We start from the raw sequence: 60948 nt of genomic DNA on the forward strand, positions 1-60948 counted from the left end.
TTGTGAACGGTACACACAGTTTTCCTGTCAGCCTGTACATAGCAAAGCATTGTCAACTGTACACACAGCGTTCCTGTCAGCCTGTACACAGCAACACATTGTGAATGGTACACACAGTTTTCCTGTCAGCCTGTACACAGCAATGCATTGTGAACTGTACACACAGCGTTCCTGTCAGCCTGTACACAGCAACGCATTGTGAACGGTACACACAGTTTTCCTGTCAGCCTGTACATAGCAAAGCATTGTCAACTGTACACACAGCGTTCCTGTCAGCCTGTACACAGCAACACATTGTGAATGGTACACACAGTTTTCCTGTCAGCCTGTACACAGCAATGCATTGTGAACTGTACACACAGTGTTCCTGTCAGCCTGTACACAGCAAAGCATTGTGAACTGTACACACAGTGTTTCTGTTAGTCTGTACACAGTAACGCATTATGAACTGTACATGCAGTGTTCCTGTCAGCCTGTACACAGCAACACATTGTGAACTGTACATACAGTGTTTCTGTCAGCCTGTACCTACAGGGAACACGAAGGAAGCCCATAGTCATCATCGCTAGGGAACCCAGGAGTAGTCTGAGAAATGCTGAATTAAAAACAACACAGAATATGTTGAGATAATGGGAACTGCAGATGCTGGAGAATCCGAGATAACAAGGTGTAGAGCTGGATGAACACTTCCCTGCTCCTCTGATGCTGCTTGGCCTGCTGCGTTCATCCAGCTCTACACCTTGTTTTTACAGAATATGTTGGCTCAGCTCCTTCCCTGTCACAGCGGTGTTATGGAGTTCTCAGCGAGTCAGGGTCTCAGCTTCCAGAGGGATGTACAGGCTCAAGGCTGATCAGGTGGGGGGAGTCCAAAACTAGAGCGGCATAGGTTTAAAGTGAGAGGGGAAAGATGTAAAAGGGACCTAAGGGGCAACTTTTTCACACAGAGGGTGGTGCGTGTATGGAATGAGCTGCCAGAGGAAGTGGTGGAGGCTGGTACAGTTACTACTTTAAGCTTGAGAACATGGATGGTGTGGGCTAGTTGGGCCAAAGGGCCTGTTTCTGTGTTGTATGACTCTATGACTCTATCACAGAGCTTCTTATTTGTACCAGAATCCTTCTGTCACTCCATTCTTTCTGTCTGAGTATGTGTTGGTCAGTTTCCTTGTACCTGGGCTGCGCATCTGCAGTCAGAATCACACTTTCCGAACTTCCCAATCTTAATCTAACTATTCTGAAAATGACTTAAGTAACTGCAGAAAGCTGCAGCGCAGTGAGGCGTTTAGGAATTACAAAAAGCAAATAATAACAAAGGTGAATGGAACATCTGTCTTTCTTTCGAAGAGAATGGAATATAAAACTAGGGATGTCTTGCTTTATGAGGCACTGTTCAGGCCACACCCAGAATATTGTGAGTAGTTTAGCCCCCTTGTCTAAGGAAAGATATGCTGGTGTGGGAGGGATTCCAGGGAATTGACGTGGAGAGATTTTCTTATGTGGAAAGGTTGTGTAAGTTGAGTTTTTGTAATTATTGGCTTTCAGAAGAATGAGGGGCAAGGCTATTGAAACACCCGAGATTCTTAGTGAGCAGGGCAGATGTAGAAAGAGTGTTTCCCCTTGTGTGTGTGTGTTGGGGGAGGGGTGGTGTTGTGGGACTAGAGAGCATCATCTCAGAATTTTGAGACAGAGGAAAAGGAAGCTTTACCCATGAGCCTAGTCATCAATGAAATTCTTTACCACGGAGGGTGGTTGAGGCTGGGGGTTGTTCAGTATATTTAAGGCTGAGATAGATAGATTTTTAATCAGCGAGGGTAACGAGGATTATGGGGAAAAGGCAGGAAAGTGGAGTTGAGGAATATTGGATCGGCCATGATCTCATTGAATGGCAGAGCAGAGTCGATGGGCTGAATGGCCAACTCCTGGCTCCTGTGCCTTTCTCACACAATGACTTGGTGTCCAGTTTGAAGTAAATGGAAGGTGGAGGGAGATGGGGGGGTGGCAGTCTCTTCTCTGCGTCCCCACGACCCTTCCCCTCCAACCTTTACCTTGCCTTGGCCCCCAATCCCACTCTGCACTCCTGCCTTTGCCCTGGCTAATACCTGGAACACGGAGAAAGCCAAACAAAAGTCAAAAGCAATGAAGCAATAAAAAAAATCATGTTTTATTTGTAGAATTCTACGCAGTGTGGTATAACAGCCAACAGAAAACATGGGAGTCAGTGGACACTGACACAGGGCTAAGGATGAGGGACACATAAGCTGCTGGTGTGCTTCATCCTGTCGAAATGAATGGTACTTTGTACAGAACCTCTGACTCGTAGAATGTTCCAGAAGACAAGGTTAAGCACTGGTTGCAGGGTGGAGGGCTATGCCCAGTCTCTCTGAGCTCCTGCACTCCTCTGGCAGTGCCCGCTCGGCAGGGAGCCGGCCTGCACTTGCCCAGCGCCTCCTGGTGGCAGTGTGGACTCCACTCATCGCGCTGTTCAGCCACATCAGTCGTTTCAGCTGCTCCATTGCCCTCCCCTTGTCATGTAGGAGCTGGTGCTCTGTCACTGTCCGTTTACTGAAAGACAGATAACACTGCTCAGCGCCCGGGTTGCCAACTCCGGATGGACGGCTTCCTTGAGCTTTCATGAACCCGCACGCCCCCAACCCTCCCACCATTGACCAGCCCAGGCAGCTGTAAAGTCCCTGAGCAGGGACTGAAACTCAAAACCCTTCTTTGGAGTGTGCAATGTAAAATAAATTGTTGAAAGACAAGTTACAGTCAGACATCAGGGATTCAGTGTGATCAAGTGGTCTCTGGTTTTGTCAACGCCAAGATGGTTGCCAGCACGTGCAGAGGTTTCTGGCGCTGGGGGCTCTCCGTGATCATGCCGCTTGGTCAGCGGTATTCCAGGGACACCTTGTTGTGTCACTGTAGCTGTTGGTTTTCAGGGAGGGGACACTCAGGAATTTTTAACTACAACCTGTGTATCTGCTCGTGCATGGTCACTGTGCCACCTAGTGGTGGCATTGGCAATAACCACAGCCATGTTCAAAATTGATCGGGAGGGGAGTCAGTGATAATGGGAACTGCAGATGCTGGAGATTCCAAGATAATAAAATGTGAAGCTGGATGAACACAGCAGACCCAGCAGCATCTCAGGAGCACAAAAGCTGACGTTTCGGGCCTAGACCCTTCATCAGAGAGGGGGATGGGGGGAGGGAACTGGAATAAATAGGGAGAGAGGGGGAGGCGGACCGAAGATGGAGAGTAAAGAAGATAGGTGGAGAGAGTGTAGGTGGGGAGGTAGGGAGGGGATAGGTCAGTCCAGGGAGGGGAGTCAGTTCGGTTCTCACTGTTGCGATGGTACTCCAACTCGCAGCAGCGCTGACCTCAAACAGGGCCTTCCTTTTCTTTTTTAGACGCAATAAGTGGAAAGTGTTCAATGAAAATAGAAAAGAAAACTTTTTTTTAATACCTTCCGATGCTGTTTGATCTGACAATTCAATGTTGCAGAACCTCAAAGAGAGCAGTAATGGATAAATGAAGATTATGACCAAGTACAGAGCGAACGGCTAATTTTTTTTAAAAAGAAAAGCAGAACGCAGTGTAAATGGATGCAGAAAGAAACAAGACAAGACCAACTCGAGATGTCATATTGAGGTTGTTGAAGCCTCTTCTGGAGTACAGTGTGCAGTTCAGTTCTCCCTGTTATAGGAAGGATATTATTAAGATCTAGAGGACTCAGCTGAGATTTACTAGGAGGTTTCCAGGAACGGAAGGTTTGAGTTATAAGGGGAGGCTGGATAGGCTTGGACTTTATTCACTGGAATGGAGATAACTGAGGCGTGACCTTGCAGAGGTTTATAGAATCATGTCGGGCGTGGATAAGGCAAATAGCCAAGGTTATTTTCTCTAGGGTGGGGGAGCTCAAAAATAGGAGGCATATTTTTAAGATGAGAGGAGAAATATTTAAAAGGGACTTGAGAGGAAATGTTCACATACAATGTAGTTTATATGTGGAACGAACTGCCAGAGGAAGTGGTAAATGCAGGTACAGTCACAGTTTAAAAGACATTTAGATGGGTGCACAAATAGGAAAGGATTAGAGGGATATGGGCCAAATCATGACAAATGGGGTTAGATTTACTCAGGGTATCTGGTCAGCATGGCCAATTGGACTGAAGGGCCTGTTTCCGTGCTGTACGTCTCTATGGCTCTATTTAAAAAACATTAGGATAAGCCCATGAATAGGAAAGGTTTAGAGAGAAATGGGCCAAATGTAAGTCAAGTGGGACTAGTTCAGTTTGGGAAACTTGGTCAGCATGGATGAGTTGGGCCGAAGGGTCTGCTTCTGTGCTGTATGGCTCTTAGATGGTGTAAAATGAAAGGGAGGAGAAAAAAGCATCACTTAGAAAGAGATGGAGACTGAGATAATGATCTTGAGTTTGTTGAAGTCAGTGTTGAACTCAGAAGGCTAGAGAGTGCTAAGATGAAGGATTAGGGGGTAATATTTTAGGTTGTGTTGACCTTCATTGGAAAACTGCAACAGGCCAAAGACAGAAATGTGGCCGTAGAAACATGATGGAGCATGAGAATGGCAAGCAACTGGAAGCTCAGGGTTCATTCTTGTGGACTGCGTGAGGGTGTCATCTAAGTGGTCACCCCGTAGCATGCCTCCAATGTAGAGGAGACCACATCGTGAACAATGGGCACGTATCTGCTTCCGAAACACTTGCCCATCGTGACTTGGTTTTGGTGCTCAACAAGAGGGGGCATCCCAGACCCTGTGAGGGTGGGGATTGGTGAGACACTTTTGAGACCAGGATTGGTTGGGAGGAGAGGGAGTGGACAGCTGTTTGAAAGAGAAAAAAAAGCCCAGGTATTGATTTGTTATTTAAACTTCCCTGTCCTTCACAGAAATTCCATTTTGTTCTTCCCTCCCCATCCCACATTTCACTGGCTTAGAAACTCTGACATTTCTATCTGCGCCCAGCTCTGATGAATAACCATTGACCTGATACATTCACTCTGCTTCTCCTCACAGATGTACTTCCAGAAAGGTTCCTTGAGAAGTATAGAGAAGGACGGTGGTGGGGGCGTGGGGGCGTGGGGGGGTGCGCGGTGGTACACTGGGCTAGTAATCCAAGTAGGCCCCATCTAATGTCCTGGGGGCAAAGGTTCAAATCTCACCAGTTCAGGGCTCCACACCCACAACATGTCACTGGTTCTTGGTCCTTGGAAATGGCCGAGCAGGTCACCAAGTTTCTTAGACTTGGCCATTCAGTTTACCCTTGCCAACAAAACCCACATCCCATATAGCAAAAAGAAATTGGGGCCGACCACACATTGAACCCCACAGGTATAACAGACAGGGGCAGGGCTGTCATACTCACTTTTCCACTGGATTCTGGGATCTTGCTGAAAAGCAAAGCAGCACAATCATGATGAAGGTCAGAGCCTGGTTGGGAAACAGCATTGTGCACACCTGTCCTGTTTTCAAAGCAGACAGACAGAGGTGTGTTAGTGACCAGAAACGGGTTGCTTTGCTCGGTTGGCCAGGCAGCTGGTTTGCAGTAAAAACCGAAAGAACCGCGGATGCCGTAAATCGGGAACAAAATCAGAAATTGCTGGAAAAGGTCTGGCAGCATCTGTGAAGGAAAAATCAGAGTTAATGTTTCGGTTCTGGTCACCCTTCCTCAAGCTCGTTGGTTTGCGATGCAGAGTGACACCAGCAGCTCGGGTTCAATTCCCACACTGGCTGAGGTTACCGTAGAGGAGTCTCTTTCTCAACCTCTCCCTTCAACTCAGATTAAACCACCACCAGCTCTCTCTCTCTCTTTATAATGACAGGGTGACCCAATGGTTGGATTCTGGCAGCTTTATCTTACCCCGTTAGTGACCAGACAGGTTAGAGCAGCTTGTTGCATATTCTGCGATACAACTAACCTGGGTCTCAGGAGCACCCCCAATGCACTGTCTGGAACAAGGCGTGGCACTACAGGGAGACATACCCTGCGTATCCCTGAAAATCTTGGAGGATAGGGATGTATCCCAGAGCACAAAGGCAATTAATCGGGCTGGTTTATCCATGAATACCTGTTTCCATGCTGTCAGACTCCATGAATGACTTGGGAGTATGAATAGCCTCCCTTTCAATGGCTATAATGAGCACTGTGCAGTCATGGGTGAGCAGAATTAATTATCAGCATGGTTTCTGTTTGCTGAATGGTCGCTGAGCCAAGCGATGTGCTTTAGTCTTTACCTCCTAGGTTTTCTGAGGTGACTTGAGTTGAAATGCAAAGGAACAATTTCAGGTTTCAGCCTGGAATTTAATCTGCTCCAACTAACATCTACAACTGGACAGATACAAAAGCTCATTGTACTCTCAGAATTACAAAGAAAACCCATCAGAGAGCTTCTGTTGAGGGAAACAATTAGTAAGAAATATTAGCCCCAAGCACCTATGAGGATGGTCAAAAAACAGATGGCAGGGTTTCCTCGTAATACAAGTACGAATGGGAGGATAAACAGAGGCAATGCTGAACAAAGCGGAACAAGAAGGGCCCTTGGTGGGAGGCTTGCATACCTATAGAGGGTGTTTTGAAGTAGGTCAGTTAGGGAACAGATGATGGAAGCACTGGCAGGCCCTTTGCACACAGCCATTCAGACAGAGCTGGAGCTTCCACTAGGAGAAAGCTGTCACTGATGGCCTGAGCCCCCTCCGCACCACTCTGGTCCTCAGATGGTCCCTGTGCTGTGATTGGCCCCTGGATGCCGTGTGATGGTCGGCTCCCCAATGGAACTGGCCACCCTCCCTGGGGTGGAAAGGATGGGCTCGAAACATTGCGCTAACTTCATAGCAGGCTTCTCCATGGTCCTGCACACCAAGTGCGGAGATGGGGCCTTCTGTGTCCTGTATATGGGCGCTATTCAGCCCAGTTTGTTTACTCTAGCCATCAGCTGAACCATCTGCAAGCTCACCCTGCAGGAACTGGAGTCTATCTTAGTTATACCATCTGGCCTAGCTGCAGCACAATGTGTAGCCATACTGATCGCCCCTCTCTGTGTCTTAACTTGCATTCTCACTGCTCCTTTACTGCCTCAGCAGGCTGTAGCCCTCAGATAAGAGAGAGGGAAAAGGGATGAGCTGAACCCATGGAGGAAGCAGGAAGAACCTGTGTACCATAATGTGTGCCTCCTCAGTCAGAGAGAGAAAGGGACTGCTGGAGGGGGGTGGAGGCGGTGCGGGTGGGGGGGGATCTGGAATGACAGAGTGGGGAGTAGGCATCCTGGTACTGGTCAACACTGGCCTTTCCCACAGCTGCCAGCCCTGTTACCTCCATTGAGGTCAGGTCCTCTTGACTCTCGGTTTGTATCTCTGTGACCACCTTCTCCTGCAATAGGAGGGCAACATGGGAAATATAAGCAGGTGTAGACCATTCAGCCCTAGTCAGCTTGATCATGGTCTCAACCCTGTTCTCCTCTGCCTTCTCTGCACACTTGGATGTCTTTATTATTTAGAAATCTGTTGAACTCTATTTTGAATGTACTCAACATCGCAGCCTCCACGGAGCACTGGGCAGTGAAGTAACAAGGTTCCCCACCTTCTGAGGGACAAAATATTTCCTCACCTCGGTCCAAAAGGGCCTGCTTCTTATCCTGAGACTGTGGCTCCTTGATTTAGATTCCTCTCCCAGCCCAGACCGAGCCCTGCGGCGGATATGTTATCCTTTCAGTGAGGGGTGTGTAACTTCCTGTCAGCAAAATTTGTGTCATCTGTTTGGAATGATGGAGCTGTCGTGATTGAATGGTGATGCATGCAGACTTTGACACCTGGATTAATGTTGGCAACAGTGCTCACTGTGTGAGCAAGAGGTGAAGCTATGAGTAGAAACATCGAGTAAAAGAACAGGAGTAGGCCATTCAGCCCTTCAAACATGCTCCACCGTTCAATCTGATGATGGCTGATCATCCAACTCAGTCCCCTAGTCCTGCTTCTGCCCCATAACCTTCCTAAGAACTACATCAAATTCCATCTTGAAAACATTCAATGTTTTGGTGCCAACAAGAGAATTCCGCAGGTTTGCCCAACTCTGGGTGAAGGCATTTCTCCTCAACTCAGTCCCCCATATCCTTAGCCCGTGACCACCCATGTTTGGATCTCCCCAGTCATTGGGGACATCGGGAATGTTAGGTGTGACCCCTAACTGCTGGCCTTACAGTGAGATGAAGTACAGGTCAAGTTGAATTGAACATGGTTAAGGCTGGTGATTCACTTAATGTTATACAGTCATAGAGTCATACAGCACAAAAACAGACTCTTCGGTCCAACCAGTCCATGATGACCATGTTCCCAAACTAAACTAGTCACACATGCTTGCGCCTGGCCTAAATCTCTCCAACTCTTTCCTACTCACGGACTTATCCAAACATCTTTTAAATATTGTAACTGTACCCACATCCATCCACTACCAGTTCATGCTACACACCAACCATTCTGTGTAAAATAGTTGCCCCTCGTGCTCTTGTTAAATCTTTCCGCTCTCACCTTAACAATATACTCCCTAGTTTTAAACCCTGCCACTCTCAGGAAAAGATTCATAACATTCACCTTATAGGTGCCCCTCATGATTTTATAAGCCTCAATTTAGAGTGGCACGGTGGCTCAGTGATTAGCACCGCTGCCTCACAGGGACCCAGGCTCAGTTCCACCATCAGATCTGTGTGGAGTTTGCACATTCTCCCCGTGTCTGCACGGGTTTCATCTGGGAGCTCCAGTTTCCTCCCACAGTCTAGGTGGAGTGGCCATGCTAAGTTGCCTGTCGTGTCCGTGTATGTCTGGGTTAGACGTGGGTAATGCAGGGATGGGGGAATGAGTCAGAGTGGGATGCTCTCCAGAGGGGTGGTGTGGACTGGTTGGGCTGAACGGCCCGTTTCCACACTCTAGGGATTCTCTGATTCTAAGGTCACCCTTCAACCTCCTATGCTCCAGAATAAAAGTCCCAGTCTATTTTTATAAATAAAGCCCTCCATTCCTGGCAACATCTTGGTAAATCTTCTCTTAACTCTCTCCGATTTAATATTATCCTTCCCACAAAATGGCAGCCAGAGTTCTTACTGCCCTGTTTCCATGTCCATGGGGCTACACTGCTGGCATTGGCCAGGATCGTGTTCTGCTTCCACTGCTTTTCTAAGGGTGCGGATGGTTTTATCTCCACCACAGATGCAAAACATCTTTTGTCCTTTTAACCTTCCCCAGCAGATCCTCCAAAGCAGCATCAGTGAACGTTAGTGCCTGCTCTCTTTGCCGTGGTCAGCCTTTGATCGCCTTTTCCCAGAATCAGTTTGCATTGTAACTCCCAGCACTAGCCACAGCCATAATGCCCCTACTTCCCTTTAGTCACACAGCTAGGCTTCAAGCAGTGTAAATTACAGGTGAGGTTTCACTCTGTGCAGATGATAAGTAGGACAAAGGATGCGAGCTGCTTGCTGAAATCATTATCAGCTGCAGTCTGCGCTCAAGAGCTGTGGGTTAATCACCCATCGCAAACCATTGGGGAAGAGGGCTATCCAATTCCAGGTCATGAATCTGCCTTCGAAGTGTCATCATCAAGTGGCCTCATGACCTTAACTCCCCTCCCCCATTCCAAAGTGAGACCCTCACCTTGCCTTGGTGACTTCCAAACTCAGTGGGTTTGTAATGGGTATTATACACATCTACAAAGCAAATACTTATTTTGAGAAATGGCCGGGCAAGAAACTGAGAACAGTGAACTATTTACGATCTAAGTCATTAGCTCCGGTTAGGTGTAACGAAATGCTCTGATGGCTTGCTAAAACAGAAAGACATTGCTAATGACAGATTAGGCATTTGTACACTTCAGGATCTAATGCAGCATGCTGGGCAAGTACGCAGTACCCACTACAATCATTTCATTTCTGCTAAGTATTTAATATAGAATATGTTAAAAGAATAGGTAGAGCATTAGAAATAGCAGATGCATGGGTGATCATTTTCTAGCATTCTATAGAATCTGGAAGATTTCCAACAGACAGGAGGGTAGTTATTGCAGCTCCACTCTTTTAAAAATAGGAGGGAGAGAGAAAATGGGGAATTATAGGCCTGTTAGCCTGACATCAATGGTTGGAAAATGCTGGAGTCAATCATTAAGGGTGTAATAACTGAGCATTTTAGATAGTGGTGACAGAATCGGTCCTAATCAGCATGGATTCATTAAAGGGAAATCAAGCTTACAAATTTCTGGAATTTTTTGAGGATGTGATCAGTAGTGTGAACAAGGGCGAATCAGTACATGTTATGTATGTGGACTTTCAAAAGACTTATGATAAGGTTCCACACAAGAGATTAGTAAGGAAACCTGAAGGTCATTGTATCAGAGATAATGTATTAATGTGGATAGAGAACAGGTTGGCAGACAGGAAGCAGAGAGTTTGAATAAATGGGTCCTCTTCAGAATGGCAGGCAGTGACGAGTGGGGCACCATAGGGTTCAGTGCTGGGACCCCAGCTGTTCACAATATACAACAATTTGGATGAAGAAATTGAATGCCATCTCTCCAAATTGGACGATGACACTAAAGCTGGGCGGCAGTGTGTGCTGTGAGGAGGATGCAGGGTGACTCGGACAGGCTGGCTGAGTGGGCACATACTTCACAAATGCAAAATAATGTGGATAAACGTGAAGTTATCTACTTTGGACACAAAACTGGAATGTAGATTATTATCCAAAGGGTGGCAGTTTAGGAAAAGGTGGGGTGCAACAAGACCTGGGTATCACGGTGGCACAGTTACTGAAGGTCGGCATGCAGGTGCAGCAGGCGATGAGGAAAGCCAATGGCATGCTGTCCTTCACAGTGAGAGGGTTTGAGAATGGGAGTAAGGTTGCCCTGCTGCAGCTATACAGAGCTTTGGTGAGGGCACGTCTTGTGTATTGTGTGTAGTTTTGGTCTCCGAGTCTGAGAAAGGAGATTCTCACTATTGAGGGAGTCAGACTGATTCCTGGGATGGCAGGACTGATATGTCAGGAAAGACTGATCATCTGGGTTTATATTTGCTGGAATTTAGAAGTATGAGGGGGGATCTCATAGACATGTATAAAATCCTGATGGGACTGGACAGGCTAGATGCGGGGAGGATGTTCTCAGTGTTAGGAAAGTCCAAAACTAGGGGTCACAGTTTAAGATAATGGGTAAGCCATTCAGGATGGAGATGAGGAAGGATTTCTTCACTCAGAGAGTTGTAAACCTGTGGAATTCTCTCCCACAGGAAGTTGTTGGAGCAGTTCATTAGATATATTCAAGAGGGAACTGGTCATGGCCCTTGTGGCTAAAGGAATCAAAGAGAATGGGGATAGGCAAGGAATGGGATACTGAGATTGCATGATCAGTCATGATTGTATGGAATGATGGTGCAGGCACGATGGGCCAAATCCACCCATTTCCGTGTTTCTAAATATCAATAGTCATAACGACAGAGAAAGATGATGGATCAGATGAGGAATAGTGGAGAAGAACAAAAGTTCAGAGAAGGAGGGTTGAAGAATTGAGGAACATCAAAAAAGAATCTGTTTCTTAAGAGCTAGGTAGGTTGAAGTTGGAAGGAAATTCTGAGGGACTGGGAGATAAAAAGAGAGGAGTGAGAGGAGAGAGAGAAAATGGGAGGCACGGTCGCTCAGTGGTTAGCACTGCTGCCTCACAATGCCTGGGATCCCAGTTGGATTCGATCCTCAGACGACTGTCCGTGTGGAGTTGTCCCTGTGTCTGTGTGGGTTTCTGCCAGGTTTCTGGTTTCATTCCACAGTCCAAAGGTGGGTGAATTGGCCATGCTAAATTGCCCATAGTGTCCAGGGATGTGCAGGATGGGTGCATTAGCCTTGGGAAGTGCAGGATTACAGGGATAGTATGAGATAGTGGGATATTCTTTGGAGGGTTGGTGTGGATTTGCTGGGCCTAATGGCCTGTTTCCACATTGTAGAGATTCTATGATGGAACGAAAACAGAGCATGCTGGAGAAACCCAGCAGATCTTGCGGCTTCTCTGGAGAGAGAAACAGTTAATGTTGCGGATTCAGTGACCCCTCCTCAGAACGGTGGAGTTGGGGAAGAGCACTGGAAATCAGGTGAGTGGGAGAATCGGGAGGGTAGAGAGGGAGAAAGAAATCAGAGAATTTGGTAGAGAGAGAGGAATTGCGGGCATAGAAAAGTCGAGAGGAAGAGGAGGAATTAGAGGAAGAAATAGCAATGAACCAGACAATTGGGGAGAATTGGAAAACAGGAGACAGGAAAGAGATGAGGAATTCATGCAGGAAGAGAGGTTAGTAGATGAATGTGATGGATATCAGAGAGCGGCTGTTACACAGTGATGAAGGAAGGTGAGAATTCAGAAAGATGTGGGCATTATTACGAAAACAGATAAACCATGAAGAGATGGGTCTTGAGTGAAAGGATTTGAAAAAATGATTAAACTTGAGCGAGGAGTGATTGAGAAAAAAAGGCGAATGAAGTCAAAGGATTGCAAAGAGTGAAGGGAAGTCAGCAGAATAATGATTACTGTCTGGAAGGTGGGCAATGAGTGTCAGTGTGTGGATTCTATTTACTGGTGTAAGCTTTCAGACAGGAACTTCAACAGGTCTAATAGATCTAACAGTCTTCAGTAAGGTAAGGATGAGTTTTTCTTTGAGGTGAAGACCTTCAGACAGAAATGAATGCATCAGCTGAATATATTTACTCATATCTGTCACTTGGATCTGTGCTCTGTCAGCTCTATCCTACCTTAGATGCCGAGAATTGCAGAAATTTCAGTGTTTGCACATTATACAGAAATACATACATACACATGTTACATGCATACACACACGCGCACTCTCTCTCTCTCTCCCCCTCCCCCCACCACACACACATAAATACACACACACACACACACACACACACACGCACGCACACACACACACACACACACACACACACACACACACACACACAAAAGCACACACAGACACATCTAACATTGATGTGTACATCTACAAGTACAGATAGACACACAGGCAATGCACACACACATTCACACACAAACAGATACACCTGCACACACAATACAAAGGTGTGCAACTATATACACCCACAGAATCACAGATACATACATTCACTGAAATGTGCAATGCATGTAGAAAGATTTACAGATAAATATACATACAAATGCATTAAAACAGACACAATCACAAACATGTACCCATTGACATATTTAATTGCAGTTACGAGCTTGTTGTGATGCTCAGTTTTCAGTTGTACTCAGAATGAAAAGTGGAAACTGTGATAGGAAGAGACGGTGGTCAAACAGAAATGGAAGAAACACGAGCAAAATGAACAGGAGAAATGAGTGGTTGGAGAGGAGGGATGTTGGAATGGAATAACTGAGCCCCAGAGGGGTGAGCGTAGTGATGAACACTTACCCTGAGATTCTCACTGAAGACACTTCTTGCCCAGGCAGCCTGACTGTGGCACCTCAAGCTGAGGAGAACACTGCTTTCAAAGGCTCACTGTAGTTTCTAACAAGAGCCACGGCAGTTGATCAGTCGGAGGAGTGTGAGCGCACTAAGGGACCTCTCCAACCTTTTATACAAGACTTACAGCATCAATATAATACGTCAAAGGGGCAGGGAGGGAACTCCAGAACAAACAGGAAACCTGGCCCCCGGTCACACTGAGAGCTGCTCCCACTTAATAGCTGGCATTACCTTTTTATCACGTCAGAGTCAGTCACTGGCCCAGAAGTCAGTAGACTCTTGCTTTTCAATCTGTTTTTTTAGAGTTAATCAATACTGAGGTTATTGTGTTGGACTATGTAAAAGGTAGTGATTGGTACTTGGGGATCCCAGAGCTGGAGATCTGTAAAGTGTCAATGTCAGGAATATTAAACAACCAGGAGCTGCACCATTTCCCTTGACACCGGTCTTGCCTGGTGAATTTTATAGATAAGATGGCCCGGACCCTGAGTACCTCGTATGTAATAAAGCGAAGTGAGTCTCCAATAACCCAGCACTTTTTGCCCATAAAAGCTTGTGACTCATAGGTCTATGAACAACAACAGATTTCCCATTTCCCAATCTCACACCAGGCCCATGGATACAGAGCTAAAACTCTGGGCCAAACCCTGCAAAAATCACAGGGAATGAAATGAGGTGGGTACAGAGTCGAATCCCTATGGTGTGGAAGCAGGCCATTTAGCCCATCAGGCCCGCACCTGAAGATCATCCCACTCCCCTATCCCATCCCTGTAGCCCTGCATTTCCCATGGCTAATCCACCAAGCCTGCAGATCCCCAGACACTATGAGCAATTTTAGCATGGCCAATCCACCCCAACTTGCACATCTTTGGACTGTGGGAGGAAACCCACGCAGACACGGGGAGAATGTGCAAACTCCGCACAAACAATTACCCAAAGGTGGAATCGAAACCAGGATCCTGACCCGTGGGGAGTGCAGTGTGGACCAGTAAGTTGAGCAGGAGGAAGAATGTCAGCTTCCTGTTGGCACGATGAAATTTGGCAGCAAATTGAGGGCAGAGTAAGGTTCCTGACTCCTGACTTTTGGGATAAAGTATGGACTGGAGGAGAAACATCTGCCTTCAGACCTGCAATAGGTTAAAGATGGCCTGTAGTAGGTAAGGTCATTCCTCTGATGGATTTGAACTGAGTAGGTGCAGCTTCTCATCTACAGCGAGCATTATGGAACTGTGGGGAGGAGGCATTAATGGATAAGCATTGGGTGGTGGTTGTGAAAGGGGAACAAGATAGGGCTGGTCTTGGAAGAAAGAGAGGTATTCCTATAAAGTTTTACAGGCAACAGAGAGAGGCAGCTAGACCACGGGAAAGGGTCAATGGACAGGAGGTCAAGCCAGATGGTGGGTTATACAAGGACAGTCGGTGGTGAGTTGCTGTGAGTTGAGAGGAACAGAGGGGAGGTTATGATAGAGGGAGGGTGGAAGATGATCGATGACAGTCAAAGGTGATTGATGTTTGGTCAAAGGGAAGGGGGCCAGCTCTATTGTAATTATATACTTACCAATGGTGACAGGCAAAGCTCTAACGTAAGGTTTGTTGGCCAAGGGTGATGGAGTTGAAGGTCATCAAAGGAGGGACAACAGTGATGGAGTGAGGATTGACAGTGACGGAGGGAATGTTAAAGGTGTTTGAGGGACTGCAGGGTGTAATAACTTCCCTTTCTAGCGATCAAGTGTGTTGTATATGACAGTAAGAAATGCCGATGCTGGCGTCTGAGATAACAACACTGTGTGGAGCTGGAGGTACTCAGCAGGCCAGGCAGCAGGGAAGCTGATGTTTCGGGTCTGGACCCTTCTTCAGAAATGCCCCCTGCTGCCTCGCCTGCTGTGTTCCTCCAGCTCCACTGTGTTATCTCGTAAATGTTCTAATCCCATTTTCCTCCACTTGGCCAATAGCTCTTTACGCTTGGGCATCACAAGTGCAGATCTGAACATTTCTTCCTCTCTGCCAGAACTGTACAATACAGAAAGAGGCCCTTCAGTCCATCATACTCATGTCAAAATGGCAGCAGTGGCGGCCTTATGGAGTGACTTACTGGGCCATTTCTGGGATTGGTTAAGAGTTGCCTACGTACTGTGGATTCGGTGTCGGCCATGAGTAAGAATGGCAGGAGAATTTGTTCTCGGGGACCTTATTTTTCTTGTTTTTATCCTTTGCTTGATTGGTAGAAATGAAAAGCATCTAGGATGAAGGGTAGATGGCATTGATATCAAACTTTGTCCTGAAGTACTCTGGTTCACTGTACTTTTGGAAGGAAATAAAAGACTTTTGATAATAGTTAGAGATACATTTTCTCAAGAGGTAAGTGGGCCATACCCATTAGATTATTTCATCCAGTACCACCTCAGTTCATTGTAAGTGCTCGGTCTTCAGCTTCCTGGCCTATGAAACCTGAGTCACCGACCTCCTGGGCTGCAGTACACTCTCCCTGTATTACCACTTGTGTTTTATTGGCCAGAGGATGATGAAGGGTGACCTAATTGATGCTGTTACCAAGTCATTTCTTAACGTTAGAGTGAAGGCAGAGAAAAATATTCCTCTTCTGGGTTAGAGCATCACCGGAGGCCATAAATATTGGCTTCTCTAGTCAAGAGGAAACCCAGTAGAGAATTCAACAGAGGCCTCTTCATCCAAAATGGGGAACTTGCTACCACGGGGAGTGGTTAAAGTGAGCAATATGCATGCATTTAAAGGGAAGCTAGACAAGCAAATGAGGGAGAAGGGAGTAGAGAATTAAAATTGGAAAAAAAAACCAGGGAGGAGGCTCAAGTGGAGCATAACCGCCAATTATGGCTCATTGCAGCTTTATGGGGGAGGCTTTTCTGTGCACAGTGCCATTTCTACCAAGAGGATTTAATGCAACAAAATAAAACCCCTTTTATGTAACTCAGCCACATTAGGGGCATTTAAACAGTCCTTGGATAAGCATATGGATGGTGATGGTATTGTAAAGGGGAGGGGCTTAGATTAGGTCACAGGTTGGCGCAACATCGAGGGCCGAAGGGCCTGTTCTGCGCTGTATTGTTCTATGTTCTATGTTCTATGAATCTGAAAGGGTTAATATTTAACTGACTGCAGTAAACATTACCCAGAATGAGAATGTCAGGGAAACTAGGTTAGAGTAGAGAAGGAGCTGAGACCAGTGTTGCTCTTAACAGCCTATATGTTAGTTAGTGTTGGTTATATTCATGTAACCTGTAACTTGAGGCAGTAATGCAATAAACCTCACATTATTTACTCGAAGTGACTCTTCCAGTTAGACCAGCAAGATGTATTTACTAAGCCATTACTAGATCATTTTGGGCCTGATGGAATCCACATTCATAAGACTGTAGCTCCTGCTACAATGTTGTATTGATGATCAGCAGTGTCAACCAAGAGAAATGGTGCTTCAAGAAAAGACACCAAGAAAAGAGTCAAAGAGTCATACAGCACAGAAACAGACCCTTCAGCACAACTAGTCCATGCCATCCAAGTTTCCCAATCTAAATTAGTCCCATTTGCCTGTATTTGGCTCATATCCCTCTATTCATGTAGAATGGTTTCCTATTCATGTACCTGTCCAAATGGCTCTTAAATGTTGAAACTGTTCCTGCATCTACCACTTCCTCTGGCAGTACATTCCACATATGAACCACCCTCAGTGTGAAAAAGTTGCCCCCTCAGGTCTCTTTAAATCGTTCTCCTCTCTCCTTAAACCTATGCCATCCAGGGAAAAGGCCCTTGCTATCCATCTTATCAATGTCCCTGATAATTTTATAAACCTCTATATGGTCACCACTCAACAAGAGGGAAAAACATCTGACCTCATCCTTGCCAATCTGCCAGCTGCAGATGCATCTGTTCAAGAAGTGTCAGGAAGAGTGACCATCGCCCAGTCCTCGTGGAGACAAAGTCCTGCCTTCATATTGAGAACAACCTCCATCATGCTGTGTGGCACTATCACCGTGCCAAGTGGGACAGATTTTGAATGGTTCTGGCAACTCAAGCCTGGGCAAGGCCTGCTGTGTTCAACCAGCTCTATACCTTGTTATTTGTGCATCCATGAGGCGCTGTGAGCCACCAACAGCAGCAGAATAGTACTCCAGCACAATCTGTAACCTCATGGCCCGGCACATCCCCCACTCAACCACTACCATCAGGCCAGGGGACCAACCTTGAGGCGATGGCCTAGTGGTATTATCACCGGACTGTTAATCCACAGACCCAGATAATGTTCTGTGGACCCAGGTATGAATCCTGCCACAGCAGATGGTGGAATTTGCATCCAATAAATATCTGGAATAAAGAGTTCTAATGATGGCTGTAAATCCATTGTCGATTATTGGAAAAACCCATCTGGTTCACAAATGTCCTTTAGAAAAGAAAGACCCACAGCAACGTAGTTGACTCTTAACTGCGCTCCGAGCAATTAGGGGTGGGTAACAAATGCTGTCTGGCCAGCAATGACCCTCATCCCATGAATGAATAAAGAAAGAAAAAAAAATGCTTGGTTCGATAGAGAGTGCAGGAGGGCATGCCAGGAGCAGCACCAGGTATGCCTGAAGATAAATTATCAACCTGGTGAAGCCATAAAAAAACACTACTTGCACACCAAGCAGCGAAAGCAGCAAAAGCAGCAAATGATAGACAGATCTAAGCGATCCCACAACCAACGGATCACATCTAATCTCTGCAGACCTGTCACATCCATTTGGGAATGGTGGTGGACAATTAGACAACTCACTGGAGGAGGAGGCTCCACAAATACTGGCATCTTCAATGACGGAAGAGTCTAGCACATCAGCGCAAAAGATAAGGCTGAAGCTTTTGCAGCAATCTTCAGCCAGAAGTGCTGAGTGGGTGATCAACCTCAGCCTCCTCCAGTGGTCCCAGGCATTACAGATATTTGTCTTCAGCCAATTCAATTCACTCCACGTATTATTAAGAAATGGATGGAGACACTGGACATTCGAAGGCCACAGGCCCTAACAACATTCCAGCAATAGTACTGAAGACTCGTGCTCCAGAACTTACCACTCCCCTAGCCAAGCTGTTACAGTACAGTTACAACACTGACATCCTCTCGACAATGTGTAAAATTGCCCAGATATCTCCTGTACATAAAAAGCAGGACAAATCCAACCCGGTCAGTTACCGCCCCATCAGTCCCCTCTCGACCATCAGTAAAGTGATGGAAGGTGTCAGTAACAGTGCTATCAAGCAGCACCTGCTCAGCAGTAACCTGATCAGTGACGCCCAGTTTGGGTTCCGCCAGGACCATTCAGCTCCCGACCTCATTACAGCCTTGGTTCAAACATGGGCAAAAGAGCTGAATCTCAGAGGGGAGGTGAAAGTGACAGGCCTTGACATTAAGGCTGCATTCGACCAAGTATGGCATCAAGGAGCCCTTGCAAAATGGGAGTCAATGGGTATCGGGGCAAACTCTCCAAACTGGCTGGAGTCACACCTGACACATAGGAAGATGGTTGTGGCTGTTGGAGGTCAGTCATCTCAGTTCCAGGACATCTCTACAGGATTTCCTTAGGGTAGGGTCCGAGGCCCAACCATCTTCAGCTGCTTCATCACTGACCTTCCCTCGATCATAAGGTCAGAAGTGAGGATGTTTGCCTCATGATTGCAAAATGCTCAGCAATATTCACAACTCCTCAGATACTGAAGCAGTCCATGTTTAAAGGCAACAATATCCAGGCTCGTGCTGACAAGTGACAAGTAACATTCATGCCACAAAAATGCCAGGCAATGACCATTACCAATAAGAGACAATCTAACTACAAACCCTTGATATTCATTAGTGTTACTATCACTGAATCTCCCAACAACATCATGGGGGTTATCATTGATCAAAAACTCAACTGGGCTCACCACATTCATGCAATATCTACAAAAGCAGTCAAAAGCTAGGAATACTGCAGTGAGAAACCCACCTCCTGATTCCCCAAAGCCTGTCCACCATCTCCAAGGCACAAGTCAGGAGTGTGATAGAATACTCCCCACTTACCTGGATGAGGGCAGCTCCATCAAGAAGCTTGATACCATCCAAGACAAAGCAGCCTGCTTGATTGGCACCACATCCACAAGCATCCGCTCCCTCCACCACCGACACTCAGTAGCAGCAGTGTGTACTACCTACAAGATGCACTGCAGAAATTCACCAAAGATCCTCAGACAGCACCTTCCAAACCCACGACCACTTCCATCTAGAAGGACAAGGGCAGTAGATACATGGGAACACCATCACCTCCAAGTTCTCTCCAAGTCACTCACCATCCTGACTTGGACATATATCACCGTTCCCTCACTGTCATTGGGTAAAATCCTGGAATTCCCTCCCTAATAGCATTGTGGGTCAACCCACAGCACATGGACTGCTGCAGTTCAAGAAGGCAGCTCGCCGCCACCTTCCCAAGGGTAGCTAGGAAAGGGCAATAAATGCTGCCCAGCCAGCAGCGCCCACATCCCACAAATGAATTAAAAGAAGTGGCCCTCACCAATGTCTGGTGAATTTTCTTAAAATAAAAGTGGCTGCAAAGAAATCAGCATTTTTCTGCTGGATGTAAAGTGGGATTTTAGCCCTTTCTGGATTACCTGTGTGATCTCATTGTGTGTCAATCACTGACACAGAAAAAGTGTGCAGTTTATTAAAATTATTATTGTCAAAAATAAACGCCACAATCTTTATCAATACGAAACAATGTTTTCAGTGTAGAAGATTAGATCAGAGACGAAGAGAGAGAAAAAGATCAGTGATCGGAGAGTGGTGGCAGGGAAAAGAGAAAGGGGAAAGTGTTTTGAAATGGTCAAACAGCAGCACTGTTCTTCTCTGTGGTGCTGGAGCCAGATATGATACTTTAACCAGTGTCGGTGGAATATGCTGTGAGGGGGAGGTTGCAGAAACAGATATGACCGCAATGTTTAAGAGGCATTTGGACATACATGAATAGGCAGAGAATGCAGGGCCACTGGCTATGTGCAGGCAGGCGGGATTAGGGTTAGAATAGCATCATGGTTGGCACTGACATGGTGGGCTTAGTGCCTGTTCCCATGCTGTACTGTTCTATGTTGTTTGGAAAGGACAGAGAAAAGAGAAAGGTGGAAGTGTTCCAATTTGTCAAATGGCAGGAATTTTTCTCTCTGTACTCTGGGGGCCAAAACTGATTGGCGTCAGCGAAACACATGATTTGTCTGCCGTCACCTTGCTCTTTGTGGGATCTTGCTGTGCACTGGTTTGAAAGAATGGTTTCAAGGGCCTCAAGATTAAACAGCTCTATTCTGGAGTCTGGTGTAATTTCCGAATCATTAATGTCTGCTCCAGAGTTGGGAATTTGACTTCAAAATGAAATGCCTAGGGGAAATATTTTAATTCAGTTTACTGAAGATCTAATTGTGAAGCTCTATGTTCACCAATCCCACTCTCTCTCTCTCTATCTCACACCACCTCCCTCTGTCTCTTGCCCCCCTCTCTCACCATCTCCTCTGTCTCTTGTCCCCCCCAACAACCTCCCTCTGTCTCTTGCCCTCTCTTTCTCTCTCTCTCACCATCTCTCTCTGTTTCTTGCCCTCTCTCTCTATCTCTCTCACCATCTCTCTCTGTCTCTTGCCCTCTCTCTCTCTCAAAACCGCCCACTGTCTCTTGTGCCCTCTCTCTTTCACCATCTCCCTCTGTCTCTTGCCCCCTCAATATCTCTCATGCACTCCCATTCTGCTTACTTTCAGCTCTTCGGATTGCTGTGAGTGAAAAAGCTCAGAGAAGAATTAAATCAGAGCAAGTATGAAAAAGATGGATACATCATGAGAGAGCCCAGAGGGCAATTAAGAGTCAATTACATTGCTGTGCGTCTGGAGTCACATGTAAGCCAGACCAGGTAAGGATGGCAGTTTCCTTCCCTAAAGGACATTAGTATTAGACATTTAAGGTTTTACAATGGGGCAGGTATAATACGTGTGTGTGTGTGTGTGTGTGTGTGTGTGTGTCTGTGTGTGCGTGTGTGAGAGAGAGAGAGATTCCAAAGAGTTTTTCAAGCAATGTTCAATCAGAAAGAAGGAGAGTAAAGACAGATGTGGGCACAGAGAGAAAGGGACTGTCTAGGGTCACACCACTGACAACTGGATCTTGCTGTGCATTGATGGTCTGAACTATCTACCAGAATGCTTCGATATCTCTGTTCTACGCTTCCCAGGGTCCTGCATTGGTTTGCCTTACCAAAATGCAACGCCTCACCTTTGTCCAGATTAAACTCCATCTGCTAGTCCTCAGCCCATTGGCCCAGTTGATCAAGATCCCTTTGTAATCTTAGATAACCTTCTTCACTATCCACTATACTACTAATTTTGGTGTCATCTACAAACATACTAACCAAGCTTTGTATGTTCTCATCAAAATTGTTTATGTAAAAGGTAACAAAGAATGTTGGACCCAGCACCGATGCCTGTGGAAAACCACTGTTCCCAGGTCTCCAGTACTCCAGAGAAACTGTACTGTTGATTGTTGAAGATAACAGTGAACCTCACAAATGTCATGGCAACGCTGAACACAGAGGTGTCCTTCAGAGACAAACCTGAGAACACCTTCCAGACCTGATAGAGAACACACTGGAACAGAAAAGTTCTGAGACAGAGATACAGGCTACATTATGGTTATCTCTGTAATGGTCCCGAGTTCAAGTTGAGCTGGTGAACTGTCAAGATAGCTCAAACTCTCCTCAGAAGCAAACCACAACATTGGATTCTGCCCGTTCCTTCTGAAGAGCAACTGGTTCAACAGCTCCACCTCAGCTGAATCCAGTTTCAATATGTCTGAAATCTGAAAAGTCCTCTCTCCTACACCATTTCTCCAGCAATAAATTCCTCTGCTCTCTCCTATTACTGGGTTTACTTGTAACTGGCACTGGGAAACATTCAGAGATTAAAGAGTCCAAATATCTGTAGGTTAGGTGGATGGGTCCATGCTAAATTGCTCCGTAGGATCCAGGGATGTGCAGGCTAGGTAGATTAGTCATGGGAAATGGGTGGGGGTGGTGTGGGTCTGGATGGGATGCTCTTCAGAAGATCAGTGTGAACCCAATGGGCTGAATGGTCTGCTTCCACACAGTAGGCATTCTATTCTATACTAATTACTGTTTTATAACTCCAAATTCCTCAATTTGTATCCTAGTTCCATAAATTATCTCTGCTTTCTTTCTACCTCTGTCAGTGGTACTAATATGTAGCTCTGACTGATCACCCTAGTGACCGTTGGTTCTAAATTCCTCCACATTAAAAAAAATCCTTTCCACACACATCCAGTCAAAACCTCTCATGATTTTAATTTTATTTTGTTAGTTCACAGGATGTGGGCATCACTGACTATGCCAGCATTTATTGCCAATTGCGACAAGCCCAGAGGGCAGATCAGAATCAACCACATTGCTGCAGATCTGGAGACACATGGAGAACAGACCAGGCAAGGATGGGAGGATTCCTTCCTTAAAGGGCATTAATAAACAAGATGAGTATTTGTGACAATTGACCATGGTTGTACAAATAATTGGGGTAGATTTTTATTTGGAAAGTTATTTTTGCATAAATTAAATCTTTACCACCTGCCACAGTAGGATTTGAACCCAGAACACCACTCATTACAATAGCCGTTTTTCCAATATGTTCCCAGTTGTGTCAATATGTTATCCTCAACAGCATGAGCTCTTATCTTCTGCATTAACCTTTGATGTGGTATCTTCTGGAAGTCTAAGTACAGTACAACCAATGGTTCTTCTTTATCCACAGCACATGTTGCTTCCTTAGGAATGCCAAAAAAAATGATCAAACATGTTTTTCCTTTCACAAAACTACCCTGACTCTGTCTGATTCCCTTGTACTTCTCTAAGTCCCTTCTAAGTAAAAGCTTTGAACAACATAAGATGCAAGATACTAGTTATTTTAAAACCTAGTCTGTTAAGGTGAATTTTGCTGAAACTTTTTTCCAACTTTTATTGAGAAATTTGCTGGATTTTCCTTCTATTTCCTCCCATCACCCATGTTGCCATGTGTCACTCATATTAAGCCCACATCAAACCTTCCATTTCTCCCCATTATTCTGTCTATCCCATCACTGTGTCTTGAATTGGCCCCCTTGCTCTTTCATTTACTAATTTACTGTCATTTTTCATTCTCCTTTAAGCTTTTGTTTTTAAATTTCCTTGTTCTTTCACCTTCCTCATATTTTTCTCAGTGGAGAGTACAGTTGAGATTCGGGCCAATGATAACCCCAGGATGTTATTAGCAGGGGATTCATTGATGTCAAGGGTTTTAGTAAAGTTGGTGGAGGGATGAATTATGGAGAATGTCCCTGCTTTTTAATAAGGCATTGTTTTTCTTTATTCATTCAGAGGATGAGGCCATCATGACCTGTCAACATTTATTGCCCGTCCCCAATTGCCCAGAGGGCAGTTAAGATGTAAACCATATTGCTGTGTGTCTGGAGTCACACGTAGGCCGGACCAGGTAAGGATTGCAGTTTCCTTCCCTAGAGGACATTGTTAACCAGATGGGTTTTTCCCAAAAATCGACAATGGATTCATGGTCATCATTAGATTATTATTTCCAGATATTTTACTGAATTTGAACTTCACCATCTGCCGTGGTGGGATTGAATCTGGATCCCCAGAACATTACCTGGCTGTCAGCGTTAACAGTCCAGCCATAATACCACTAGGCCATCACATCCCCCTTACTGTCTTTGAATCTTTTATATAAATTTCAGAAGATAGGCAGAGCTGTGGTTTAATGTTACATTTGACATCTGACAGTGAATCAGTTCCTCAGTATTGGTCTTAGATGTTAGCCCTAAGTCTCTCGTTTCTGTCTCTGAGGACCATCTGTTCATGCAGGCCACCAACTGGAGATTGCTACAGACTACCCTGTCATGACTTTTTCCAGAGCTTATCGCCAAGGTTACCAGTAGAAGTCACACTAATTCTAGGAATAATTAAGTGACATTGTATAGAAGTTAGGGCTTTTTCCTAGAATGGCTGAAGGAGACTAATCCTTCACCACCCCTCCATTGCCCAATAGCCGCAGCCTGTCCCATTGCAATACACTGTTAAACTCCAGTGTTAACTGTACATAATAATGGTGATCTGACCATTGTGAGTTGTGTGTGAATGCATGGCTTGGGAGATGACGTGAAGTTCTGATAGACACAAATAATCAAGTATCACAAAATAACTCGCTGTTAGATGGAGTTCATCTGATAAAACATCCCAAGGTGCTGCACAGGAATGTAATCAGCTACCAACGCACTGAAGGTAGACATTAGAATAGATCTCCAAACATTCTAGCGAAAAGGAGAAAAGAGAAGTGGAAGGGCAGAGAAGGAATATTTCTGAGTTTTAAGCCCAGATGGTTGAAAGCGTGGTTACCAGAGGTGGGGCTGAGACTGGGAGGGATAGATAAGGGATCGCAGTGTGAACAATCTTGTTTAGTGTTTCTCCATAGGAATTGGCTATACGAATTGAACAGCTGAGAAAGGAGGCGATTAATATGACTGAGTGAGAATCTTGCTCAGATTGTACAGCAGGAGCCTCTGGCTGTCAGGCGATCGGTTAATTTCAATAAACCAAAGACCAGAAACATTTTTAAAATATTGGCTATCTCTCAACATGACATTTATGTGTTGCCAGACCACTGCATCTGGTGATAATGGCCCACGTTTACAGTTTGAATGAAGGGAGGATTATCTCTCGGGCTGTATTAACTGATGTCAGTGTTTTTATAAGTATGGAAGATGCAGAATTTCACAGATCACAGGTACCTGTAATATCTGACAGGCATTTATATGGCCCAGCAGATTGCTGGCACGTACCATTAGACTGGAGCCAAAGTGGGGGACTCTGGGCTGCTGAAGTCAATTGCTCCCCCCTAAACTCGAGTTTATCTGAAACTGTGCCACCCATATCTTAAATCACACAAAGTCCTATTCGACCATCACGTCTGCGCTTACTGAATTCTGGTGACTCCCAATATTTCAATTTAAAATTTCTCATCTTTGTTTTTGTATCACCCCATGTCATCACAGCTCCTCTAATGCCTTCAGCGTTATCTCTGTGATAGAGAGAGTCTTATGACTCAACATAAAAGGTCCCGGTGCACTACTTTGGTGTTCTCCAAGTGTCATGATCAACGTTGCAATCTGGAAAACCAATTGATTGGTAATCCATCACATTTCCCCACTGTCTCTCTGTAACACCTCACAATCAGGCACAGATTCTTCCTGCACCCTTTAGGCTTCCAGCCTTTGAATCAGCCCCAACAGCGGTTGTAAAATTATTAAGAAACTTTGCACCGTGCTCTGTGAGTGCGTCACTAACATTGTATTCCCATCCACTGCTCTCTTCACCTTTTAAAAATTCTGAATCCTTTCAACCTCACCTAACTAACATTCCTTTCTGTGATAAATCCCCTGAGGCTTTGCTGCCTCACGGCTCTGCACATTTTCGGCACATTACTGACTCTGTGAGAGTGCTCTCAGCTCAGCGCAGGATCTATGTCACGTATTGTACTCGTACAACTAGTTGGGAATCTTGTCGCTTGTTGGGTTTCCTCCCTTAGGTGACACTAAAGCTCAAGTATTCTCACCAGTAAGTTAGAAGGTTCAAGTTCAGTTGCAATAATTTTTAGGCTGACTCTCCAGTGAGGGAGAACTGCACTGTTGGAAGTGCAATTTTTTACTTGTGACTTAAAATGTTAAATATCTGTCCTCTATGGTGGGAATAAAAGGTCAAATGGCATCATTTCAAAGTAGGAAAATTTTTCCTGGTATCCTAGTCAATGTTTATTATTCAACGATATTACTAAAACATATTATTGTTAGTCTTTAGGTTCCTTTACATGTAGAGTCCTACCAGACCATGGGGCTGCTCTCTCATTAGAGAGGGATACGACTGGTGTTGGTTTAACCCAAGGGTCACCACACCTCAGGAAAGGGGAGTTCTTCATGGTAACATCAGCTAATGCAGGAATTGTAGCCACGCTGTCTTCATCACTCTACATTGCAACGGAGCTAACTGAAGCTCCTTTGTACATTTGCATGTATGATGTGAATAAGCCTGAATCCTATGTATTTCAAAATGTCTGTGCTCCAGATGTATGTACAGCCAAATATATGGTCTATTGATCTATGTCCCCCTGGTGGAAGGGAATGGCCAATACTCTCTGTCAATAATCAATGGCAGCTTTGTCCATGAGGAAGGTGCCAAACAGAAGTTACAACTTTAGAAGAGGAGGAGATGGAAGGGATAGAAGTAAATCAATATCATTCTTTAAAAAAATTCACCGCACAAAGACACCTGAACTAATAAATCTATTAATGTTAACAACAGCAAATGGTCAGTAGGAGTCTGCTAGTTGGCAACAATAAAAAGCTAGATTTATGGTGCTTTACAGGAACACTAATATAAGGCCATAGAAGGAGATATTAGGGAGGTGACAGGCGCTGTGTTTTAAGGAGTGTCTTAAAGAAAGTGACTGCAGCAGAGAGTGCAGAACTTGACGCCTAGGCAAAAGAAGGTTGGAGCAACTGAAACAGGAGAAGCTCAAGACGCGAGAGTTAGACGATATCTGGGTGGGGAATTAAGACAATAGACATTACAGATGTATGTAGAAGGTGCACCTATGGAGAAATTTGATAAGATGGATGAGATATTTAAAACCAAGATGCTGTTTCACCGCAATTGAATGTCCAATGTCAGTCAGAGAGCAGAGAGATGATAGGACTTGTTGCCAACTAAGGCCAAGTGACCTCAAGTTCACAGAGAGCAGACTGTGGGAGACTAGTCAGGAATGCGTCGGAGTAGTCAAGAAGTCTCGAAGTAACAAAGGCGTGACTAAGGGCCAATAAATATTGCCATATATCTCTGAAACAAACTTAAAAATTGAACTTTCTTCGTGTGCTGTGCTGTTGCAGTGTTTCAAGGTCAAACTCCTACTGTCAGTGTGTTCAGGGTCTGGAGAATGAACCGAGACTGACAATAGTTGCTTAATGCCTCTTATCGGGTGGTGGCGGGGGAGCAGAATGCAATGGTAGTTTCCTGGGTGATGTTGATTGTAAAATGTGTGACATTTGAATCCTTTCTAGTTACAATTTCAAAGGCGAATGACGACAGAGAGTGAGTTTGCTCAGAAACATTCGGACTAAGTTGGATCCTACCTCCTTTGTCTGCCAGGCAGGATGTTATCATTAGGGATAATTAGCAGTAAGTGAGAAATTCAATTTATCATCATTCATAACTCACTGCCGATCAACACGCTTCGGTAATTATTCTTCATCTACAGTTCTTAAGGTAGTGATTAACATTTAAATCATTGTTGCTGCCTCTACATTGTTGCTTCTTAGATATTAAATGTTATACTTACACAAAGTGTTTCTAAGTTCCAGAATCAAACAATTTAAAACAGTTATTCAATACACAAAGAAGAAAATAGTCGCGTAGGAATTGCGTTGTAAGACTGTATTTTTTTCTGGCTCCAATGCACTGCTGTTCTTCCTTTCTGCTCATTAGACGATAAAGTCACCTCTAGGGCAATTAGCAGGGTGATAAATGCTGTGTTATTTGATCACAGAACAGACACACGGTGGTTCAAACAGAGGGCTGTGGGTGATGGTCCAGTGGTGTTATCGCTAGACGAATAATCCAGGGACCCAGGTCATGTTCTAGTTTGAATTCCACCATGGCAGGTGGTGGAAATTGAACCCAATAAAAATCTGGAATTGAGAGTCTATTGATGACCATTAATTCTTGGTCAATTCTTGGAAAAATCCATTAGTGAAGGAAATCTGCAGTCCTTACCTGGGCTGGCCTACATGTGACTCCAGACCCACAGCAATATGGATGACTCTTAATTGCCCTAGGGGCAAGTGGAGATGGGTAATAAATGCTGGCTTAGCCTGCATCCCATTAAATAATAAAAATAAATGTCTGGAGCAGCACAAAGAATACCTGAAAGGGAGATGCTAGCATAGTGACATTAAAGAACCACATGCACGTCAAACAGCAGAAGCAGCATGTTGTCAAAAGAGCTCAGTGATTCCAGAATCAAAGTAATCCTGCTACATTCAAGCATCAACTACCCCAGATGGTTAAACAAATAAATACAATGAGATGAGAGAAAACAAAGTGTGGAGCTGGGTGAACACAGCAGGCCAAGCATCATCTTAGGAGCATAAAAGCTGACGTTTCGGGCCTAGACTCTGAAGGGTCGAGGCCCGAAACGTCAGCTTTTGTGCTCCTAAGATGCTGCTGGGCCTGCTGTGTTCATCCAGCTCCACACTTTGTTATCTAGGGATCCTCCAGCGTCTGCAGTTCCCGTTATCTCTGAATACAATGAGGTGACTTCTCCTCAATGACTGGGCAGCCTAGTCGGGGTAAAAGACAAGGTTGAAGCACTTGCATCCACCTTCAGCCTGGTGTGAGGAGTGAATGATCAGTGTTCGCTTTCTCCTGAGGTCCCCAGCATCACCGATATCAGTCTGTAATTGATTGACTCCATTTGACAGAATAAATAGTTGAAGATACTGAATTCAGTAAAGGCTATGTGTTCGACAACATTTCAGCAACAGTACTGAAAATGGGTGCTCTAGTACGGGCATGCCCCTGGCCAGTCTGTTCCAGAACAGCTTTAACAGTGGTGTAATAAGCCCTACAAGGCCCATGGGGAATCACTAGTTAATCTCACTGTGGAGCTCACCGAGTATGAGTTCCCTTGCTCATAGGCAATGGCCTGCTCAAATCGAACTCATCACCTGAGCCTTACATAAAGCAGGCCTATGAGTTTAAAAAAAATGAAGCAAACCTTTTTAGTTATTTATAAAATCTTTTTGTTGAGTTTTTGGTTGCACTTCGGCTCCATACTGCTGATTTCAGGCATCTGGTGCAGAGGGATGTGGGCAGATCAGAGGACCTCCCCCTGTCGGTCTTTTCCTGGGCCTAGCCAGGCTACTATAAAACAGGCAGCTGGCCATGGAGGGATTGTCTCTGCCGACTGCCTGCCTCTCTTTAATGCATGTGTCTGGGTATCCTTGGAGAGGGAACACGCAGGGTCCATCGATGCTGACAATGCATTTAAGGAAGAAAGGGGCATCGTGGGCGATACAGCGCATTAGTTCCACCTCCAACTCCATTTTGACCTAGCCCCTTCCCTCTTTCCCTTCCCCTACCTCACTTGTGGTGGTTTGCATTGCCCATAATGGGCTTTGCTTGTAAACACTCAATTGGCGACATAGACGATTACTGCTGGTGGATGGCAGGTTTAAAAAAAAGACAAAAAAAAGGTTGCGGTGATTTTGGTGGTAAGAAAGTCATTCAGCGGTGTGTGGTGACAATTCTGTATATAAAGAAAAAGAGACAAAAAAAACACCTGGGGCTTTTGTGGAACATTGGTAAAACCCCTACCTCTGAGCCAGGAGGGCAAGGTTCAAGTCCCAGTTGCTCCAGAGGGATGTTACAACATCTCTTGAACAGGTTTTGAGTAGAAAATAGTCGAAAATAAAGCAGACCCAGGGAGGCTTTTGTGCCACAGTGGTAGTGAAACCACCTCTGAGCCAGGAGGGCCAGGTTCAAGTCCCACTATTTCCAGGCATATTTTACAACACTTCTGAACATGTTCATTAAAAATATCTACTTTGAACATATGGTAAACTGGTACCTGTTCCATATAAAAATAAGCAGAGCCAGCCCACTTTGATGGTTTGTATTGCCTGTAATGGGCTTTGCTTGGAACTCCTAACTGGCTGCAGGGGTGGTGGCTAATAGTTTAAAAACAAAAATAATCACGGTGATTTGGTGCTGGGAAAGTTGTTTGGTTGTGCATGATAGACAAAAAGCAGACTCAGGGATGGGTCTGCAGAACTGTCTGTCCCAGACTGGGACTAGCCTATGTACACCATGTATAGTGTCTCTGTTCTGGTGTTCAACAGTAAATGATGTTCCTTACAACTGGTATCTACTAGACAAGGTGCAAAATTGCCCAGGTGTTTCCTGTCCTTAAAAAAAACAGGAACTGCACCCCATGAATCTATTCTCAATTGTCAGCAAAATGAAGGAGGAATTTTTGACAGCACTACCAAGTTGCATTTGCTTATCAATAACCTGCTGTTTGATGCTCAGTGTGGGTTCTGCCAAAGCCACTCAGCTGTGACTACATTATAGCTTTGGCCCAAAGACGAACAAGAGAGCTCCAGAAGTGAGGTGAGTGCCTGCTCTTGATGTTGAGGCATCATGAGTGCAAAGGAGCATTGTGCTCATAGAGTCATAGAGCTGTACAGCATGGAAACAGACCCTTTGGTCCAACTTGTCCACGCTGACCAGATATCTTAAATTAATCTAGTCCTTTTGGTCCTTGTTGGAGGACAAACTTCTCAATTCCAACATGTCAATGCAGATGTTCCACAGAGCGGTGTCAGGGGACTAATCATTTTTAGCAGGTTTACCAATGATTTTCCCTCCATTATAAGATCTGAAGTGGGGATGTTCACTGATGATTGCACAATGTTCAATACGTTTTGTAACTTTGCAAACACGCAGGCAGCCCAGATCCTCATAGAGCGATAACTCGACAACATCAAGTCTCGGACTGATAAATGACAAGTGACGTTTGCACACACCAGTGTCAGGTAATGACCATCTGTAGGACCATCAAGCACAGACCAGAAGTAGGCCATTTCATCCATTAGGTTTGCATTGCCATTCAAGATATCCTATCTGATCTGATAATCCTCAAATCTACTTTCCTGCCTTATCTCTTGATTCCCTTGCTGATTCAAAATCTGCCTATCTCTTGAATATACATATCTCCAACATCACCAACAAGAAAGAGTCCCACTATTCAACAGCATCACCACTGTTGAATCTAGCACTATCAACGTCCTTGGATCCATCATTTACCAGAAACTAAATGGAATCAGCTAGATACAGAGGTTAGGAATTCTGCATTAAGTAACTGATTTTTCAAATCCAGTTTACCACCTACAAGGCTCAAGTCAACAACATGATGGAATACTCTGCACTTCTTGTGTGAGTGCAGTTCCAACTCAAGAAACTGAACACTATCCAGGAGAAAGCAATCAGTTTGATCAGTGCCAAACCTACTTCTTTAAATTTTCACATCCTTTAGCACCAATGCCCCGCTTGTACCATCTACAAAACATACTGCAGCAACTCACTAAGGCTCTAAAAAAACTCAAGGTCTCCACAGTCAGGAGAACAAGGGCAGCACACAGGAGAACTACACTACCTATACATTCTTTTTGCCGGATTTGGGAAGATACATATGCTTCTGCATTGTTACTTTATCACAATCTTGGAACTCTTCCGAACAGCACCGTAGATAGATTGACACCATATAGGGGCTTAAGAAGACGGTTCATAAGTAATTAGGGATAAGTGATAACTCTTAAAATTGCTATTCCAGGTCCTATAAATAAATTTTGAAAAATTATCTTGATTGTCTGAGTGATAATTATTTTCGTTGCCCCGCCGTGCCCATTGTTTTTCTGTGGATGTCTCCACTCTTGCTTGCTGGCACCTTTGTGCTCTATCTTGTAACCTCTCCCCATTCATACTCTCCTCTCCCTGTTCCCATACTCAGTCACCCTTTCTTGATCTGCCCTTCTATTCAATAACCGTGATACCTCTCCTCCACTGTTCGTATTCTCCACTTTCTTTATCCATGCTGCAGCTTCCTTTTATCCATTATCTAACTGTCTCCTCTTTCACCATTCATTCTGTCCTCTCCCTCAACAGGATGCAAGAGCTTGCTCTGGACAGACAGCAGTTGAAGGAATGGAGTGTGCAGCACAGGAAACTGTCAATAACCAATTCCAGCACCATTCCTGAATTAGGGCACTAGGAGGACATTGGAATCTGGGAAGAGAAACATGAGACTAAGCATTAGTGGCTTGAATTATTTAGTAAATCTGGGGCAAAAAAAAGATAATTTCTGACCATAAAAGGAGGCATCTGAAAGATGACCCAATACTGGATGGTATGGCTCAGAATTAACTGTGAAAGGAGGGTAGGAGTCATCGATTTATTGAAGGAAAAAGAACAGATTTAGTGCAGCAATTAGGAAGTGATAAATGAATTAGTAGTTCAGATAAATAAATAAAATTAAAAGCTGAATGACTTCCTTCTATGTTGTAAGCATTGTTGAATCTATGGGCTGCATCTGAACTATTTTGGCTCAGTGCCATTTTCCTAGAGTTTCATAGAGGTTTTCTCTCTGCACGTAGTTTTGTTGTGCTATCATCCCAAACTCGCCTCATCAAACATCTGCCCCTCTCATCTCGTTCCAACCTGATTCTCCCTGGAGCCAGATGTTCTGATTGCTGCCTAGGTCTCTCAGAATAGAAAGGCTGCCAGTGACATATTTCAAAGGTTATTATGCATTTAGACAAGTGCTGGTATTCTGGAGCTGTCCTGTGTGGTTGCAAACAGTTTGGAGGACAGACTGGCAGATCAGGGGAAATTGACTTCCCAATTTATGGAAAAGGAGCTCGAAGTTCTAGAGTCAGGGTGGTGCAGAGGAGTGTCGTCCTCTTTTCCCACAGTTTCCAGAGGACATCATGCCACCAGGCACTGCCAGCCTGGTCTGAGGTCACTTCCCATGTTGGTCCATTCTCAACACACAGTATTGCAGGAAGGAGCTAAATGGTCTTCTCTGGTTTTCCACATTAAGTGTCACTATCTTCTCTCTGTAACTTCACACTGACTCTCTCTCTGCCTCTTAACCCAAGGCTCACAAGCCTGATTGAGCTTTTTGAGGAAGTAACCAAAAAGATTAACGAGTGCAGAGTGACAAATGTTGTTTACTTGGACTTTATTAAAGCTTTTGACAAGATTCCATATGGTAGACTAATTAATAAAGATAGATCACATGGGATTCAGGGTGAGCTTGCCAATTGGATACAAAATTGGCTTTACAATAGGAGTCAGAGCATAGTGGTGGAGGTTGTTTTTCAGACTTGAGGTCTCTGACTAGTGATGTTCCACAGGGATCAGTACTGGGTCCACTTTTGAGTCATTGAAATTAATGATTTGGATGAGCATATAAGAGGCACGGTTAGTAAGTTTGCAGATGATACCAAAATCAGTGGCATAGTCGAGAGTGAAGAAGGTTATCTAAGAATTCAAAGATACCTTGATCAATTGGGCTGAGGAGTGGTAGATGGAGTTTAATTTGGAGAAATGTGAGTTATTGCATTTTGGCAAAACAAACAAGGGCAGGACTTACACAATTAATGGTAGGGCCATGGGTGGTGTTGTAGAACAGACAGAACTGGGAGTTCAGCTACATAATTCTTTGAAATTTGCATCATGGGTAGACAGGGTGGTTTAGCAAGCTTGTCTTCATTGCTCAGACTTCTGAGTATAGGCGTTGGGATGTCATGTTGAGATTGTGCATAACGTTGGTGAGGCCTTTTCTGGAAAACTGTGCACAGTTTTAGTCACCCTGTTAGAGGAAAGATATTATTGAACTGGATGGGTTCAGAAAAGATTTCTCATGATGTTGCTGGGAATGGAGTGTTTGAGTTATAAAAATAGGCTGGGAGTTTTTTTCACTGGAGCATAGGAGGTCGAGAGGTGACTTTACAGAGATTTATAAATTCATGAGGGAAATAAGGAAAAGACTTTCGCTATGCAACTTATCTGAGATAAAGGTGTTCAAAAATAGGTGCAATTCTTTTAAGGTGAAAGGGGAGAAAGATTTAAAAAGGACATGAGGGGCACTTTTTTTTATACAAAGAGTGGTTGGTGTGTAGAATGAACTGCCAGAGGAAGTGGTGGATGTAGGCACAGTTACAAAGTTTAAAAGACATTTGGATACATACCTGAATAGGAAGGATGGGCCAAATGCAGGCAGGTGGGACTAGTTTAGTTTGGGAACATGGTTGGCATGGACTTGTAGGACTGAAGGGGTTTGTTTCTGTGCTATAAGACTCTACGATGCATGCTGTATCACTTTCACTTTATTGCATGCAACATCTTCCCTCACCTCCCCTCATCCACCCTTGCATCCCCCAAATGACTCACTCCGTTTGGCCACAGCACTGCCAAATCAGTCAGGACATCTAACCACCTTTCCCCCACATGCAAGTAGCATTAACAGCTGTGCCACTCAATATCATTTTAGTCAATCTTTCCCTTTCCCTCATTACAGAAGGAAACAATCCATGATAGAGTTGAAAGAGCAAGAATGGGTGGTGGGGTACCTGATATTCTGCTCCTTTACCCTCTTTGAGTAGAGGATATTGGCCCTTGCCAGTGAGGGCAAGGACTGTTCTTGCGAGGATGCAGTGTAATCATGTCCTGACAACCCAAGCATTGTTCATTGAATTGCAACTCTCACATTAACCCTAGTGTTGTATGTATTTTTCACCTGCACAACTTATAATGCTTGGTCATAACTATCACACCCTGCTGCGGTAACACACGGAAATCAAGCCCCACTATTCCCAGAAACAATACAGTGTGCAGCTAGAGGAACACAACAGGCCAGGCAGCATCAGAGGAGCAGGAAAGTTGATATTTCAGGTCAGAGCCCATCTGAACAATTCCCCAGTTTACCTGATTTTCAGAGCTAGGTTGACAGAAAGCATGGACCAGGTTTCTGAATTTAAGAAGAATTGCTATTTATGAGAAATAAATAGACTCTAACTACAGGTAAACAATGATAAACTATTAATTAACACTCTAATTTCCTTATAATCTCCCCAATCACACAGACACATATACACACGCAGACAGAGAGAAAAACATGGATGTAATGGGCAGAGGGAGAGACTGGGAAGTTACTTTAGTGGTCTCTGTTCACAGAGTTTGCTGAGTTGATTCCTTTGCTGATCAGAATGCTGCTTCTTGATCTTCCTTCTCCTGATAGTTTTACTAGCTTGCCAGAGGCACAGGGGCTGGTTCACACCTACAGAAAGTCTCTGATGTGGAGTCATAGAGCTGTGTAGCGTGGAAACAGACCTTTTGGTCCAATTCATCCACGCCAACCGGATATCCTAAATTAATTTGGTCTCTTTTGCCAGCATTTCCGTAATTGTACCCACCTCCAACACTTCCTCTGGCAGCTTATTCCATAACACACCACCCTCTACGTGAAGAAGTTGTTCCTTAGGACTCTTTTAAATCTTTCCCCTCTCACCTTCAACCTGTACCCTCTAGTTTTGGACTCCACCTCCTGGGGAAAAGACCTTGTCTATTTATTCTTTCTATACACTTCAAGATTTTATAAACTTCGATAAGGTCATCCTCAGACTCTGACACTGTAGGGAGGATAGCCCAGCCTATTCAACCTCTCCCTGTAGTTCAAACCATCCAACCCTGGCAACATCTTTGTAAATCTTTCATGAACCCTTGCAAGTTTCACAACATTCTTCTTATAGCAAGTAGACCAGAATTGAACGCAGTACTCCAAAAGTGGCCTAATCAACGTCCTATAAGCCACAACATGACCTCCCAATGCCTATTCTCAACGCACTGACCAATAAAATTATTAATGAAAAGTCACGGCTTCCAGCAACCGCTGGAGGGAAAAGAAAATGATTTCATTCAGGCTTAAAGTGCCGTTTACTGTCGAGAACAGAGAGAGAGAACTCCTGAACTGGTGGCGTTCTCCTTGTCTTGTTCACATCCCCAAACTATCTGAGAACCAATCATGTTGTTGTTGGCAGGCAGAAGACCTTTGTTACTGATGACTAGCCATGGGGCCAGAAACCAATCAGCTGCTTGTACAAACCAAAGCTCCATGTGTACACAACATTTCAGCTTCTCTGCAAACAACATTTTAACCATTGCTGGAAACACCTGCTGTGTAAACAGTGTCCACAATGCATGTCCGCTTATTTGCTTCAAAACATGTAGCAATCATAAAATCCCTACAGCAGGCCATTCAGCCCATCGTGTCCACACCAACCCAGCCGATCACTGTAACCCTGCGTTTCCCATGGCTAATCCATGAGCCTCCATACTCCTGGAAACTGTGAGCAATTTAGAATGGCCAATCCACTCAATCTGCACATCTTTGGGCTGTGGGAGGAAACTGGAGCAGAGACACAGGGAGATCGTGCAAACTCCAAACCGACAATTGCCTGAGGGTGGAATCGAACCCGGGTCCCTGATGCAGTGCCAACCACTGTGCCACCTACTCATTGTTACTTTCTCATTTCAGTCCACAAGTAAAAATATAGAAGAATAAACAAGTAGGGTCCTTATTAGGCAGGAGAAGAGAGGACCCAATGGTGTTAATAATCAGAAACTTCATTCAAATGCACAAGCAGACAGGCACAAGGGTAGCATGCATGTTTACCTGAGACACCAGGTGACCTGACACGAGGGGTGGCACGGTGGTTCAGTGGTTAGTATTGCTGCCTCACAGCGCCAGGGACCCGGATTCGAGTCCAGTCTCGGGCGACTGTCTGTGTGGAGTTTGCATGTTCTCCCCGTGTCTGCGTGGGTTTCCTCTGGGTGCTCCGGTTTCCTCCCACAGCCCAAAGATGTGCAGGCTGGGTGGATTGGCCAATCTAAATTGCCTGTAGTGTTCAGGGATGCGTATATTAGGTGGTTTATAGGGGGATGGGTCTGGGTGGGATGCTCTGAGGGTCAATGTGGACTTGTTGGGCTGAAGGGCCTGTTTCCACACTGTAGGGCTATGAAGGGCTACAGCCACACCATCAGAAATCTGCTGTCTCAGGCATGTGATTGTCTCAGAGCAGTCTCAAAGTCTGCTGGATATGTGGCCAGACCTGAACTCTCAGAGATAGTAGGAACTGCTGGTGAATCTGAGATAACAAGGTGTAGAGCTGGATGAGCACTCCAGGCCAAGCAGCATCAGAGGAGCAGGAAGGCTGACATTTCAACCTATTTCTGAAGAAGGGTCTAGGCCTGAAACGTCACCTTTTCTGTTCCTCTGATGCTGCTTGGCCTGCTGCATTCATCCAGCTCTACACCTTGTTAACTTAGATTCTCCAGCATCTGCAATTCCTACTATCTCTGATAGAGTTCTGGTCTGTCCACATATCCAGCAACTCCATCAGCGTAGCCACTGGTCTTCAGCAACAGTAAGGCAATAGGGGCAAGAGGAACTTTGAGCTCACTCCAGTCATCCCTTCCTCTCATAGAGACTAGATGGAGGACGAACCACATACTGACCTTCAGAAGTCTTCTAACAGGGAACTCCAGAAGTAGCGGGGTCTTCCTGCTTCACCTTGCCTGCTACCTTCAGACCAAAAGGAGTCTAAGTCAAAGAGGGTGCAGTTGTCTCTTGAAAGGGCATACTGAACATGTCTGGGCTGAGGCCCCCTGGGGCCATCCAGCCAAACTGACAAAGCCAATGGGCTCCAGTATACAGCAGGCTTCCTCCAAACCAGGGACTGCACTGACAGGTAGTGGGAGGGAAAGAAATAAGACCTATTGAGGGTTGTATTGGTAGCACGGGTGACACGTCGTTGTAAATAAGTTCTCACTTTTGTAAATGTGTATTCACTTGTCACTGTCATCTGTTTGTGTATCTCTGTGCATCTGCAAATGCAACGCTGCAGGTACTGCCTCAGCTACCTAGAATACACCTCCTCCCACCCACCCTCCTGCAAAAATTCCATCCCCTATTCCCAATTCCTCCGCCTCCGTCGCATCTGCTCCCACGATAAGACATTCCACTCCCGCACATCCCAGATGTCCAAGTTCTTCAAGGACCGCAACCTCCCCCCCACAGTGATCGAGAACGCCCTTGACCACGTCTCCCGCATTTCCCGCAACACATCCCTCACACCCCGCCCCCGCCACAACCGCCCAAAGAGGATCCCCCTCGTTCTCACACACCACCCCACCAACCTCCGGATACAACGCATCATCCTCCGACACTTCCACCATCTACAATCCGACCCCACCACCCAAGACATTTTTCCATCCCCACCCCTGTCTGCTTTCCGGAGAGACCACTCTCTCCGTGACTCCCTTGTTCGCTCCACACTGCCCTCCAACCCCACCACACCCGGCACCTTCCCCTGCAACCACAGGAAATGCTACACTTGCCCCCACACCTCCTCCCTCACCCCCATCCCAGGGCCCAAGATGACATTCCACATTAAGCAGAGGTTCACCTGCACATCTGCCAATGTGGTATACTGCATCCACTGTACCCGGTGTGGCTTCCTCTACATTGGGGAAACCGAGCGGAGGCTTGGGGACCGCTTTGCAGAACACCTCCGCTCGGTTCGCAACAAACAACTGCACCTCCCAGTCGCAAACCATTTCCACTCCCCCTCCCATTCTCTAGATGACATGTCCATCATGGGCCTCCTGCAGTGCCACAATGATGCTACCCGAAGGTTGCAGGAACAGCAACTCATATTCTGCTTGGGAACCCTGCAGCCGAATGGTATCAATGTGGACTTCACCAGCTTCAAAATCTCCCCTTCCCCCACCGCATCCCTAAACCAGCCCAGTTCGTCCCCTCCCCCCACTGCACCACACAACCAGCCCAGCTCTTCCCCTCCACCCACTGTAACCCAAAACCAGTCCAACCTGTCTCTGCCTCCCTAACTGTTCTTCATCTCACCCATCCCTTCCTCCCACCCCAAGCCGCACCTCCATATCCTACCTACTAACCTCATCCCACCTCCTTGACCTGTCCGTCTTCCCTGGACTGACCTATCCCCTCCCTACCTCCCCACCTCCCCACCTATACTCTCCTCTCCACCTATCTTCTTTACTCTCCATCTTCGGTCCGCCTCCCCCTCTCTCCCTATTTATTCCAGTTCCCTCTCCCCATCCCCCTCTCTGATGAAGGGTCTAGGCCCGAAACGTCAGCTTTTGTGCTCCCGAGATGCTGCTGGGTCTGCTGTGTTCATCCAGCCTCACATTTTATTATCTTGGATTCTCCAGCATCTGCAGTTCCCATTATCTCACTGCAGGTACTAATGCCCCACATCCCTACCACTAGGTAATGTGCCATGGACCAGGGTGCAAAGTGAACAGCTGCTGGCAATGGGTGAATTGCAGATACCGGTGACTTTGGCAACTGGACTCCATCTTGCAGTTGCACAAACACTGCTACTGCATTTGTGTGGTTCAATCGTCATCATGTCATGCTGCATAAGCAACAAGTGTGGGGAGATTGGGACGGCTGACGTGGAGGCGTGGTGAAGGGAGATGGTGAGGGTGATGGGGAGGGGAGATGAGAAGGAGATGGTGAGGGGTTAATGAAGAGGGGATGGTGAAGGGATGATGGGGGGAATGAGGAGGGAATGGTGAGGGGGTGATGGTGAGAGGGGAATGTGGAGAGGGATGTGGACGGGATAGTGAGGGGAATGGGGAGGGGACGGTGTGAGGGGCATGGGGAGGGGATGGTGGGAGGGGGATAGTGAGGGGGGATGGGGAAGAAATGGTGAGGGGGAAAGTGGAGGGGATAGTGAGGGGGATGTGGAGGGGATAGTGAGGGCAATGGGATAGTGAAGGGGGATGGTGAGTGGGGAATGGGGAGGGGACGGTGAGAGGGGAATGGGGAGGGGATGGTGGGAGGGGGATAGTGAGGGGGGATGGGGAAGAAATGGTGAGGGGGAAAGTGGAGGGGATAGGGGAGGGGATAGTGAGGAGGGACGGTGGGATAGTGAAGGGGGATGGTGAGTGGGGAATGGGGAGGGACGGTGAGGGGGAATGGGGAGGGGATGGTGGGAGGGGGATAGTGAGGGGGGGTGGGGAAGAAATGGGGGGTGGGGAAGAAATGGTGAGGGGGAAAGTGGAGGGGATAGTGAGGGCAATGGGATAGTGAAGGGGGATGGTGAGTGGGGAATGGGGAGGGGACGGTGAGAGGGGGATAGTGAGGGGGGAGTGGGGATGGGATGGAGATGGTGAGGGGGGAGAACGGAGGGGACGGGACTGTGTTGGCATGGGGATGGTGGGGGAAGGGAGCGGGCCGAATGCGGGTCCTCCGCCAATCAGACGCCGGGGTTTGGGTGCGGGGGTGGGGCCGGGGCTCACACGTGACTGCAGCTATTTCCGTTAGTTGTGGCGCGAGGCAGCGGCCATTTTGTCTGAGCGCGAGGAGTTGGAGGGAGCGAGCAGGTACCGTGACCGGGGAGGAACCGATAAGGATTAGGGACCCCCCACCATCCCCCTCGCCGGGCTAGTGAGTTACAGGCCGGGAATCGGGGGAGGGGTAAGGTAGGAGGCGGCAGGCGGGCATGAATCACGGCGTGGGCTGGGTCGGTGGGGATCGGCCCTCAGGGTCTCTTGTCCCCGGGCCTGCCGTGAGAGTGCTGCCCGGAGAGCGGCTCTGGGTCAGCCTCTGCCTCCGTGTGTGTATATTATATATATATATATATATATATATGTGTGTGTGTGTGGGTAGGGAAGTGTCAGGAAGTTCAGCCTCTTCCCGGGGCCGTCCTCGGGTGGGGCTCGGCGCCTCTGCCGCCATTTTCTCGGCAGAGACTGAGAACAAAGAGAGCGGCGGTCCCTGGGCCCTGACCCCCGGCCCGGCGGCCAGTACTCGGACTCAACCGGATCCGGGGCATCGCTGGACGCTCGGCGGCGTCAGCGCCGTGTCCTACCCGATCTTGCTAAACACCCACCACACCACCATCTCTCTTCTCTCTTTCCCCCCCCCCCCTCCGATAATCAGGCATTCCCTTCTACCACACACCCCCCCCCCCATACACAGGCATTCCCTTCTACCACACACCCCCCCCCCCATACACAGGCATTCCCTTCTACCACACACCCCCCCCCCCATACATAGGCATTCCCTTCTACCACACACACACACACCCCCATACATAGGCATTCCCTTCTACCACACCCCCCCCCCCCATACATAGGCATTCCCTTCTACCACACACCCCCCCCATACATAGGCATTCCCTTCTACCACACACACACCCCCCCCATACATAGGCATTCCCTTCTACCACACACCCCCCCCCCCATACACAGGCATTCCCTTCTACCACACACCCCCCCCCCATACATAGGCATTCCCTTCTACCACACACACCCCCCCCCATACATAGGCATTCCCTTCTACCACACATCCCCCCACCCCATACACAGGCATTCCCTTCTACCACACACCCCCCACCCCATACACAGGCATTCCCTTCTACCACACACCCCCCACCCCATACACAGGCATTCCCTTCTACCACACACCCCCCCCCCCCATACATAGGCATTCCCTTCTACCACACACACCCCCCCCCCCCCCATACATAGGCATTCCCTTCTACCACACATCCCCCCACCCCATACACAGGCATTCCCTTCTACCACACACCCCCCCCCCCATACATAGGCATTCCCTTTTACCACACATCCCCCCACCCCATACACAGGCACTCCCTTCTACCACACACCCCCCACCCCATACACAGGCATTCCCTTCTACCACACACCCCCCCCCCATACACAGGCATTCCCTTCTACCACACCCCCCCCCCCATACACAGGCATTCCCTTCTACCACACACCCCCCCCCCCCATACATAGGCATTCCCTTCTACCACACACACCCCCCCCCCCATACATAGGCATTCCCTTCTACCACACATCCCCCCACCCCATACACAGGCATTCCCTTCTACCACACACCCCCCACCCCATACACAGGCATTCCCTTCTACCACACACCCCCCCCCCCATACACAGGCATTCCCTTCTACCACACCCCCCCCCCATACACAGGCATTCCCTTCTACCACACCCCCCCCATACACAGGCATTCCCTTCTACCACACCCCCCCCCCCCCCATACACAGGCATTCCCTTCTACCACACACCCCCCACCCCATACACAGGCATTCCCTTCTACCACACACCCCCCACCCCATACACAGGCATTCCCTTTCCCCTTTCTACCCCCCCCCATACACAGGCATTCCCTTCTACCACACACCCCCCCATACACAGGCATTCCCTTGTCCAAAGGCATGACCTTTGCCATTGTGACTTAATTTCTCTGGTCCAAATATGGAGGCAGCTAATGATCCACTAGTTCATGAAGCGTTTGATTTTGTAGCTGTCCCAGTGACAGACTAGCCACTTGAAGGTGTTCAGGTGAAATATTGATCTGTTGTATCCAAGATCTGTTTGGTTTTGTCTGCAAGCTGCTTTAGCAACATTTTAAGCTAACTCATCCCAACTCCTTGTTCACTTCTCAGAATATCTGTGCTGAATATTTGATTACATATGTTTTGCTTTGTAGAGTTTTGCAGCTGTTTCCACAGATATTGGTCTGAAATTACTTGGTTTGTAGTGGTTTCAGGATTCCTCCTGTGGGATAGTAAGCGTTGCATTACTCTCTCTAGACCCTTTGTGTGACTTTAAGGGGGTCAGCAGTGCAATGGACATGTGAAATGTGAAGCAGTTTCATACTTGCATGCAAGTGCTGTGACTGGATACTGGACTTTCTGTGGGGTTTGGTGTCCATTTAAAACATATCTTTTAATGACCTCCATATTGCCATTATACTGATGTTGAGGGATTCCAGATTAATTCCTGAATTATTTAAAGTGCTCATTGTGTTGCTTGTTTTTCGAGGTTTTAAATGTCTATAATGACTCAAGGTTGGCAGAATGTGTAGAATCTGTTAACTAAATTTTTAAAATTTGTATCTTGTATTCCAGCCATGAATCATGGTTCATGTCCTCTTGACTGCAAGGTGTACGTAGGAAACCTTGGAAACAATGGAAATAAGACAGAGCTTGAGAGATCATTTGGATATTATGGCCCTCTCCGCAGTGTATGGGTTGCCCGGAATCCACCTGGATTTGCATTTGTTGAGTTCGAAGATCCGCGAGATGCTTCGGATGCAGTCAGAGAACTTGATGGAAGGTAATTATTTCCCTCCCTAAAGTTGGTGTCATTCCCTTTTGAGTTGTCTTCACAGCTTTTGTTGCATACTTCCCAAAACTGATTCTGAGAAGCAGTCAGATCAATGTGCTGTTGATGAATGGAGACATTTTATGGACATGTGGAACTGCTCCATCTAATGGCCAGAGTGAGATTGCAGCACAACGGTTATAAGATGTTGGTGATTTCAAAGTGTCCATTTTGTGTGCCTGCAACTTTAATCTGGTCGTCACTAATTATACTGTAGCAGGATAACAAATACTGATTAAATGTTACCACACGTACAACAGTGTTAACATCAATGCTTTGGCACTGCAGTTACCCAAATGCCTTAAATTGTACAACTTTTGATATTTATAATCTCTTTCCATCTGCCTCTTTCCAAGCTGTAATCAGTTAAGACTGTGGCTTAGTTAACATCATTGAGGTATTTGGAATTTTCATGCAGCACTATACGTATTAACGTTAAGTTGAGAACCAAACAGGGTAACCCCATCCAGAACCAATTGTATCTCTCTTTTAAAAGTTGGGTTTTGAATAAAACCTTAGGAAAGATTTTTACTCTCTAAATTTCAGTAGTTCATTGCTGTGTGATGTATTTGGCTTTGAACTGTACATTGAGCCATGTTTCAATCTCTTTGCCTTTACTAAGGATGAAAATCCTGGCTGTAAAATCAATCCTGATTATAACAGGCCAGATACAGCCCCATTTCATCCATGTATTTATGGTTAACTGCCATTCGTGTTTGATGTAAATGAAGCCCGATACTACAACTATAATGACTGTGCCATTCTAAACTACTGTTTTTCAGTTTTGAATCTGTTCGTCCTAAATCTGGCTTCTTTTAATCTTTCAGTTCTTGATTGAATTGATCTGAGTTTTATGTATAGCAACATTTTTTCCTTGACCAGAGTTGTCTAACCTGGGGTGGACTCTTTATGTTGTAATCCAAACAGGATTTCATCTTGAGTGAATAATTTTCCAAAAAACCCATAGACCAATTCGAAGCCAGTAACAGACCCAATGCACTTTGGTCAAGAAATGTCTTCTACTTACTCCTAACTTAAGTGAGGTGCTGTGGAGCTTATGTACTGTTGTAAAAGTGACCATGTTGTTTGGTGTTTAATAGATCAGGAATGTTTAGTAATGTAAGTCAGTTACATATTGTTACACCCTGCAATCTGAGATAGTGTCCCTTGCTGTATTCGGTCGGTGGTTAACCTTTGGAATTCTGTATCACAAAGTTGTGGAAGCCAGGTCACTAGAGACTAAGTGTTAAGGAATGTGGAGCTGAATGGCAGAAAGGGCTGAAAGGTCTAGTCTTAACCAAACTAGTGAAACTAAAAACAGAGCAAAGGGGAGGCTCTACTGAACTGGTCCCTATTGTCTTGGCACCTGTCCAGCCATTCTCAGCATTTAATTATTGATTTTCAGGAATCTCTGTGGCTGCCGTGTCCGTGTAGAACTGTCCAATGGTGAGAGACGCATCCGTAATCGTGGCCCACCTCCGGCATGGGCTAGGCGATCTCGTGAGGATTATCGCCGTAGAAGCCCCCCTGTCCGGCGCAGGTAACACTGTGATATTGGTTTTTGATGTAGCTGTGCATGCAAAAATTCATATTTAAAATTGCTGTAATTGTTTTCCTTCTGTGTAATTCATGTTGAGCTGTTTGCTTGATGTAACAGCTACTAGTGATGGGCGACATAGTTTTAAACAACAGCCTGAAATTTCCTGATGATGTGTCCAGTTGCTTTTAATGTGAATGTATATAGGGAAGGACTCCACATGATCCTTGTTCTGCGGTTTGCCAGCAGGGATGTCATGATGAAGATACCTGTTTGAGGCATGTTGTCAGTGAGTGTCACTGCTTCCTTGGCATGCCTGTTGACCACCCAGTATTCAATATATGACCATACATATGGAGTGGTCCAAGCGGTGAATAATCTAGGCATGATTTCTCAGGCCTCTAGATTCTGTGCTGTTGATGTAAACACTGGTAACTGGCAAATGTGGCTTTTGATGGCTTTGACGTCCAATGGTACACGGTGGTAATGGCTAACAGTCCATTGGTCAATACCTGATCACATTGGCCTTACTGTTTGACTACTGTTTGAGTAATTTCAGCTGTCTTGAGTGAAAGGCCTCCAGTTGAGCTGCCTTTTGCAATCGATTTAGTTCTTGTCTAAGAAGGACATCATGACATCCCTAGTTGTCATGCCCAGTAGACTTTAATTGATCCTTAAAGCTGGAGGCACACCACATGTAAACTAAGTGGCCTCCTGCTCGTGTGTTGTGGTAAGGCTGTTGCCATTTCTGTTCCTTGACACTGTCGTTCAGAGTTTTAACTTTTGCTTATTTTACAGTATCATAAATTGAGCTTTGGTGCTAAAGCATTGCTGCCAGGAGATCAGAATTGATTAATTAGGGTATCAGGTTGAAGCCATGCTTGGAAAATGCCTGTGGTTTTCAAACAGTATTTTAAAAATCTAAATCTAATATTTTTGAAGAGCTACTGTGCTCTGTAGTAAAGTAAGTCCCTAGTTAAAGTTTAAATGAATTATTTTTGATAATCATGTTCTCCCTGGTCTTGGTGACTTAGCGGCTGTACACATGCCTGGACAGTGAAGTGACCTGCCTTTAGCATGTAGAATGAATATTGAACAGACTAAACATGCCAGTTCTGTATCTCCGAGTAAATGTTTTTGCACTCTTGCAAGAAAACCGGACTCTCTGCACTAGCATTCCCTTTTAAGTACCTGAGTAAAGATGGAAAGTCTGAGAAAGTTATTCCAAATCCTCAGTCGAAGGAAAAATAGAGATTGCCTTTTGAGGGAATGCTGGGGAGGGGGCCTTTGGGTTACTGGAGGTTAAGATAAAGACAAGAAATATTTTCAAACTTTGATTTCAACTGATCTGCTTTAAAAGTAGTTAAAATCTAGGTTTTTCTCTAATTTGAATAACAGCCTTTATCTGAACCACCAGGTTGCTAAGCTTGTTACTGTAGCCTGAGAGCTTTGCAGGGGGCTTTTGAGTTGAAATTACTTCTGGGGTGCAATTTTGCCTTGTAAACTCACAGTAAGGCATATTGTACTCTCACCTGGGGTTCCTTCTGTAGTTGCTTTCTTGTTTGTAATTAATGTAAAAGGTAAACCATTCCTTTTCCCTGGTGTGGGAGAGTTTGCAGACAGTTAACTAAGAGCATGTATCTGTCATGGACAGCTCATGACTGAAAGTTGCCTAAGTTCAATGCTATAACACTGGCAAACACACTCATTTATGGTACAACTGGATTCTTGACATCAAACTTAGCAGTGTTGACACATTTCGTCCCCTGATGGGGTAGGAGTTCTGCTTTCTACAAAGAAGAGCATCTTGCAGGTTAGTGGCATTTCTTTGTTTGCATTCAGAAGGAACCCTGATTAATGGATTTAAGAATTGCATAGCATGTTGCTGCATTCTGGCCAGTTGCAATAAGATTGATGCAAAGTGTTGTATGCTTACATATTGCTGTTTTGCATTGTCACTCATCACTAATGGCTAAATTATTTAATAATCAAGATTGGTTTTTACTGATGGCTTGTGTGTTGCACTATTTATTTTTAAAGATGCATTTTATCCATTTATTTATATATTAATAAAAATGAACCCCCCTTGCAGAGTCACCATCATGCCTCTTCTCACCACCCTTCGAATCTACATTAGCCAGTCAACTAGCCCTTTCAGCGTCATGTGACCAGCGCGCCCCAATCAGCTTGGCTGGTGTCGGTATCACATGACCAAGGCATGTCCAGTCGTCAGGTTGCACCACCGCCCTTTGGTTCCCAAGCATGCTGTTTCTCAGCCTCTTCTCCAACCATGACCAATCGGCAGCGGCTGCCTCAACTGCCCACACATTTCTGGTCAATCAGCTGTTTACTTTACTCGTTGTCTCCACAACAGCAGCCGAACACTCAGCATTTGTCTCAGCAGCCTTCGACTAAATAAAAAGCAGGAAAAAAACCACTACACCCCCCTCTGCCAACCAAATACCACGCATCTGGCAAACCTTTTCAGCAAATTCTACCTGGCCGTCAGTCCGGCAGCCTCACCTCTCCATTTCTAGCTTGTTGAAAACCAAAAGACTAGTAAGTTTTTCCTGCTTTATACAATAGTCTACTGCTGGTATAATGGAGTAAGCTTTTTGACAAGGTAAAGAGACTACAGTGTTCTGTTAGGGGCTGGCTGTGTAAAGACTGAATTTAACTTTGTTTTTAAAAAGTGTTCGTATTTAGTAACAGCAAGACTTTTGTACTTGGGTTCTGAAATAATGTCTAAAATCTCTACCATGTCACATTTTTGGTTAGCTTGTACAGTCGTAAGTTAATGTGGCTTTTGTCACGTGTTTTCAGACCCAGGTGCAAAATATGTCTTAAATTGGGCCAGAGTAACTCTGAAGGGATGTGACATTTGCCACCTGGCAGGTCATAGCCATAGCCATAGTCTTTTCCATGGACCTTCTGCTAAATGGTGCAAAATGCAACCTTGGTTCATGAGGAGGCCCCAACTAAGCTTTTAGTAACTAAGCTTTTACAGACAACCGAAAGCAGGCATTTGCTTCCCTTGAGAGCTGGCCTGGTCCTGGTGATGGAAGTGTAGCTGGGATTGGTGTATTGGAGGTTCTAGGTTAATTGGAATGGATAGTCCTTGGTGCAGAAAAAATGCAGCATGGTGGAAAAAAAATCACTTGGGCATCAGGCTGTCTTAATTAGCAAATGCTATGCCTGTGAATTGACAGTGGCCACGTTGTGCCAGCTATCCTTTAGCAATCTTGATGATATTGACATCCTAATTTCCTTTTTCTGTCTTTAAAACTTGGCCCTGGATTTTTTCCACTGAGGTCAGTGTACAGTAGTGGCTTGGGTCAGGCATTGGCTCAGTGCTAATTCTGCACAGTGCTGTTAATTGTCTTGATATGGGGAACACATCTAACAGTGTAAAAATGCATGAAACCTTAAGGATTCTTCTATATTTCAATTGATAATGATAGAAGTTTGATTTTTGTTTTGCTGGTGGAGGTGTTTGTTCAGTGTTTCATTCTCACCTCCCAAGCAGCTCCATTATAGTGTAAAAATGGCCCATTGGACTTTTGTCCTCAGAATTAACATTGTTAGTAAGCCACTACCATGTGCATTGCCCTTGAATAAGTGAAGATTAATGTCCAGGCTATTGAAGATCCAGAAATCAGGTCTGCACTCGTTGCAGTGAGACATTGCATTTGGAATTTATAGCCAGTTAACCTAAAGAATTAGCGTTAACAGAACACTTATTCCACATGGGCTTACATATTTATGATGTATTGCATTGTTACAGTAGTGTTTCTAGATTAAAAGCTGTGCTAAGATAGATGTTTGTGCACCTTCAGTTGCACCCAGGGATGGAAATCTTAGAAGTGAATCACCTGTACAGGGACCTTTGTCTCTGATCTTTGGAAGAATGTCCACTAAATTAAAATGGTGAATTACTTGTTTGAGCTTTTTGGTAGCTTGTGGAGGCCCCCTGCTGGCAGTATGTGCCAGCTGCATTTTTGCAGGTGCTCTGGGAACAAGATTGAATATTTACTGGTTCCTGACCAGTATACTTGTTAAAATAGTTTCCATCCCTGCCTTTAATCTGCAGGTTCCATTTAATGCTGTATTCAGTATTCTGTGGTAGCATAGGTTTTTTGAACATTGTCTGTTATTGAAGTTGTTTTAACACCAGTGCAGGGTTTTCTGTGTGGATTCTTCATTGCGGAGGTCCTTCCAGAGCTGGAATCAATTGATTGTTTTTGTCAACTTTTTTAGTTTGATTTCCTTGCCCTTGCTTATTTTTTGTCACTTTTTATGTAGCATGATGGTATGGATTAATCGCAACCTCTTCATTGGCTTCCAGCTTTTTCACATTTGTTTTCTGTTTGAGGTTGTTTTCTGGTGCTCCATGTGTGATTACATTTTCATTAAATTGATTTTAAGTATTTCTGGATTTTCATTGTCACATTGTGTTGAGAACCCTGCAGTGGTGTTTTGTCATCTTCAAGGTGTGTAGATTAATTTTAAATCTTGGGTCAGGGTTTTGTGCAGATGGTTTGTTAAATCTCTGACATGTTCAGGTATTTAATTGCCATTGCTAGTGAGCTGGGTTATTGGGACCAACTGTGGTCAAGTAGGATGGTACTTTGTACCGGTCATTGTGTGGGCTATCATTTGTTCACTTCCTAACTGATCTTCCTTCTCACTTCTAGATCACCACCTCGCCGGAGGAGCTTCAGCAGAAGTAGGAGCAGGTATGACCCATTTGTTACAAGTCAGGTGTCCTAATCCTGCATGCTGCTCCTAGTTACTACATTCTTATTGATGTAGACTGGCTCCTATTCTAACTAATTTCTTCCTCAAGAAAGAAATTCTGTTTGGTATAAATTCAAATAATTGGATAGTTCATTATTTTGGTGGGGGGAGTGAAGGAGGGAAGGCTTGAATGATCATGGATTGTGTAGTGTATCACTTTTTAAAAATATTTTCTAAACCTTTCTGAACAGGTTGTGACAGATGGAACTTAAGTCTGGGCCTCCTGGCTCGAGTATCACTTCTATCCTTGGTTACAACTACATCCTGAAATTATTTGGCCAAAGTATATTCTGTTGTCTTAATTGTTTCTTGTGTGAATGTTGGGCCACTATCCCAATGCAGAAGGAACTTGGCAGTGGTGAATAATTCTGTGATGAGGTATGGCTCCTTAGGCTCACCCAGTATGTTTATTGAATACATGTTAGGTCCTTTGCTGGGTAGAACCGAAATGCTTGTCTCAGTAGGACTCAGTAGATTCAACACCGGAGCTGGAGGAACCCTGCAGGTCAGGCTGCATCAGAGGAGTAGGAAAGCCGATGTTTTGAGTCAGGGCCCATCTTCAGAATTCTAGTTCTGAAGAAGGGTTCTGACTCAAAATATCAACTTTACTACTCCTGTGATGCTGTTTGACCTGCTGTCTTCCTCCAATCTCCACACTGTATTGACCCTGACTCCATCATGTACAGTTCTTGCTATCTCTGAGGACTCAATAGATCTCATGATCTAATAGCAATCTTGACTTTGCCATAGGTCCCTCTCGAGGGATCGTAGGAGAGAGAGGTCCTTGTCCAGGGAGAGGAACCACAAACAATCTCGTTCGTTCTCCAGGTCTCGCAGGTAAGTTGCAATGGTGTAAAACTGGAGTTCCCTGATTTTGTTTAGAGGGTGTGTTGGAGATTAAGAACTGTCTGAAAAGGTTAAATAAATCTTTGTAACATGAGGAAAGCTCCCTAAAGTGCACTTGGAAGTGTAGTAAGCTAATGTACAGTTCAAGAGCTGGAAGGTGGGTATTAGGCGTGCATTGTGTACCTTATCAAGCACAAATGGTCTAATGGCTGTTTTGCTATCTGTATATTTCTATGGTTCTAATAAATAACTAATAAACAGTCTGTTTTGGGCTAGTTACATCCTTTGATTAATATGCAGGATTGGAGAATTTTTTGTTGTTGAAATTTTAGTGGGATTATTAATCTAATTTTAATAGATGCCTGTAAAAAGTCAGTACTCATGAGGCTGGATGTCTGCACTCCCAGCATTTGGACAATGTGCACTCCTTTGTTTGAAAGGACAGAATGGAATGTTTTTTACTTCTGTTTCTAATCTTTTTCCTGTTTTTGTTTTTAGCCGCTCCAGGTCAAACGATAGGAAGTAAATCTGAAGCATAGTGGCCTTTGTGAAGATCCATGTACAGACTTCTTGGCATTATTAAGAATGTGATTTGCATTTGTTTCATAGACTCTACATGTAGTCCATTGCATTTTTTACCCTATTTTAGCTGTTCATTGTCTTTCTTTTTTCATGTATTCTGTAATGTAACCAGTGAGATTTTCAGATGCAGAAGTTGTCAAACTTGTGAATTATGGGCAGAGTCAAGGTTTTTTAAAGGTAGGATTGTATTGTGGGCAGACCATTGATTGCTTACCTACTACTTTATCCATCGATGGGTGAATTCTCTCTCTTCTTGATCCCACAAGCTTGCCTGTCTCCAGCAGATGCGATGGGATCAATATACCCCCTTTCTAAGCAGACCAGCAGTTTTAGTTTACTTTTTGATTATTGGCAGATAACACTCTGCGTCTTCAGACTTGTTAACACAACTTCATGGTGTTGTGCTGTTTAACTTGCAACATGTCATCTGGGGTTATGTATTGAGTGTTTTTTGTTTTGTTTTTGCTTTGTATTTACTGGTTTTTCGTGTTTCCTAATATTCCTGCAAACATCTAAATTTTTGCCTTGGTACTTGTAAATCCTGCACTGGTTAGTTTGTGGTATTTGTTTTGTGCAGTGCTTTGGGATATTGCTGAAACAGAAAAATGTAGTGAACACATTAGAGTATTTAAAATAGTCTATTGTGTTTGAGAAAATGTGTTCTGATATTCAATAGGAGTACAGTCTTCCAGGCTTTAAAACGATATGGTTGCTGACTCTTTGCATGATTGGAGAATTACTTTGAGGCATTTAGGAAACTGACGATTCTTGCAACCAGTTTATTAACTTTGCCTGCATGAATGTCTCAGATGCTGTCTGTAGCTTAAAGTTACTGATTAATTTGCAACATCAGACTTGCTATATAGATCTGGTTAGCTTTAGTATGTTCATGCCCAAGAGACTTGAACTGCTGTCTCTTGTGCTGGAAATGCTTTCTGTTGAGTCCTTTTTTCATCAGTTACTGCATTGTACATATTGTATGTGGCTTGTTGCCATACCCTGACTGTATCTTCTTCATCGGTGATATAATGAGGAGAAGCTGGAGTGATACAATATTGTCTCGTGAACCTGTTCCTGCCTTCACACTGCACCGTTCATGTGCTATTTTGTGACTTGGAAATAAACTTTGGTTACGCAACAGATTTGGTAGTAGTTTCTTTTGTTTTTAATGTGGCATGCATTTATTACAGGTTCACTTACAGTTGAGAAATACACAATGAATAAGAATTGAATGAAATAATCAAATAGGGAATGTGACCCTCATTAGGTTGGCTCGAGTGAGAGAATAAGGATAAAGGGATCAGCTCTATGTATGAGGGAAAGTATGCTGAGGGGGGAGCATGAGTGGTCATGGGGGTATATAATAGGAGTGGTGGACAGTGAGCAACGGGGGAAGTGACAGTAGGAAATGAATGTTTTGGCGAGCAAGAGTTGGGGTGTGGAGTAAGCAGGCAGCATGTGAAGGGCTGAGGAGGAATTGTTGAGGGTGGGGGTGGTTAAGGTTTACCATGGTTGGGGTTCTGAGGAAGGAGGAAAAGGCTGGGGAGTGGTGGGCTCAGGGCTTTGATTGAAAGGAGAGGGCTGAATAATAAAACAGGAGGAGCTCCTTGGTCTAATCAGACAAAGGCTGAGAGGCCAAAGGAATTCAGGCCCATCTGAACTGGCAATTAAAGGAAAAATCAAATGATTAGTTAGAATTTAGAGAAGAATGGTATTTCTCTGGAATTGAGCATCTCAAAGATGTAGCCAAGGAAAGGGCTGAGCCTATGATTTTGCTGTTTAAGATCTTTTCAAGTTGTCTTGCATGTATCTTACAGTATATTTTTTGTAAAAATTTTTGCTGTTGCATTAAAAGAACCTTGGAAATCTTGTGGGTATGTACAATGATTACCACGGTAACCAACTAAAAATAAATGTATGATGTAGAAAGCCAGGTTAATTGATCTTAATTTTCCAAGATTTGTTTTCCAGTCCCATTTGTGAAGTTTTATCCTGGGTTTAATTTTCTGAATTGAGTTATATTTATCAAGTTTAGTTTTACACATCAAATGTTTTAAAAACCTGGAGAATGCAGTTTCTCTGTGTGTGGAGTCTGACAGTTTGCCCCCTGCACTTGAATGTTCATAACCACTTCCACAGCTCTTTTACCAGGCTGTTGCTGTCATTGTCAATAGTGTCTGTGTCAATTGTAGTTTTACCCAGCCATGCACACTCCTACTGAAGCTTTGGGATGTCTGAGAGTTGCCTTTATTTCACCAGCCGAGATTAAGGTGACAAATGATGGCTCATGTGGCTGATGCTTCCATCATGCACCCTTGTTGGTTCCTTGCACCTCCTTTTTCCCCCCCATGCATTTCACCCAGTCCCTTTGACAGGTCTGCATTTGAAGACTGTCGGTACAAGTTGCAAACTTGTTGGTTTTTAGCCAATATCTAGGCCATGGTCTAGTGTATTTGAGCTGGTTGTACACTCTTTCAGTTGAATATTGCAAATGAAGTCTACAGATGGTTATGATCCCACCATGCTATCCCAAGAAAAACAGTGGGGTGCTCTGAAGAGGGTAACTGGATTTTAACTGTCTTTCCATGCCATACTTGCTGAGCATCTACAGTTTGTTTTATTATAGCTGTTTATCCTACCATAGCTCTTTTTATTCTTAAAAAGATGTTGACTATTAACAGATTACTCTGAGGAGCACAAATTGTTACATTCTCTGCAACAGTGATGTTATTTCATGGAGCAAAAACTGGCGGGAGTGGTGAGAGCGAGAGCTGGGAAGTGAAGTATTATATTCGGGCATTGTCTAAACCTGAAACACTACATGTGTAGTGTCTTTCACCCACCGTACTCCTCTAACCAAAAAAAACTGGAGTTGTTAAGGTAAATTCTTTTTCTTTTGACAATCTAGGGTAGTGGGAACTTTTTTCCATACTTGCTTTTTTGGGGCTGGAAGGTGTTGGAGGGAGGAAAGTATTGACAAAGTAATAAATTATACAAGTTAATAAAGTAATTAAGTAGAAATGGCTGGCAGGTGTGATGTGGGAGCTGGCTGATGCCATTGTGAACTGCAGTGACCACATCTACAGCAAGTTGTTGGTTTCGAGCAACTTCAGCTCAGAATTGGTGAGCTGGAATCGCAGCTTCAAACACTGCAGCACCTCTGGGCGGGGGAGAAGCATCTGGATGCTGTTTCAGGAGGCAGTCTCACCTGGTAGAATAAGTACTTCAAATTTGGTCAGTGGCCAGGGACAGCAGGGTGTGACTGTAAGCGAAGCAGGTAGAGGGATCCTGCAGTCAGGAACCGAGGGGCCTCAGCGCTTTACCTTGTCTGACAGGTATGATGTACTTGCTCCCTGTGTGGAAGACGAAAAGGGCTGGAGGGAGGACGAATCACTGACCACTGCACTGTGGTACGGGAGGCCATTCAGTGGGGGGAGCAAAAGGACCAGTGGTAGTTGTAGAGGATCCTATAATTAGGGAGGGGATAGTATCCTTTGTAAGCATTATCATGAGCCCCACATGGTGTGTTGCCTGCCTGGTGCCAGGGTAAGGGATATCTCTGACCTGCTTGAAAGGATATTGGAAGGGGGTGGATCAGGTCGTTGTGGTCCACACTGGAACAAACAACATAGGCAAGACTAGGAAGGGGATCTGTTAAGAGATCTGTTAAGAGATTATCAGGAGCTAGGAACCAAATTCAAGAACTGGCCTCAGGGTTGTAATCTCTGGATTGCTGCCTTAGCCACATCGTAATTGGCACCAACATGAGAATAAGGGACTAAACATGTGGCTAAAAAAGTGGTGTGGGGAAAAAGGGGATTCCTTTTCATGGCGCACTGGCATCAGTATGGAACAGGAGGGATCTGTGCCATTGGGACAGTCGCTACCGGAATTGAACTGGGACTAAGTGGGAAACAAAGCAGCAGATTAACATCCACAGTTGTGAATTCAACTAAGTGGGAGGAAAAATAGGAAAGAAATGACAATGAAGGAGAATTCAGGAGAGGTTATTAACATCTCTAGCACAGACACAAATAGGACAGTGTTTGGAAAAGGCTAATATTCAAACACCAGAAAAATGAATGAAAATGAGAAGAGGGAGGGTTAATATAGGACTGAAGGTGTTATATCTGAATGCACGCGGTGAGGAATAAGGTAAAGAGCTTGAGGCTCGGATTGAAATTTAGTTTGATGTGGTAGGCATCAGAGAGCTGTTGCTGCAAGGGGATCAGGATTGGGAACTGAATATCCAAAGATATACATCCTAGTGAAAAGACAGGCAGGTGGGGTTGCCTTAATTTTGTTTCTCACTAATAAGCCAATAGGAGGAAACTAAATTGGGTCAGATAGTGTAGAATGTGTGGGTAGAATTGAGAAACCACGAATCATAGTTGGAGTTGTGTACAGGCTTCCAAATAGAAGTCAGGAGCTGGAGTGCAAGATACACATCTTTTCTCTATCCCGGTGTAAGGAAGGCAGTCACAATGATCATGGGGGATTTCAATATGCAGGTGTAATGGGAAAATCATGTTGGTAGTGGATTATACGTAAATGAGTTTGTGGAATGTCTGAGACTGGTTTTTGGAGCAGCTCATGGTGGAGCCCACAACGGAGCAGGCAATACAGGATTTAGCGTTGTGTAATGAGGCAGACTTGACAAGGGTTCCTTTACCTTAAGCTCCCTTAGGGGGTAGTGATCATAAGATGATAGAATTTACTCTGCAAATTGAGGGGTAGGAGATGGAATCAGCAGTAACAATAATACAGCCGAATAAAGGTGATCATGTGTATAAGGGAGGAGCTGGGTCGAATTGACTGGAAGAGGAGCCTAGCAGGAAAGACAGTGGAACAGTAATGGCAGGAGTTTGAGTAATTCAGGAGGTGCAGCAAAAATTCATCCCTGAGAAAAAGAAGCATTGTACAGGGAGGATGAGGCAACCATGGCTGACTAAGGAAGTCAGATTGCATAAAAGCAAAAGAGAAAGCATATAATGTGGCAAAGGGTAGTGGGAAACCAGGGGACAGGGAAGGTTACAAAGACCAACAGAGGGCAACAAAAAAAGGTAGAAGATTAAATAAGAGTAAGCTAGCCAGTAATATAAATGAAGGCTGTAAGAGTTTCCTTGGGTGTGTCAAGAGAGGCAAAAGTGGATGTTGGACCTCTGGAAAATGACAGTGAGATAGTTATAGTGGGGAACAAGGAAATGGCTGAGGAACTGAATAATTCATGTCAGCCTTTGATGGAAGTCACGAGTAATATCCCAAAAAATCCAAGAGTCGGGGTGCAGAGCTGAGAATGGTGGCCATTACCAAGGAAAAGGTGCTAGTGAAACTGATTGACCTGAAGGTGGATAAATCACCTAAACCAAATGGACTGCAGCCCAGAGTTCTAAAGAAAATAGCTGAAGAGATAGTGGAAGCATTAGTGGTGATCTTTGAGGAATGGCTAGAATCGGGGAGGGTCCCAGAGGACTGGAAAATTGCTAATGTGACACCCCTGTTTAAAAAGGGAGTAAGGCAATAGATGGAAAATTACAGGTCGATTAGCCTAACCCCCCTCATGGGTAAGATTTTGGAGTCCATTTTAAAGGATGAGATTTCTAAATATTTGGAAGTGTCTCGTAAAATAGGGAAAAGTCAGCATGGTTTCATCAAGGGGAGGTCATGCCTGACAAATCTCTTAGAATTCTTCGAGGAAGTAACGAGCAGGGTAGACCAAGGAGAGCCAATGAATGTTATTTGCATGGACTTCGAGTTGCTGGAAAAGCTGAGCAGGTTTGACAGCATCTGTGGAGAGAAATCAGTTAATGTTTCAGGCCCACTGACCTTTCCTCAGAGGGGTTTGCATGCATTCGTAAATTGACTACTGGGATAAACCTGGCCCTGAAAAGGAAACTGCAGTCTTCTAGTCTGAGCAGTACTAGGCTCTTCTCTAATCGCATTTTGAATATTATAAGTAGTTTTGGGCCCCGAATTTAAGGAAGGATGTTCTGGCATTGGAGGATGTCGAGAAGCAGTTTACAAGAATGATCCTGTGAATGAAGGGCTTACTGTATGACTACTTGAGGACTCTGAGCCTGTACTCAATGGAGTTTGGAAGGACGAGGGGGCGTCTGATAGAATCTTACAGAATACTAAGAGGCCTAGATACAGTGGACATGGAGAAGATGTCAGCATTCTTTTCTATTGCTCCTGGGCTATCAGACTCACTGAAATGGTTGTCCTGTACACTAATATATCTGTCTGCTTTAAGTGAATGAAACACCTGGGGAACAGTTTGAGAGGAAGCCTCTTGATGTAGACTCAGCCATATTCTCTCATTCATTAGGGCTGCAATGGTTAGAAATCCAGCAATCCACCTTTGTTCTACTTATTGTATTCCTCACTCTCAACCCAGCTGTGTCAAATATGTGTAGATCACCTTGTTCAGACATTTGACACACCTGTGGACCTGAACTTGGACCTCCTGACCCAGAGATCGGAACACTGCCTCTGTGCCATAATGCCTTTTTGGGTTTGCTCTGTGCCATCCTACCTGACAGAGCCATCCCAGATTCCTGTTGGGACCACAGTCACTGGTAACCCAACAGTGGCTCTGGTAAAGCATCCAATATTCTCCTCCTGGCCCAGTTTGGACCCCATTTCCCAGGCACCAGAAGTCCTTGATGCAAAGTGTTAGGCACCTGGAGCAGACCCCACCCATCCACTCCAGGCATCTGTTGTTCTTAGTCTTGCAGCCTGATCTCTGGAATAAACACTTAACATCAGTTTCCCCGGCTGTATGCACACTGCAGTTTGTATGGGGAAATTAGACAATGTAAGATCAGAGCAGAACTTGGCTACTCAGTCCATTTGAGTTAGCTCTACTGTGTGTAGAGATCGTGGGTAATCTGATAATCCTCAACACTTTACTGCTTTTACCCCCTAAGCCCTGGCCCCCTTCCTGATTAAAAATCTGTCTACCTCAGCCTTGAAAATACTTAATGATCAAACCTCTTCAGTAAAGAATTGCACCGATTTACTACTGTCTGAGAGAAGAAATTCCTCCTCATCTCAGTCTGAAATGTACAGACCCTGTTTGAGATTATACACTCTGGTCCAAGACACACACACAAGGAAACAACCTCCTTTCTCTCTCTCGTCGAGTTCTCTAAGCAGCTGGTATTTTTCAATAAGGTTGCTTCTCATACTTCTAAACTCCAATGTATTGCAGGCCCAACCTCTCCTCGGAAGACGGTCCCTCCATCCCTGGGATCATCCTAGTGAATCTTATCTGCACTGCCTCCAATAAGTGATGGTCTGTTTCCCTTCTCAGCTCAAACAATCAGACATTGACTCAGCACTTCCTTGTGATTTGCAAGAAAGTGGTTGGTCTGAAATCCTGACATCTGTAAGTGTTGCAAAGTCTTGTTAGGAATTGTGGCGGTGAACTGTTTATTAGAAACAGGAACTAATAGAAGCCACGTTGACGTGATACCAAGCTATAGAGTGACATCAGCAGCAAGTTCCTAATTTGCAGTTGCACATCAGCCTTTTTACATTGACACATCTACTGCCCAGTCCATACAAAGAATTCACTTACACAGCCTGCTAGTTTGTGTGTTCTGTAGATTCTGTTCGTGTGTGCAGTCTGTGCTCGCGTGTGCACCGTGCACACTGATGAGTCTGTGTTCCTGGATGTTGTCTGTTTTATCTGGATGCACCGTGTGTAGTCTGTGTTTACCGGTGTGTCATGTAGCTAATGTTCCTGAGATAATTGTTTCAACTGATTATTAGTGGTTGATGTAGCCTCTGTTAGCAAAAGCCAAATGCTTGGAATTGCTGAACTGAACTTATCCTGTCACCTTAAAACTCTGCGGATTAGAATTGAAGCAGTCAAATGTATGGATGCCATTCTGATACAGAGGTAGAAAGCAGTGAGTGGGAGTGAATCAGCTGAGATGGAGGCATGCAGCGATCATGTTCAGACCAATGCTGACTAATGATAAACAGGATCTCATTATTTGTGGCATAATTAGGCAGATGACACAAGCCTAGGAAAGTAACAAACAGTGTAGAGGACAACAGCACAAATACCAGGCACTGACCTTCTCTAATGAGAAAGAGACTTTTATCACATCCCATTCACAATTAATGGCACATCCATTTCTGAATCCTGACCACCAACCCTATCAATCAGAAACTGAACAGGACCCACCACATTAACAGAGTGGCTACAAGAGCAGGCCAGAGGCTAGGAGTACCGCTGCAGGTAACTCACCTCCTGACTCTTCAAATCCTGTCCTTCATCTGCAAGGCAGAAGCCAGGAATGTGATGGAATACGCCTCACTTGCCCGGACGGATACAGCTTCAACAACACTCAAGAAGCTTGACACCATTCAGGCCAAAACAGCCGCTTGATTGGCACCACATCCACCCCTTTCAAATGTTTATTCACTCACTGCACCACAGATACATGGAAGTAACTACAAAGGGAAGATTTTTCTAAACACAGATTAGAAATTGAAACCTGAAATGATTATTTTGTTAACCGGATTTGGTGCAGGTTGGGATTCTACAATTAGTGTTGAGGGATCTGCTACTAGAGTCTGGGCTGATCTTACCTCCCATGCATAATGTGGGGCCCTGGCCTGGCTGAGAATATCTCTGGGATGTGCTGATGAATAAATCCCTTTTGTGCAACTGAGTTTGCTCTTGAACCTATTGAAATCATCCAACATCACAATGTGGATGTTCAGCCCTCAGTCAGGGTAAAGGGTTCTTCTACTGTGCTGACTCTGTTGCCAGTCAATGGAATTAACAGCCTAGTGGCTTCAATAACAACTGGGTGATCCATGGGGCTAGCTTAGGCCTGGTTAATATGTTGGAAATTGAATCCTAATCCCTGTTTATGGGACCCACCAACTGAAGCAAGAAAACATCAAGAAACCTTTCCACACCCACAATAGAAACTGTTCAGAAATGACATCAGATAAAAATAATATTTTCCAATCACAGCCCTTGGCAGTAGATTTTACAATTGTTTAATGCCCATTCACAGTGGTTTGCCACTGAGTCATTTTGGTTCATTTTAAAGAAAACACTCATCCTTCACATTAAGGAACGCGGGAAAGAGAAAGGCCCCCAGGAGAAATGGAGCAGACGATGTATACAGAGTGGAGTGGCCGCAGAGAGTGAAGGAAAGAACACAGACAAGGAATGAGAGATTAATGACAGAGAGATTCAGAATAGTCTGTGGTAGGAATGGTGGTGAAGGGAATAACCAATTGGATAATAAAGAGCCTGTTTGCTTAGTTATAATAACTAAATTAATGGTCCCCATTTCAACTCCCTGTCCCTTGTCCAGTCCTATATTGGAACTCCCAGTCCCAAATCCAATTCCCAGTCCTTTTTCCAAACTCCCAGTCCCTTATCCCAGTTCCTAGTCCCACAACTCATCACTCAATTCCATATCCTAACAGCTCCTCACTTATCCCAGCTCCCAGACCTTTACCCCAATTCCCAGTTCCCTTTCTCCTTTCTCAGCTCCTAGACCCCTATCCCAGCTCCTTTTCTCAGCGTCTATCCTAGCTCCCAGAGCCTTATCCTAGTGCCCTAGCCCAGTCCCCTATCCCTGCTCCCGGTCCCCTAACCCAATTCCCACTCCCCTCTCCCAGCTCCCTTTCACAGTCCTCTATCCTAGTCCCGTATCCTAGCTCCCAGTCCCT

The 60948-nt window shown here is 45.1% G+C and overlaps 1 protein-coding gene across 3 annotated transcripts; it reads left to right on the forward strand.

Annotated features, from left to right (window-relative positions):
• Nucleotides 1-40595: 40595 nt before the first annotated feature.
• LOC125462967 (serine/arginine-rich splicing factor 3) lies at nt 40596-52378 on the forward strand. Of its 3 annotated transcripts, none has more exons than XR_009447019.1 (6): nt 40596-40664; nt 43223-43430; nt 44884-45018; nt 47108-47574; nt 49710-49751; nt 50563-50637. XR_009447019.1 is itself a non-coding variant. In XM_059653491.1 (6 exons), exons 2-6 carry the CDS (start codon nt 43225-43227, stop codon nt 51182-51184), a joined length of 498 nt encoding a protein of 165 aa, XP_059509474.1. In that variant the 5' UTR covers nt 40596-40664; nt 43223-43224; the 3' UTR covers nt 51185-52378. The 3 variants fall into 3 exon arrangements, 2 of the variants coding, with proteins under 2 accessions (XP_059509474.1, XP_059509475.1); XM_059653491.1 differs by lacking the exon at nt 47108-47574 and adding an exon at nt 51157-52378 and having other exon boundaries at nt 50563-50649; XM_059653492.1 differs by lacking the exon at nt 47108-47574 and adding an exon at nt 51157-52378 and having other exon boundaries at nt 40617-40728; nt 50563-50649.
• The last annotated feature ends 8570 nt before the right edge of the window (nt 52379-60948 follow it).

This window comes from Stegostoma tigrinum, chromosome 21 (genome assembly GCF_030684315.1).
Source record: "Stegostoma tigrinum isolate sSteTig4 chromosome 21, sSteTig4.hap1, whole genome shotgun sequence".
NCBI classification, from domain to species: domain Eukaryota; kingdom Metazoa; phylum Chordata; class Chondrichthyes; order Orectolobiformes; family Stegostomatidae; genus Stegostoma; species Stegostoma tigrinum.

Coding starts and splice junctions, on each gene's coding strand:
- LOC125462967 (XM_059653491.1), top strand. CDS start 43,225: ATGAATCATGGTTCATGTCCTCTTGACTGCAAGGTGTACGTAGGAAAC. Junction 43,431..44,883: donor GTCAGAGAACTTGATGGAAG/GTAATTATTTCC, acceptor ATTGATTTTCAG/GAATCTCTGTGGCTGCCGTG. Junction 49,752..50,562: donor TTCAGCAGAAGTAGGAGCAG/GTATGACCCATT, acceptor ACTTTGCCATAG/GTCCCTCTCGAGGGATCGTA.